Below are 72,089 nucleotides of genomic sequence, written 5' to 3' on the forward strand. Positions count from 1 at the left end.
CATAAACTCCTTAAAACAATGTTAATAACGTTAAGCCAAACTCAACTAACCCGCCACTAAACATAAGAAACTCAAAAACCTTAGAATAACGTCAGAAACGCTGGGCCAGAGACCCAGACCCTATTGGTTTGTGCTAAATACGAAAACATTATTATTAACATTTAAATCCCCCAAACATATCTTGTGTTGAAAAAAAAAAATGTGTGTTGCAGTTAGCTACACTTAAAAAACTTAGACTGACTGTCTGTGCAGTTGAAGATGCAGAGCACGTGCAAGGCCACAGGTCCCTTTAACTCCAGTGGGAATTTAAAACAGTTAAATTAAACTTCTAATATCTATTGTTGAAGATAAATCTTAAGTAATTTTTAGCATTTATCATCATTCATCACACAGTTTGTTCAAATCGATTGTGTATTGTTTTAGTTCCGTTTAACTAGCGTTAATTAGCTTGTTAAACATACAACTACCTTGCTAAATGTGCGTCGAGTCATGGATATCAAAGGTAAATACATACGTCAAGACAAATCTCTGCTGAGTGCTGAAGGTCCCGGATGTGCAGTTCACTCAGAGCTCCGGCGAGTTTGTATCTTGCCGTGACCAGCAGCTCTTTGGTTGAGGCTTTCGAACAATCAGATGCAGCGTTACTCACTTGTTGTCCAATCACAGACGTCGTTCTATGCTCCACTGACGAAATGCCGCATCCTCTCACCAGCCACGGGCTCTCCTCGTCCATTTAACAACAAAAACACAGCAACACTCGCTGTATTTGAGGTAGGAACACTTGAGAAGTGTCACAGTGTTTTGCAAACTGCTGTTACAGTTAATTTCGTTCCGTTAATTTGTTTGGTTCCTATTCTTAAGTAACACTTAAATACACATGTGGTTAGCTTGCTGGTCTAGTTTAAGTTAGCATGGGCATGCTGTTCACTGATGGAGTAATGCCAAAATTGGCCTGATATTGTCAGTGTGTTATCATAAACATGTCCTAATTTGTCATGAAAAGAAGAGCAGTACCCCTAGACCCTCAAGTGAAAATACAGATAATAGATAAGCAATTTAAGAAAATAAGTATAATGTGTATAATAAATGATTTTACTGTCACTTTCCTGGGTTTGTTGACCCAGCATTTTAAGTTTTAGTTTGTTTGGATGTCGATGTTTATTTATAAGTTCTTTAGGTTAGCTAAGTTCATTTGTTTATTAGATTACCCTTGTGATGTCTGTTTTATTGTGAAAGTCCTTGTCCTATATGCAGTGAGTCTAGTTTTGTTTCCCCTTGTCTTGTTAGGTCTGATTTGTCCCAGCTGTTCCTCATCCCCTCATTGTCTCTCTGTGTACTTACAAGGGCTTGCAAAAGTATTCGTCCCCTTTTCCACATTTTGTCACATTACTGCCACAAACATGAATCAATTTTAATGGAATCCAATTTCAGCAAAAGGTGGTTCTACAAAGTATTGACTCAGGGGCTGAATAATTACGCACACCCCTTTTCAGTTATTTATTTGTAAAAATGTTTGGAATCATGTATGATTTTCATTCCACTTCTCACGTGTAGACCACTTTGTATTGGTCTTTCATGTGCGAGTCCAATAAAATTGATTCATGTTTGTGGCAGTAATGTGACAAAATGTGGAAAAGTTCAAGGGGCGAATACTTTTGCAAGCCACTGTAAGTCCTGTCCTCATTTGTTCAGTGTCAGGTCATCTGTTGTCTTTGGTGCCACGTTTCCATGTTCCAGGTATGTTTGTATCCATGTCAGGTTTCATGGTTTGTCCCCAGGTTAGGTTATTGTTTAGCTTCACTTCTGCCTTTTGTTTTGTAATCTTTTAATTCAATTAAATTCAATTTTATTTATATAGCACCAAATCACAACAACAATCGCCTCAAGGCGCTTTATATTGTACAGTAGATCGCACAATAATAGATACAGAGGAAAAACCCAACAATCATCGACCACCTATGAGCAAGAACTTTGGCGACAGTGCGAAGGAAAAACTCCCTTTAACAGGAAGAAACCTCCAGCAGAACCAGGCTCAGGGGGAGGCGGGGCCATCTGCTGTGATTGGTTGGGGTGAGAGAAGGAAGACAGGATAAAGACATGCTGTGGATTAATAACAAGTATGATTCAGTGCAGAGAGGTCTATTAACACATAGTGAGTGAGAAAGGTGACTGGAAAGGAAAAAACTCAGTGCATCATGGGAATCCCCGGCAGCCTACGTTCACTGCAGCACAACTAAGGGAGGATTCAGGGTCACCTGATCCTGCCCTAACTATATCTTTAGCAAAAGGAAAGTTTGAAGCCTAATCTTAAAAGTAGAGATAGTGTCTGTCTCCCGAATCCAAACTGGAAGCTGGTTCTGCCTATTTTACCAGCCTTAATAAACAGCTTGCTTTCTGTTAATATTAAAATTTTCTTTCACGTTCCTTTGTGTCTGCATTTTGGGTCCATTCCTCAAATTCATACATGTGTCTAACCGTTTTTCCCCACTCGGCGACACACCCGTCGGGGTCAAACTCTGGTAATTGGTGATTCTGTTCTCAGACATGTGAAGCTAGAGACACCGGCAACCATAGTTAATTGTCTTCCAGGGGCCAGAGCAGGCGACATTGAAGGAAATTTAAAACTGCTGGCTAAGTGTAGTGAAGTAGATTCTGGGGTAGGATTTTACATGATGTCCACAAACGCACCACTAACATCCACACCTTCCCAGTTGACAATTAGCAGGCTTATAAGAAACAGCTGCGCTTCACTACCAGAAGGAGTCATTTGGTAGTCTTGTCCATCCAAGGTGGCTGCGAGCATTAGGCAGTTAAGCGCTGCAGATCTCTCCAGGAAAGTTACTCAGTTTAGTATTGCCCTTTAGAGAGTGGTAAGTGGGACTCTTGTGTTCATCATAACGTGGCATAGTAGGGTGGACTTTGACAACTGTTTCCCTCTTTTGTTGCAGGCTTGCACTATACTACTGCTGTCTTGTCATATGCTGTTTTGTTTGTTACGCAATGCTTTTATAACAAACAGTAATTTGGGGGTGTATTTGTTTTATGTAGATCTTTTACTAATCTGTTTAATGTTTTATGCTTTCTTTTATTGCTTTAGTGGAGGTGTGGCTGCTTGTTGAGGGGCTAGGCACGTGAGGTGGAATCCCTCCCGATGCATGCGAGTGTACACACGGGCATAGGTAGATTGCACCGTTTAGTGTGAGTGAGGTCTGCAGTGAAATCACATGGGTGAGTAATTGGTGGCACCCTTGGGCACTCCTCCTGTAGGTTGCCTCCTCAAGTGGCGGTCTCCACCATTTTGTTTAGTTGCTCTTTTATCATGTTGTGATTGTTTTTAGGGTAGCATCGTGGTAGGGAGTCTGGTCATTTTAATTAACTATTTTGCCGTCTCAACCCTGCTACCTTAGGTGCCTCTTTGATTTTATAATTCTATGTTTTAGTAGTTCTTCTTAATAAACCTTGATTTGTAAAATTCACCTGCCTCACCTTTGCCGTTAATAACAAGTCTGTGGGCTTTGGTTGCCAGTGTAACACTTACATTGGCTAGAGATATCTTTCCTGGGGTGTAACTCCCTCCCCAGGTGGCGTTGTCAACATCTTAGTTACCGTCCCCGGTTATTCCTCATTCGGCGCCACCACATAAGGTAAAGCGTAAATTCAGTAAAATCATAATTCACATCGGCAGTAATGACACCCAGTTACGCCAATCGGAGGTCACTGAAATCAATATCGAATCAGTGTGTAACTTTGCCAAAACAATGTTGACTCTGTAGTTTTCTCTGGTCCCCTCCCAATCAGACCAGGAGTGACCTGTTTAGCTGCATTTCTCCTTAAATTGCTGTCTGTGTTGTCCCAGAAATGATGTCGGCTTCATAGATAATTGGCAAAGCTTCTGGAGGAAACCTGGTCTTGTTAGGAGAGCGGCATCCATCCCACTTTGGATGGAGCAGCTCTCATTTCTAGAAATATGGACAAATTTATTAAAGCCCCCAAAATATGACTATCCAGAGTTGGGACCAAGAAGCAGAGTTGCAGTCTTACACGCCTCTCTGCAGCTTCTCTCCTCCTGCTACCCCCCAAAACCCATCTCCACTGAGACCGTGTCAGCTCCCAAACAGACAAAACAAACTAAAACCAGCAAAAAACAATTTAAACATAAAAAAATCAAAAAGAAAGAACAATACAGTATCCACATCTGAACCAAAGAGTAAAACATTGTGGATTATTAAATATTAGGGCGCTCTCCTCCAAGTCTGTTAGTACATGACTTAATAATTGATCAACAAATCGATTTACTCTGCCTTACAGAAACCTGGTTGCAGTCGGATGATTATGTTAGTTAAAATGAATCAACACCCCGAGTAATTCTAACTACCAGAAATCGCAAAGCACAGGCGGAGGGGGCGGTGTGGCAGCAATTTTCACACCAGCCTATTAATTAACGAAAGACCAAGACAGACTTTTAATTCATTTGAAAGCCTGATGCTTAGCCTCGTCCACCCCAGCTGTAAAACTCAGAAACCAGTCTTACTTGTTATCATCTATCGTCCACCTGGGCCTTACAGAGTTTCTCTCTGATTTCTCAGACTTTTATCTGATTTAGTGCTCAGCTCAGATAAAATAATTATTGTGGGTGATTTTAACATCCATGTAGATGCTAAAAATGACAGCCTCAACATGGCATTTAATCTGTTATTAGACTCAATTGGCTTCTCTCAAAATGTAAAAGAACCCACCCACCACTTTTATCACACTCTAGATCTTGTTTTAACATATGAAATAGAAACTGAACATTTAACAGTGTTTCCTGAAAACCCTCTGCCGTCTGATCATTTCCTGATAACATGTACATTTACAGTAATTGATTACACAGCAGTAAAGGCCCTGGTGTGGTGCCTATGGGTCTAGCTAGGCCCTGGTGCGGTGCAGATGGCCTCAGAAAACAACACAGGCCCTGGTTGAGGCTCAGTTGGTTTATGCTAGCAGCACAGGCCCTGGTGTGGTGCAGACAACTTCTGGTAGTAGCAGAGGAGAAAAACCAAAACAAAAAAAACAACCCAAAATTCAAAGCAGACATTCAACAAGGAGACATGCTGCTGCCCTCTTGGAATTCAGAGTCGAGACTGAGCCTGATGATCATACTGAATCACATGACAGCGGCAGGAATCTCTAAGTTCAACTGCAGATTGCAGATGCAATTATATTAATGCAGATTAATATAAACTCTTCAAGGGTCAAAATCTGCACACACATCATTCTGCTTAGTGAAGGTCAGACAATTTGTGCATTGATTTTGAGAAGTAAGACTCATTAAATAACAGTAATATAATTACACAAATGTTGAAACTTTATATTTTGAGACATTTTGTCAACAACAAAAAACCCCAAGATGTGCAGGCACTAATAACTGAATCTAAAGACCTTCATTTTTGTCAAGATTTGCCTGATTTAACTGTTGTTACCCTTGCTTAAGCCCCAAGAAGGGTATAACCTGGGTCAAATGTGTTATTGTGTCTGACACACCTACAAAATGAGGACTCGCAGAGTGGCGTCACTATAACCTGGGTCAAATGTGTTATTGTGTCTGACACACCTACAAAATGAGGACTCACAGAGTGGCGTCACTGAAAGTGTGTTAAAAGTGTGTTTTGTTCCAAAACTGGCCAGTAGGCGGCGAAACTGAAAGTGAGCAAAAGCGCTAAACACACTTAAACACACTTTTTCATAAAATTGTGATATTTCAGGACATTCGAGATTTTTGGTTTGGGAGCATGTTGGGGCCTCTAGAACACTTTAGAAGGCTCGGAAAAATGAGGACCTCAAAAATGTCCTCATTTTTCCGGCGTTCCTCATTTTGTGAGTGTGTTATCATAAAATTGTCCTCAGATGTCACGAAAACAAGTACACACACACACACACACACACACACACACACACACACACACACACACACACACACACACACACACACACACACACACACACACACACACAATCTCACACTGTAAATCATCCAAATCAGAGCACTCCAAAGCAGCAGGCAGGCACAAATGACAGCTAACTAGAGCATTATGAGGTAAACGTGTTATGTCTGGCCAGATTAATGACTTAATTATGGTGGTTTAGCTTCCAACCATAACCTTTCCTCAAATATTGTTTGCTTGTTTTTCCTCATACTGCACGCCTAATTACCTTAGTATTAATTCTGCGGTGGAAAATTAAAAGACGTAGCATTGAAGCAACTGTCGAGGTGACTTTGCCAGAAGACCAACCGAGGTAGCATAGCGCCATGTTTCTTAATAATTTCACAAGAGTAGCTGCCTGTCTTGTGAGTGAAGGAGCCTTAGAAAAACAGGTCAAAGTGCAGGATGTGATGAAGCTTGCCGAGCAACAGTGGAGTCAAAGTGATATGTACTGTGTTGGCTGTGTTCGCCTTTGTTGCTGGAATCAACTGGATTTCAAAAGGAATATTACAGGGCTGCATGTGCTTTAAAATGAAATGAAAGCTCTGGTTTACTTCATATGGATGTTGTTGAACCTCAGCAGTCAACAGAAGTTGAAATAAGACTGTGACTCTCAGATAGGCAGACATCAAAACAAAATGATAATATCCAAGAACATATAAGCAAGTCTAAAAAATACAATACCATTGCTTTCAGTGCAGCTATATCACGATGTATTGCATTTTGCAATAGTTTGCTAAATGCAATAGAGTTTGCTAAGCATATAAATAAATAAATGAAAGCTATCTAACAACAGAAAAACTTCTGAATGTTATTCTTTCATTGCATTATATAAAGTGACAAGGCTCTTCAACATATGAAGATTATCCTTACATTCAGTTCGAACTGAATGTAACTGCTCAGTTCAGTTTGATTCATATGGCACCAAATCACAACAACAGTTGCATCATGGCACTTATTGTAAGGCAAAGATCCTAAAATAATACAGAGAAAAGCCCAACAGTCAGATTACCCTCTATCAACAAGCACTTGGCAACAGCGAGAAGGAAAACTCCCCCTTTAACAGGAAGAAACCTCGTGCAGAACCAAGCTCAAGCAATCTGCCGCGACCAGTTGGACGTGATGTTGTTAAGGAATTTGGCTGATAAGCAAAATTGCTCAATTACAGCAAAGGGTCTCAAACTTTTTGAAGCATAACTTCACAAGCTGCAAAACATTCACGTGTTAGCCCCACACAATTTATATTGTTCATTAATAATATAAAAAAGGAATTATAGAATTATATAGAAAGAAGATATACATACATGTATAATAACTAGATTTTGGACCATGAAGGCACCAAATTAGGGATTATCTTTAGAAAGAATGCCGTTCCATCCTTCCGGCAGAGTTCCAGACACTTGCAGAAACAGTTTCCAATGTGCACTTAAGCTGTTTTTAAAATCAAGTGATGCATTACAAAGATACTTTATGTTAGTTTTTCCATTCATTTTTCTGTTGTCTGTTGCTATTGAGTCTATGAGTCTACTGCTCACACAGGTCTAAAAAAATGCCAGAGCGTGGTCAGTATATGCCCAGTGAATGGGGAAAAAAATCTTATGTCTTTTATAAAAGCAAAGCATAACAATCTTTATAACATTCAAAGTAGTCCCCATCCTACTTCTGCAAAATGTTCAGGAATATAGATTTTGTTTTAATATTTAGCAACCAAACTTGTCCATAGAACCAGTTGTACCATACCATACCATAGAACCATAACTCAAATTAACAAGACATGAAAACCAGAACTTCAGAGCTATGACCTTTTGACTTTTCATTATTCTGGTGAACTTTTCTTTCCAGGTGAACTGTCGTTTTTCTTGTGAAACAGGTGAGGAGCAGCATAAACACCTACATATGTTCCAGCCTCTGCTGTTCCACTTCTTATTTGTTATCTACTGAGCAGCTGGCTGGTAATATTTCACCCACAAGTGGAGCCAAGCACTTCAGCCTGGGAGGGGGCCACGGAGCACTTATGTTCCAGCATGCTAATTTGGCTCCGTTTGGTACACCAAGTGCACCAGTTTAGCTTCGAGGCATGTCTGCTCTATTTGCATACCACCACACCCCTGATATTACTTATTAATCTTCAGATGTGACATCTAAGTCCAAAATGCACCAGTCTTAATTAAAGTGTGTTTCTATCAGCATCGCTAATGACTCGTATCTTCAAATGTGCAAAAAGTTTTTCCCTGGAGTAGCTGCAGGCTGCTAAGAGTGTGGGAGGCGACTCAATGACCTTGCCTCAGACATGACTAATTTTGTTAGCTCTTTGTGCTTAAGTGACTCTTACTTTTGTTGAACTAACGTTTATTATTATTTATATTACTATTGGTTAATACTTTATAACTTTGAGGCAATTGGATGCCTTTATGCCTCTGTTTGATGCAAAACATACACAAATGCAACAAAACTGGGTGTGCTTGAGTCTACCATAAAAGCTGAACAACAATGTGCTGAAAGGAATGGGTGGTTAGTGAGGGGGGTGGCTGCGGGACAGAATAAAGCTGCAGAGTCAATGATGGCCTGCAGCATTTGGAGTGACAAGAAAATAAAAGGCATTGAGGCCAAGCAATGTATCATCAATACGCAAACACAATGAAACTTGCGTTTGAAAGCTAAGAGGCTCTGAAGTGAAACCCCATTATGCCTTTTCTCATCAGCACCGTCTGTTTGTCCTACCAGTCAATAACAAGCCGTTCTTCTTTGTGAAAGTGAATCATGACCGCTAACCGGAGGCTGGCTTGAAAAGCTTACTAAAGATGAGAATTTTTGCAAGAAGTACTTGATAGGTGGTTAAAGTGACTGCACTGTAAAAAAAAATAGACATTTGTCTCTAATGGTAGGGTAGTGGCGGTGGTAGTGGTTTTGGTAATGGTGGAGGGCGACAGGTTTTAGCTGATCAGATCTTGAAAGCCCATGGGTTGCAGCTTGTTGCCAGGCAACAAAAGAGGTTTTCCGGTAGGTGAGGAATCTTTACAGTGATTAAACCAATTAAACCAACTAAGATGTTATGGCTGTATTTTGAATTTACGCATCGCTTCTACTCTCAAACCACAAAAAATTCCGCAAGTGAATCCTTAATAAAATTAAAGGTGTCAACATGGTTAATTTTTGCAGGGTGTGATAGTAATTCCACTTTAACTGTATGACATAAACAAGTGCAAACACATTTCCTAAATGTTAAATCCTTATAATAAATGCAGCAGAAGAGTGCAACTTTGGCAGTATTCTCCATCAGCGACAGTGTGATGAGAAACAGAACTCGCAGTTGTGTTGACAAGACAGCGTGGGATGTTTCGCGTCAACATCACCAGAGAAAAATGGCAGACCGCGACAACACAAGCTGGTGCAGTCATAAATGACAGAGTAGCACTGCCAAGGGTAAGAGCCAAAACAATCTCATTAGGCTTTGTAGTGACTACTGAGACAAAACAGGAGGGAAAGATGAAACAAAACTGGACATTCACTGAGGCTTCACAACAGATAATTTCATGGCACATTACCGCGAATCTGACAGAAGTGAGTAACTGCACATTCAGGGCATGGATGGGTTTGTGAAATGTCAGTAAATCTGTCTTAACATGCAAAAAAGGTTAAAGGAAAACTATTTTAAGTGCACACAAAGTAAAAAGCATTCGATCTGTGGTCAAGGAGCCAATCAATTGTCACATTTATGTCATAATTTCCACCTTGTCTTTTGAAATACGAACAAGCGACACTATTACAGCTGTGCCTGTTCTTTTGAGATTATATACATAATGTGACAAATTCACGTCCTACAAATGAGGATTACTGCTACTTAAAATACACTGACATTATGTAATATTATTATTGCCTTTTCCTCACATTTGCTTCCTTTTTTCTATGTCTGACTGACAAAGCAAGCACACTGCATGCTTATAAAGTAGTGACTTGTCAATCCCAACGTAGGCCTGCCCTAAGGCGTGAAATGCTTTATCATCCTTTTTGACACTAATGGAGTCTGTGGATTTAAAACTAGCAAGTGATGCCATAAACTCATCAGCAAAATGTTTATTGAGTTTATATCTCAAGTGAATGGTAGAGTCACTTTTTCAATAGATTTCAATACAGTTTCACTTCTTTAATGCAAGCAGAGAAGCGGCCTCCCCCCGGCCTTTAGAAAGAATGAAGGTTTAAGGACCTTCAGTGCAGGTTTCATTGTTCATCTTCCAGCCAAATCCATCTTTTATGTGGTTAAATGTGGAGCTGGACCCATAAGGTGGTTAGTATAGCTTTAGCATAAAGGAAACCTATAATAACTCAATTTTAGCTATATATTTTTTTTAGCACTGTCAGCGTTAATCTTGTTAAAATGACGTTAACGCCATAACCGCTTTAAGGCACCAAATCTCGGTTAGCGAGTTAGCACGGATCGCCCCGTGCATGGGACTGGACAGCGCTTATGCGTTAATGAGCTAACTGCGCTAATGCATTGACGCCTTGCAGCCCCACGCACGGGGCGATCTGCGCTAACTTGCTAACGGAGATTTGCGGTGTTAATGTGGCTATGGCGTTAACGTCATTTTAATGAGATGAAGGCTGACAGCACTAATATTTTTACATTTTATAGTTGCACAACTAACAGAATACAGCTTGAATAGCTTGGTCACTAGATCAGAAATAGGATGGCAACCTCCTTATAATTATGAAAAATTGGTGGTTCCCCATGATTGCACTGACTTTTTCGCAGGGGTTGAGCATGCAGCACCCTCAATGCGATGAATCTTAATGTAATAAGGGAACAACATCCGAGATCAGCTAGGATACTGCACAGCACCCTCAAGCTCCCAGGCCTCTGATAGAGGATACAAGCTTAAAGGATATATAATCCATTCTTTTGCATTGGACTGTGAGCAGAAATATTAATGTCAGAAACATCGGCATGGTTAGACACCAGTGGATGCAAGTGAGAAAATGTTTTGTGAGATGAGTGAACTAAACCTTTTAGTGTGTGTGCGATCTAGTGAAAGGTGATGATGTATATAGATGGTTATATTTTCCCATTATGATATGCAAAGTACTTGAAAGACAGGCAGCAAGGTGTCGAAGGTTTCCATGTAGCTGTCCGAGCAGAAAAACAAATCCAGGCTGATTGAGTTTAGGAGCTTCATGCAGGCTTGAAAAGCAGCGAGATGTATGAGTTTTCAACGTGTGAACTGACAGAGAATGAGCTGCCATTTGGCCTAAAAGCCATCACAGTCCCAAATCATTACTACTGTATTCACTTACAGGGATAAACAGCCACAATTCATCTGGGGGGTTAGTTTCTCCTGTGAAAATGGCAACCTTTCCCCATAACACCTGTATGAATAATTCAGCACTCTGAGCTCTATCAGAGGCTGTCAGAAATGTCAGCCGGTTGGAAGTACCCTTAGCTGCCCCAAGAGGATGTTGTCTCTACACCCTGTGGTGGGGTTAGGGGGTTGCACACTCACTAACCACACATACAGATGACCAAATGCCATGGCTTTTTCAGTGCCAGGACTTCGCTGCCTGCAGGACACAGAAGTGCTGAAAGCTCAAGATACCTGCAGTGAGCAAACTGTTGTAGTTTTAATGTTTTTATGAGATATGATGCTAGTAGATGTAACCATTTTTCCATAGGTGATACTACATTCCTCAATTGCTTTGCTGAAAATAGGAACTAGCAATTGTTATCTGCACTGTTGTCTTCGAGAAATAAACAAACTGGATTTTTTTCTCTTTGCTAAATACTTAAAGATGCTAATCTCACCTGACTTGGATGCCTCCTCAGGGTAGCGATATCGACTTTGTTCCAGGCTGAGTACAACCAAATGACAAACTCTGAAAAAGAGGGTGTATAAAAAAAAACACAAAAACAAAAGTAGTAACTATTATCAGTTTGCCTTCTGAGTCGAGAGCACTTCCTCACTCACGAAAAACTCTGCAGCATCCTCATATGACCTCTGTGGAGGCAAACTGGGCAGCAAACTAGGAGCAAAGATCGAGATGACATTGCTCATTAAAATGACAATGGCAATTTGTCTTTACATAATTAACTTCAGTGAATAAAACTATAATGATTCTGCAAGATAAACCAATGTTTTCTACAGTATAAATTAAATAACAGGCTGTGAGAGGAGTATAAATGTGGCGTATTCATTCAACAGTCATACCTTACTTCCTCTTGTGGAATCTGGAGGGTTTCTGTTAATGGAATGACCGCCGGTCGTTGATGGGTCATCTGTAGTCTCTTGTGAATACATCATTAGAGAGGAGGCAAAAAGGAATTACAGTTGTGGTCAGAAGTTTGCATACACTAATCATGTGCATATATATACATATACCCCTATTAATATGTGGTTAAAGATCCTTTAGCAAGTTACACCTTGACCTTGATATTTGACCACTCTTCTCAGCAGAACTGGTAGAGTGCATTTAAATTACTTGGTTTCCTGGCATGGACCCAGTATTTAACCCCTGAACACACTAACCAGTTTCCCTTTATCTGAGGGTGACAGATTCGGTCAATGTCCAGACAGAGAGGTGACACATCCACATAACATACATGTATGCATAATTCTTTGAACTGATGATCCTGGAGTCACAAGTGCTTGGAAATCAAATTTATAATTCTCATCCTTAGATCTTTCTCATTGTTCTGAGTGTTGGTCAGTTGACTAAGTGCTGTCAAAAAAATCCTTTTTTAAAATCCCAAAGTAGTCAGTCATGATCACAAATAAGAAGTTAATAGCTCTTGGCATTATTGAATTGGTATTATTACTAAAATATTTAAATGTATGTATGTATGTATGTATGTATGTATGTATGTATGTATGTATGTATGTATGTATGTATGTATGTATGCATGTATGTATGTATGTATGTATGTATATATGTATATATGTATATATATATGTATGTATATATATATATATATGTATGTATATATGTATATATATATATGTATGTATATATATATATATATATATATGTATATATATATATATATGTATATATATATGTATATATGTATATATATATATATATATATATGTATGTATATATGTATGTATATATATATATATATATATATATATGTATGTATATATATATATGTATGTATGTATGTATGTATGTATGTATGTATGCATATATATATATATATATATATATATATATATCATATATATATTACATATATATATACATAATAATATGTAATATATATATTATATAAATTTGTATATATGTATGTATATATGTATATATGTATATATGTATGTATGTATATATGTATATATGTATATATGTATATATGTATGTTAAAGATGTCTGTTGATTAATCATTCCACCCTGGAAAAAGAACAGGTCAAAGAAATTAATAATTACCCAAAACTACCATGACATGCATTCCCATGAGTGTATGTAAACTTCTGACCCCTATTGTATCTTGGAATATGCTTGTAATACATCTATATTTAACTTATAACTTGTATGTAATAAAATTTGGTTTAGATCATGTGATTGTGGAGCAATGCTGATTCAGTGTGTTTTCAGTTTTTAAACAAATCCACAACAGTGTCACCAGCAAAGGACCCCCACCCCCACTATCACACCACCTCCTCCATGCTTCATTGATGATAACCATGCATGTAGAGATCATCCGTTCACCTTTTCTGTGCCGCACAAAGACACGGTGAGTGGAACCAAAGACATCAAGTTTAGACCAAAGCACAGATTTCCACTGGTCTAATGTCCATTCCTTGTGTTTCTTACCCAAACAAATCTCTTCTGCTTGTTGCTTTTCCTTAGTAGTGGTTTCTTAGCAGCTATCCATCCATCCATCCTGAGAGGAGAGGCAGGGTACACTCTGGACAGGTCAGGGCTAACACAGACACAGACAACCATTCACACTCACATTCACACCTATGGGCAATTTATTGTTACCAATTAACCTATCCCCACTAACTGCATGTCTATGCCTCTGAACAGTTGATGTAAAGATTTGTCTGCTACTGGAAGTCTGTGTGGCTCTAATCGGAGGTGCTGTTAACTTCTGATTTTTGCGGCTGGTGACTCGGATGAATTTGTCCTCAGCAGCAGAGGTGACTCTTGGTCTTCCTTTCCTGGGGCGGTCCTCATGTGAGGCAATTTTGTCGTATCGCTTGATGGTTTTTGGGACTGCACTTTGGGGCACGTTTAAAGTTTTAGCAATTTTCCGGACTGACTGACCTTCACTTCTTAAAGTAATGATGAACTGTCAATTCTCTTTACTTAGCTGATTGGTTCTTGCCATATTATGAATTTTAAGAGTTGTCAGATGTGACTGTCACTTGTGTACCAACCTGACTTCTGCACAACACAACTGATGGTCCCAACCCCATTAAAAAGACAAGGAATGCCACAAATGAACCCTGACAAGACACACCTGTGAAGTGAAAACCATTTCAGGTGACTACATCATGAAGCTCAATGACGGAAGGCCAAGGGTTTGCAGCGCTGGCAGGCTAAAAAAAACCTAAAATCTAAGCCATATTTAGAGTTATTTATCATTTTTTCCTTTGCTACATAATTGCATATATCTTGATTCATATAACTGATGTCTTCAATATGTACCTACATTGTAGAAAGCAGTAAAAATAAAGAAAAAATATATTAACTACACATAAATATAGATACATACAATATATAAATATATATAATAGCTGGGTCTGCACTACAATGCATGAACAATGCTGGACATTGGACATTTAGCCTTTTAGTGCAGTATCATTATATGGGCATCAAGGTTATGTTCAGCACCCTTTTAGCAGAATTCTTCCTGGAAATATTAATGTCAGCTGGAGACCACTTTTTTCCAACAACTCAATGAGCTAATGTTTGCCTAATTATAGGTTTAGCTATCAAGAGCTGGGCACCAATTGTTAACTGTGAACCCTTCTATTGTCGGGGACACATTGTTTCAAAAATAACCAAGAATTTGAAGAGGTAAATCTGATTTTCGAACCTTTTTTGTGGCAAGAATGACACACAATAGAGATAATTACTAGGGAATTGGGGATAGATGTCAAGAAATTAACTTTAAATAACCACAAACACAAAGCGTCCCTTAATTTCAATAAAAAGTTCGTTATGTCTGTGAGAGTTTCTAAAATATTGTCAGGTTAAATGGAACCCTTCTGTCAGTTTATTGTCCCATACAATGCTAATTCAACTTTAAAATTGCATTATCTACCCATGGGAGGGTTTTCCTCCCCTCACAATGAGAAATGACACAATGTTTTAATGGACGCATGATTCAAGCTTTCACCACAGATCAATGACTAAAAAGCAAGCCAAAGAACATCTTTTGTTCCAGATCAGTCATCAGTCTACTTCATTTGCTCCTTCAAGGAGTCACTTTTACAGCTAAGATTGCTGCTTCAAATTATTTGTTGCTATATGGAGTGCATCCCTTGCACAAACCTTCTGTTTAATCAGTTATGCTGCAGAGCAAAGCAAACCCACATCTTTTAAAAATGTTTTTAAATGTTTCAGAAGTAAAGAAAGAAACTTAAAACCACCTCTCAGATATTTTAGGTTTGAGAATTTAACCCTTAGATGCACACGTGGGGTCAAAAATGACCCCAGGGGTTGTTTTTCTTCAAAATCTTTAAAATGCAAAGTTGTAATATATTCATATTCCAGGTATTCCTCAAAAAATATGTTTGTAACATGAAGCCATTTGCATTTTTATTTATTTTTTCATTAATTTAAAAAAAATGCAGTTTTTGTATCACTACCCCACTCTTCCACAAGTGGGGTCAAAAATGACCCCAAGCAGTTCCTATGGAATCTTCTATGAAACTTTCATTCTTAGCAACTCTGACTGTCCGACTTACACTTCTGATGGATCAAGAATTAATTTTTACACAGTAACATACATGATTTATAGTCAGGGCTGCAAATAAGTGGTCCGCAGGTGTGCATTCGCTATCAAAATAAAAGTATTCCCGGAAATTCAGAGAATACGCGCTTCTTTTGTGGTGGAGGAACACCAAAGTAATTGCTTACAGAGCTTGCTTCTTCGACATCTTTAAGAATTCTGAACAAATGTCTGTCCTCCTCCAGAACATCTAATATACGCAAATGAGCGTTCCAACTTATCTGGTATGCATCTTTTATTTTGACAGCAAATGTGCACCTGCGGACCATTTATGTGCAGCCCTGTTTATAATTTCCTGTGCATTTCAAACATTGTCCTTTCTGATGTTTTTTAAAAAATATTTAAAGTAACATGGCTGCTATGAGGCCAGCTAGGATCCCTGTGGACCTTGCCCTACAAATGATCCAGGACGGATGGGATGAAGAGCCCATCGGAGGCATTGACTCAGAATCTGACATCTAAGATATAGAGGACCCAGACTATTGTCCTCCCACTGAACAAGACCAGTCAGATACAGAGGAGTCCTCTGATGAGTCCTCTGAAGAGGAGATGGATATTGAGTCTAACAGAATGAGCCCCTCTTACTGCTCTAGCCACAATATTCTGAATTAGTCGGCCAGGGCTTGCACCTGGGTTTAGTACTGTCTCTCCAATAGATGCATGGAAGATGTTCATGTCTGATAATATAATAGAAGAGGTGCTGACATACACAAACATGGAGGCACGAAGAGTAGCCACAAACAGGGGAAAAGAGTGGAAAAATGTAATCAAACATGAGCTCATGGCCTCCATTTGATTGACCATTCTTGCAGGAAGTGAGAAGAACTGGGATGTACCAGTTGGTGTGTTTTTGGGAGTCCTCTGCATAACCCATGGTACAAGGCCACTATGTCAATTCATAGATTTAAAGATATTCAACGTTTCTTGCACTTTGATGACAAGAGGACCAGAGCCTACCGACTGAAAACAAACCACATGGCAGCTTTCCGCTACATATGGGGCCTGTTCCTGGTCAACTGCAGGCAGAAATTCATCCTCAGTGATTGTGTTACAGTGGATGAACAACTTGTGCCTTTCAGAGGGAAGACCCAGCTTCTGCAGTATATGCCGAGCAAGCATACAAAAGTGATACAAGTGATACAAAAACTGCAATTTCTTAAAATTAATTAAAAAATAAATAAAAATGCAAAGTGCCTCATGTCACAAACATGTTTTATGAGGAATAACTCAAATATGAGAATGTTACAACTCTTTGTTTTAAAGATTTTGAAGAAAAACAACCGAGTTTATAGCAAAATGCATTGTTTCTATTTGGGGTCATTTTTGACCCCACTCGTGGAAGAGTGTAGGTATTGGTAGGTTGTGCATCCAAGGGTTAAGTCAGTGCAAATAAACATGAAATGCTGATTATAGAAGACTATAGTACCCAGAGAGTGAATATTGATTTTTTTGTGATTAATAAAGAAAGAAATGCCAGTCCTTTACACTGCATTCCTGCTTAAATGTATGTGAAATCTTGAGATGAACTGGACAAGAACCATGCTGAGCTCAAGACTTCAAACAGGACAAGAGAAGGTGCTGGAGGCTGTGGAAATGGCAAGTCCATCATATTTCACTTTGAGGCTTCACTACGAGCGGTCCTGTCTCTGTTCGGCCCCTGCCCAGCACCACCGTCTCTCTTCATCTTCCTCCTCACCCTCCTTCTCCTCATCATCCCCCTGTCCCCACACGCTTCTGCTGATGGATGAGCTCATTTGCTGCAAATCTCTATCGAGTCAAACCGGGACACTGTTGTTGCCTCTCTGCTACATCAGTGGGCACTGAGGATTGAGATCTCAGCATATAAATACTGTATGTGCGCATAGGACCGCACACAGAAAACGCATGTTCCAGACAGTAAATATGTGTTTGAAATACTTATTATTATATAAAAGGTCTGTGAAGCGGTTCTTAGTCTGTGTATGTCTGGCAAGAGCCAAGAGACACACACACACACACACACACACACACACACACACACACACACACACACACACACACCAGTGCTGTTAGTATTGCATTTGTCTTAACAGCACCGCTGAGAGCTGAATCAAAAGCATTGTAAATGCAATACCATAGAGCAGGAAACTGCAGAAGATGAGATTGCCTGTTTTTCTTCCTTAGTGATTTGCACTGTATATGGCCGCGTTCTTGTTTGCTGTAGTCATAGAGACAATGGATTGGCAGCAGGCATGGATGAACCAATTCAAAGAACAAATTTCTTTGAGCAATAACATTGTTTCACGTTCAAGCATTGCTCTATATTATTTCTGACTCCCTTCTAGCTGCAATAACTTGTAAAACAGCTTTCCCAAAATATATTTTGATAGATAAGTTACCCCATTGTAATGTGTCAGTTCTGATACAGACACGTCTCTCTATTCGCCGGCCAGACGGCCTGCTTCGCCAACTGAGCCAACCTCACAATAACTATGATGAATGCAGTGTCCACAGGAACAAACCAGCCATTTGACACTTCATCCCCCTTGATGCATTATCTCCTAATATCCTGCGGATCCATGGCAGGCTGTTTGAAGCCTTTTGATTTGGTGTGACTGGCCTCTGCTGAGCCCTCCCCTGTGCATAGGTGGCTCTAATCATCTTAAAATGGGCAATGTCTTACTTCAAATGTGTTTTGTTAGTGGGGGCAGTCTTTGGGGGATCAGACAGCATCTGTGTTCCTGATTAGGAAAACTGCCTTCAAAACTATCTCTCACAGATCCTCTCTCACTGGAGTCACACGGAGGTCGCCTTAAAGTAAACTGGGTCACGGTTGTGTTCCCCATTGTTTGACTGCAAGTCCAAGATGTGTTGTCGTCTGGGTCTAGAATTGTTTATTTGGCGGCACAGCTGCGTAAAGAGAAAACTCGGCGTCCATTAAAAGTAGAGGAAGTGACAGGTCTGGATGAGTCTACTCTGTGTGGCCTGTGGGGAGGGGGAGGGGCTGATGAATGAGAGATAGAAGCCCTGCCATGAAATGAAAGGGATCACATACACAGAGAGATATAAAAATATCACTTGCGAAGTGTATTAGCAGTTCAAGGGAGGAAAACAGGAGGGACCATGAAGACGTTCTGATTTTTAGCAGCTGCCTGATGGGATGGCATGAATCAGAAATCAGGAAGAAAAGATGGAAAAAGTCTAGTTCCTTCAAAAGACATTTATTATTTTGGGTGAGATGAATAAAGTTCCAGCGATCTTTGAAGTTAATCCTGATTCAAAGCATCAAAACGATTTGGCAATGATGTGCTTACAGTGGGGTGGGGAAACTCATCATCTGAGAGAATATATTCTGAAGTCTCTCATTCCCCCTTATTCTCACATTAGCACACACACACAAACAAAACTGTACTGAACTGGGCTGCAGTCATGCTGTCTATGGAAACTAACAACAACACATCTTTCCCATGTGTTACTCCTATATTCAGGTTCACTTGGTTTCCCAGATGTGAAGGCCATTTAGGATTTTCACTTGATACCCGGGGAGCTTCTTTATCAGCACTGCAATCTCAGCAGCAGTTCCCAGCAATGTGATCTTTTTTTTGAAAATTTGTTTTTTACTCTGTTTCTCACATCAAATGTAGAATTTCTGTTTACATGCATAAGTATCTAACTCCATCCACCAATCTTCTCATGAAGAGTAATGTGAAAAAGAAAGATTTCAGGGACTCCAAGCAGTGCTGTGAATACCCCGCCCCACTATTTAGTTGCTTGTTAGAACTACTTTTAGCAGCAGTAACTTGAAGCAATCATTTTCTACATGGCTTTATCAGATCATTGTGGAACAATTGTGGTTTACTATTCTTTACATTGTTGCTTCATTTCATTGAGGTTTACAGGCATTTATTCATGCACAGATCCTGCCACAGCAGTTTATTGGGTTGAGGTTTGGACTTTGACTGCTCCACTGAAGCACCTTTTGTCTCCACTTTGCTCTTGTCTGGACATTGTTCCACAAGTCCTTTGGTTTGTTCCAAAGCAACTTTGCAAACCTAAGCTATCCCCACCATGTTCTTGTTGGAGAGAAGAGACTTACTCCTGGCAACACTCAGCCAAGATCTTGTCAAAGTTTGCATTTCCAGACCATGTGGAGGAGGGAAAAGGACCCAAATGCAGACACTTGGAACAAAACTATAATTTAACAAAAAGGCGAGCCGTTTATTTGTGGATGTGAAAAGGTACAAAACAAAAGGCAGATGCACAATGAAGCAAAACTAACTAGAACTAAACTGGGAAAAACTAAATGCTAAACACAGCAGACAAAGAACAAAACCTTGACGATGATGAAAACCTGAACATGGAAAAACCTGGAAACATGACGAGAACTCCACAGGCAACCTGAGAAGGTTGAATGAAAACACACAGACTAAGGCTGTGTCCCAATTCAGGGTATGCACGCTTGAAGTACGCACACTACGCGTACTACGTACGGTGCGTACTATAAGTACGGGAAGTGCGGAAGTGAGAGGCTTGTGAAATGGGACGGTCTAGCCTTCGTCGCGCTGTTCAGGTTGCCTAGCAACCATGATACTAACCGCGAGAAATGTTTCATGCAGCTTTGTGTGACAGAAATGAAGGAGAAAAAATGTTTTGTTGGTCATTCATTTTTGTCATGACATCACTTTGATTAGTTGAGACCACGGGACTGTAAAACATGATAGTTGGGCTTCATTTCTGTACTGAACAGTCATTTCAAGATTAGTTAGTAAATAATAATTAGCTAATGTTATTCATGAGACTAAAGTCATCTCACTGTGGTAATGTTAATATAATATGGACAATATTATATGTATTGTCAGATTATATATATATATGAGCTTGAACTCTGGGTCAAAGATGCAAGTAGCAGTTATTTATATTTCCTATCACCTTAAATCTTCACTCAAAGACAAGTATCTCTGACAGTGTATATACAGATGTATTATATATAAGAGACAAACATTGTTCTTTCAATATGTTGGCATTACTAAATTTGGCTCAATGCTTACTTATATGTGTAAAAAGGAAATGTACAAGCTGTGATAACTGTTTCTGATAGAATGAAGAGTAGACTGATATATTAAATATTCCTTTATTGGGTGAGAAAATCAGACCATGTCATAACCTGCGTTAAGTCGTACAGAATAGATATCAGAGCCTTAAACAGGCTGACTTCTGCTAAATGGGCCAAACTGGGCAGAAAGTATACAAACACATAACATCCTTATAGAATATGATGTAACACTATAGATCAACTTACCTCAGAATATATAAAGCATATAAACAATTACAGCAATATGATGCAACAAACACAGCAGTACTACTAATCCAAAATACTCAAAGCTTCATAGAACTGAAACAAACATTTATTTTTAGCTCCATTCTGCTGCTGATACATACTTTAGGTTTCTGAATATTAAACTTGTTGCTGCCTTTCATAGTGTGTAACTTGAAGGCTCTGAGTACTTTCTCCCACACTGAAAACACTGGAATGATAACATTATTTGAACATTACCTAATAAGACTGATTCAGGACAGACAATTAGTTATGTTAAACTTTCCTAGCAGTCCTTCACAAACAGGGAACAGTCTGTCTATTCTCTCCATCTGTCAGCTGCTGCTGGCTCTTCTTCCTCCTCTTCCTCACACACTGCTGAGTTTGTCCTGGTGGATCATCAGGGTGCAAAGCCTCACAGATGATGTGCAGCAGTGGGTCCCTCAGTCTGTCCTCACTCTGGACACTTGCAGTTGTCACACATGGAAATCAAATGTGTGATAAGCTGCAGGATTCAAACACAAGTGTAACTTATAAATACATGTTCATACTTTTATTCCACAACCAGAGAGAAAGAAAGAGAGAGAGAGTGCAGGACAGACAGACAGGTGACAGTCTCAGGTGTATACACTGCTACAAAACAGCACAAGAGAAGGAGGATTTAGTGTTTGTGTTATTACAGTGCTAAACAAGAAGAGTTCCCAGATGGTCCAGTGGACACATGTGTGACTCCTGTGATTAAAGCATCTTTCTTTCAGCTTAACGAGTGAACCGTCAGCTCGTTCAAACACACGTTAAAGTCCGTTTGGCTCGACACCACCGAACAGAGGCAGCAATATAACATAGCTAACATTAACAGTGCAGTGAATCCTGCTTGTGCCGTGATATTCAGGACTGCAAACCGAGCAGCATCACTGACTTTCAGCTTGTTGTGTTTGTGGATATATGACTGACTTTAATTATCCATAAAATCATCACATTCTCTGTAAGATTAAGGTCGACTATATATGTATTTAGAAGTAGAGGCTTTAAAACCAAGTTGACGCTGAAAGTACAAACATCACTAATGTCACATAACTTTGCCGACATGTGGCCAACAGTAATGTTTTAATGTTCTTAAACATTCGCACATAAATAAGTGACATCATATTCAGTACTTACTTTTGACAGTTCACTCTTGGCCGCTCCCTTCTGCCGTATTTTGCGGCAAAATTATCCACACCCACCGCCGGCGCTATGGATTGTGGGATATAACAGGCCCCTGGCGTGCACGGACCACGCTTGATATTTGGGGAAATCGGCGCATTTGGAGCGCATTTGAGTACGCATTTGAAGTACACTTTGAATTGGGACAGCCGTCGTCGCGTGGCGGTGACGTAATCGCACTTGAAATGCGTACTTCAAGCGTGCAGACCCTGAATTGGGACACAGCCTAAATGCACACAGGAGGTGATCAGGGGGAGTGGAAACACACGGGGAAACAGCTGATTAGAATGAACATAATGACGCCACAGGGGAAGTGAAACTAAACACAACGAACATGGGACACCAGACCTCTTCAAAATAAAACAGGAAACATAATGAGATGTGGACATGACAATACAAGCTTGACAACATAAGACATGAAACACATGAAGGGCGAGGGAGACTTAAACACGGGGGTGAAGACACAAGGGGAATCTAAGAAACAATGAACCATAACAGGGCAACACAGGGAAAAGAGAAATGAACTCAGATAAGCTAATGCAGCAGTCTCCAACCTTTTCGGCGCCACGGACCGGTTTAAGGTCAGACAATATCTTCACGGACCGGCCTTTAAGGTGTCGGGGACAAATACAACAAAATAAAAATAAAATAAAAATGATACCACCAAGACAAAAACTGGGATATTTTGTAAATATAATAATAAACGCGAATTCACTGTGTAATTGTGTAACTTTATTAGCAGCGTCCTCCTGAAATGCGCCAACAACATTGAGAGTAACATCCTCCTCTCTGCCCCTTGATGCTCTCTGGTTGCTATTGTGAAGCGTAAATATTTCTTTCAAAATAAGACACACAACTACAACACGGGAAAAGACCCAGGGAAACTGAGTTAATGATAAAAACCCTGAAAACCATAAATTTCACACCTGAGCCTCCACTCTCACGGCTCGGTACCAAACGACTCACGGACCAGTACCAGTCCGTGGCCCGGGGGTTAGGAACCGCTGAGCTAATGAACTTAAACATAAACCATAAACATCAATACATATTAAACTCAAAACGCTTGGTCAAATGATTGTGACAAATCTTTCTTCCATTCCTCTGATTTTTGCTTCTTACCTTTTTTATTTTGTGGAAAAGTAGTGTAAACTAATATAATGTTTACTTTTTAACATAAATTACCCTCCAGTTTCTGAATGTGCCTTCTCACCACCAGTATACAGTACATGCCATGAAAAGGACATATTATTCACAGATTGCTGTCAATTTACTGACTGTAAATACTTCTGCTTTCTTTGTTTTTATTTTTTTTGTCGAAGACTCCTTTAGGGAACCACCACTCAGTTTTGTGATTATACTGGCTGTAGTGATCAAGACGCTTGAGATTAGTTTTTATTAAATCAGCCCTCTGAATGAGATCACTCAACATTAATTAACCAGAATGTGGTTGGGAAATCAGAACAATCAGGTCATTAACCTACCTTTTTATATCTTATATCTTCCATATTGACAGCTCTTTAGTTTAACCTTGAATCTTAACATGCTGAATATAAAAGATTACACCCTTCCCCTGAGTCCAATTATTTATTTCAGACATATACAAACAAAAAAAAAAGGTTGGAAAACAGAGAAGACATGAACAGGAGCCACTTGAACCTCTGCCACTAATTAACAACCAGAGGAAGCGGAGAGGAGGAAGTAATCAGGAAAATTAGCTGCTGGTGTTTTGCTGGAACCTGCTTGGCTAGCAAGTGTTTATGTACAGCTGCAAGCCCACATATTGGCTGATAATATATTAGTCCAGGAAAGAAAAAGAAAACCTGACATATGCACAAAAAGGCAGACACACTGTCACAAACAAAAAATCTCACAAATGATTATATAATTTGGTATATTGCTGTTAAATGTTTTCTTTAAACAAACACAACGGAACCTCCCTTAAATAATACCCACAAAAAATAAATATATAAATATAATTCTAACAAGTCCTAAAAATTGTAGTCATCCTGCTTTGTTCTTTCCACACAACTGTTAAATTTCTTATCACTCTCACCCCAGCTAGTTTAACGAATAGTACGAACACCAGACCATCAGTCTGTGTGTCCTTCTTTCAGCAGAGATGGAAATCTTTAATGATGTTTGAAACAAAGGAACCAATTTTTCAGGCAACTCCAGCAGCAGCAGGCAAGAATCCCAATTTAACCTCTCACAGCGTATCCCGCAGACAGAATCTGTGGGTGAGGCATCACACGAAGTGTCAGAAACATCTGTTCAATCTGCTTTGTGGTCCAGTGGACATTATGCCAAGATCTCAGGGCACACAGCTCTAAAAATGAAGCAGTGATGTGTCTGTCACACTTGATAAAAGCGGGAACAATGATAATCATGCTGAAAGCGGTGGGGAAAAGAAAAATGGAATAAAAAGGAGCTTTGTAAACTGGATACACACACACATGCCACTGAAACATTTAAAATAACAGCAAAAAAGAGCATTTTTGTCTTCTTCTGTGTCTTCTCAGCAAGACAAACTGTTATCACTGTGTGTCCTTCGAGGGTAGAAATACAGGGGAAGTATGACTGGCTGAGGAGTCCAGTCACTGCTGACAAAATAGAGTTCACAACGATGTGAGAGGAACAGTCTTCAGGCGACACATGTAACGTTTCAAACACAAACCAGCCAAAGCCCGCTTCTGCCTATTTGCCATCCTGCCTATAAAAGTTATAAATATAACTAATTAGTCTGCAGCCTTGTTCAGGCCAGCAAAAGGTAGCAGCCACGTCCTCACATGCATCACCCCATGCCGACGCAGCCTTCTCATGGGATCACATGAGTGCTTAATAAGTGCTAAAATGGACAGGAGCACTATATAAACCCCCTCTGAGTTTTCTCTGTCTCATCACACTTTGCTTTTATCCTTTCCTTGTCCTTTAAGTAGATTTTAATTGCTGGAATTTCACTGATTTAGCCTCAAGAGTTCATAATTTACCGGCTAACTATCATCAGAAGAAGTCTGCTGTGTCCTTTTTAAAATCTTCTTTGATTTCTCAAAATATGAGCGAACAGGCCAAAACAGACACATCGTGTGGGGAGTACAGCAGGGGTGCCCCTTGGTACCCCTTGAGAAAGTGGTGGCATTTGAGCCAGCTTTTCAGTCAGGATGCTGGCCTGCCATCTTTCCTGGAGTCAGGGGATGCTCGCTGGATGGATGTGGACTGGTTGCAGAGGAGTTTGGCAGCCTGCTCCTGGCCAGGGTACATACCCGCTCCGCTGTTTGTGCCCTACATCTCTGGGTCGATGCATCATCCAAGCCAGACGATTAGTAAGTGGAGGGTCATCATGGATGCGGCTCACTTCACCCCCTCGGAGATTTCTCTCAGCATCAGAGATGGATTCCTGGAAGTCAGAGGTATAGAACATTGGCTTACATCTCTGTTAATTAAACAGCTTGAAGAGTTCACTTTATTAACATTGCTAATTACTTTTACACACAGGATAGTCTCGGGTCTTAATGAAGTATTAAAGATCTTATCTAGCTATCAAATATTGTCTCAAAGAGTTATTTAAAAAGACCTTTCTTATAGTTCACAGGGAAAAAAAAACTTAAAATGAAACGCTGATGTAAAAAAGCTGAATGTAACAAAATTAGAAAGCTGCTTAAATAATGTGCTTGGGGAAATTAAAATCACTGCTCTGTGGCAGAAATTAATTTCCTTGTTGAGTGTTTCTCTATGTTGCTTGATTCCTCTGTGTGTCCTCGCATTCTTCCCCATAAATGGTAATCCGTCCCCAGGGAAGCACGAGGAGAGGCCAGATGAGCATGGATTCATTGCCAGATGTTTTACAAGGAAGTACAGGTATGCAAAGTAAACACTGACAATAACCTGCAGATGATGAAATATGCACAGTTTAAGCCATTTTAAACATTAGTCAGCAGCCAAGCATGCAGCACTGATGGTATTTTTTCAACAGTATTCAATCTCTCAAATGTTTGCTGAACTAAACAATTAGATATTAGGTACATCTGTTTCAGTATTTACGCTTTGTATGTCATGCCACTGTAAACCTGGTTGTGTCATTATCAGGCTCCCAGTGGAGATGGATGCTACCAAAATCACATCCACATTTTCTGTAGATGGTTTCCTGAGCGTGGAAGCTCCAGTTCCCGAAACCTCTGTCCCTGCTACAATCCCCATTCCCATAAAGGTGCTAGTAACTTTAAAGTTGGTTCACATTTAAAGAAATATTATACATTTTGATAACTTGCCAAGGGGTGGAAGAAAAGATCAGTACCACTGACATATTTGTCTGGCACATGTAATTCACAATACTAGAGCGAGTGGGTGGCTTACTCAGATTAGGATGCAGACAGATATGTAGAAATTCAACATTTCAGGAATTATCTGATGTACTATTTTTTTGTAGAAGAGCCACAAAACATGACTAAAGTCAACAGTACAATATTTACACGCAGACATCAGAGAGGTATTGATCTTTTCCATTCGCTCCTGGGAAACAGTTCCTGTAAATTTTTATTTTTATAGACAGTTTTTTATAGACTGTTTCCTTACAATCTTTTCATATTGTGTCCAGTTTAATATCTGTCTTGATTTTGCTGGTATTTAGTTTTAGTTTTTTTTTTTTTTGTTTGTTTTTTTAACATATTTATGCATAAATGCAGGTGATAGTAGAGGATAATGGAGAACCGGAGGTAAAAGATGAGAAAGAAGAAGAGAGCGGGAGAGCACCAGACCACCCAGAGTTTGCTTCCTCAGAGGATCATGGGGAAGGCTCTTCATTAGAAGTCCATAGAGATCAGGCCCAACCTGAAGGTGCCACAGTCGGGCTTCAGCAGCATGATGAGAGGACAGAAACAGAGGAGGAGACCCATGAAAAGCCAGCTGGAGAGTCCCCCCCCTCAGTGCCCGCAGGTGACGAAAGCACAGACGGCCTTCGAGATTCTTCTACAAAGCCAGAAGCAGCGGAAAGCCAAGAAGGCCCAGACGCAGACACATCCAGACAGCCAGAACTCCAAAGGCCAGTCGTGGATGAAGAGCTCCAGGTGATGGAGAGCTCACGGGAGGCTGTTGAGGACATAACTCAGCCTGGGGAACAGGTCCAGAGCCAGGAATTGGAAGCAGCAAATATACAGCAAGAGATCACCGAATAAAAACAATATAATGGTGATAAAGTAATGAAACAGCCAGCACTGCTTGCCTTGCTTAGTCTCACAGATGCATTGTAGTCATTAGATGTAACAGCCTCGCTATCGGTGGAGCTCCAATAAAGCACTAGCATGTGAAAACAATAAATAATATGTTGTGTGTCATGTTATTAATGTCTTAATGGTTTTATGTTCTCACAATTATAAAATGTGTTATGTGTGATTTTGAAACTGTTTATGAGCAACAAGGAATCACATTTGTAAGAATCATATTCACAATTACCTCTGAAACTATGTTATCAAGCTGTTTCAGCAAAGTGGTTTTGACACTAATCAGGTGCTATATGTCTGCACAGCTGTGCATTAGTCAGTTCAACGTGAATTACTTGCCTAAGGAAAAAAAACAAAAACTGGTGTGACTCCAGTATTGCTGCTGCCATGGCAACAGCATAATTGAAGTCCATGATTATAATACCAATAAATGCAACACTTCATGTGAGCTTACACATCGCACACAGCGGTGACTTTGGAAAGCCGAAACAGTCCGAGCCTTTTGTTGTTTCCACCGTGTGACTCCAGATTGGAAACTTTTTCAATTCAAACCGATCATCCCTCTTGATTCCAATGCACAGGGAAGATTACAGTATTTTGCATCACACAACGGGCAATGGAACGGCCCCAGTCTTTTTTTTTTTTTTTTTTTTTTCGCATTCAAAAGCTCTGGCAGGGCTGCCTCAATGAGTTCAGCCCATTCTGCAGCACACAGCGATGCCAGTCTCACCCAGCACTAAGCCCTCCGCTAATCTGCTGCCCAATTCCTTCTTTTATCCAACAATAACACCACAGGCTCTCTGGAGCCCTGGAACGGGTCCCCCGAGTGGCACAGTTCTCAATGTAAGACACAGATGTTAAGACACACTGGGCGATTGGCTGGACATGTTTATTGCATCAGTCAATACAAAGACATCAACAGAAAAGAAGGCAGTCTGTCCTCTCCAACAATCATGCAGCCATCATCCTTAATGCTCAAATAGAAAAGAAAATTTCAAACCATATTGCAAAATGCAGAACATTTCAGATTAAGATTTATAATGAATTGGCACTATTATATTTACAATACACTGTGAAAGAATATTATATATTGTGTGCATTAATGCAGAAAATTCACCCTCTGGTTACATAGAAATATAATATTACCTTTATTTCTTGTCAATTTCAATGACATCATGTTAAATAAAAAAAACCTGTAGAAACTGAAGGAAGTACAGGCAAACAAAAGAACAAAAATATATGCTGGAAAGGCTGCTACACTTAAAACATCACTTTTATATGATTTTCTTTGATTCTAAAGTGTTAGAAATTGAATTGAGCCAGACAGAAAGGAAATCAAAAAGCAGTCGTATATGGCCTTCTACAATTTTTATTAAAAACTCTCTGCCATGGGCAAAATTTTTATCTGAAAAGAAACAGTCAAATTATTTGATAATTACACCTGTTAATTACTTTAAAAAAGGGACTATTGGACTATTCTGGAAAATTCAGAAGTATCTGTTTGTTAATGGGAAAATGAAGCTTTTCATCATTGTCTGAGCTTGTAAAAATAGATTTTCCAACAGAAAAAACAAATGCCTGGTTTAACTTTAATCTGGACATCAAATACCTCCAGGTGTCAAACAACATGAAGCTAGAGGCAACACATTTCACATCAAACTGGTAACTGATTGTGCAGAATGATGTGTTTAGACCATAGGAGCCTCCTGGGGCTTGGAGGCTTCCACCTCCTGCTTTTCACCACTTTGGGAGCCCTCGTTGCTGAAAAGGTAATATGGAGGTGTCTGCCGAGCTTCGATGATGAGGACACCCTCAGGGGACAAAGAGGCGAAGACTGTCAGGGGATCCACGTCTGTGGGGATCCTGATCAAACACAAGAGAAGTGAAGAAAAAATATAGTTTGATTGTTTTAATGTAAGTCATTAGAAGACGTTTACTTGGTCAGGATCATCTTTACGCTGTTGTGTGTGTTCAGTGTGTTTTTAAGTGTGTGTCGGAGAAAACTGAGGCGAGCAGTGATGAGAAACAACCTAGAGAAAGAGTTCAATTCCTCCTTGGAGGTCATGCAAAACTCTAATGTGAGATTTCCTTGTGTAAGAACGAGTAGTGTTGAATGCTGGAGGTTTTTATTGATAATTAATCAAAACTCCGAAACAACCCTCAGTCGAATTATTTTGGTACTTTATATCTAGGTGAGACAAAAAATACGTAAAATGAGTCGCCCTATGCACCTTGGGTAGTTTTATTCTAACTCACAAAAAGAAACAGGAGAAATCTCCCTTCAAAAATAAGATATTCTTCAAAAATCCCCCATCTCTGTCACAGAGAGGAAAACAAACACACACACACACTCGATCCAGGTGTAGCGCTCCCAAAAAACGAAGCTTCATATCAGTTAATGAGACTGCCTTACTCGAGTATGTCTGCAGAATTTTAAAACCTGTAAATTTCTGACTGTGTACACTTTCCAAATCTGCAGCTCACATCCAGGTAACAGCTGATTTTGTGTCAAGCATTTTTTTCTCCTGGCTGTTTGCTTTATTTTTTGACACCTCTCATACAGAAAATGTTAGATTTTCCAAAGCAGAGTGGGATAATTGGCTTCCAAAACCTGCAGGAGGATAGAAAGTGTTGAGGGGAAAATAAGCCAGAGTTACTATGTGCAAGGATGTCATTGTTTAAAACTTCATATTCATGTAGAATGATAGCATTCTCAAATCAGCTTAAAACAACAGATTCACACTTGGTAGGTAAGTTATTTAAATTCTATTGTAAAGAAAAAAGAAAACAGGCAGCTCATTTTTGACTGAAGGTACTCTGAAAACTGGGGGGTGGGGGTGATCTCTGTTCTTTGTCAGTGTGGCCAAATATGGTTATTGGAGGGTTTCTGTGCGAGCAGCCAAGTGTTTCAGGGAGTTAATATAAACACAAGACTGGTATGTTCAGAGGATGAGACTTGTGGTCCTCCCCTCCATTTAATTAGAGAGGACCCTCCACTGACTTACCACTCCACTGTGAAATACAAGTCAGAATACACTCAGGAACCTCACGGACGCACACAGGCTGAGAGGTCAAGTCACATCTATTTATATACGCAGCTCAGTGTGTCACTGAGCTTTAAAATTACCTTTTAATACCAACTCTCAAGCTTGAGCTCACTAACCCACAAGTAGCAACACCAGAAACCAAAAATGAGACCAGGCACCAAAACACAAAAATCCAGGGTTGGCAATAGAAAAATGGAACTGAAGAATATAAGCAGAAAATAACATGAATATCATAATACAGTATCTTATGGTGGAATTATACTAAATCCAATTTAGATTTAGAAGACAAACAATAGGTATAAAGAGATAAAAGTGCAAGGGGAAAGAGAATGTGGAGTCAGCGGGGACAGCAAACAGAGACTCAGAGGTTTAAAGACAAACAGAACTTATGTTGCATGCTGTGTGTATACTGGATGATATCAACACTCGTGTCAAACATTTTCATTCAGCATATTGTTAAAAAAAGTGGATCTTGGACCTGTCAGCTCCCTCTAATTCAGGTAATAATTCAAAAAGTATTTCAGAAAGGTTTGTGTAAGCCAGTATTAAGTGTGTAACCTTGAATAATTTTAATAATTTTAAATGTATCTGTGCCCCTTCTGACAAAGTCAAATAACTCAGCTGGTCCATTACGTGGGACTCCAGCAGAAACCTTATCTTTCCAGCTCGGGGAGTTTATTTAACTTTGGCAAGAGTACAGTTTATCTCAAGCATTGATTCTGTAAAGCTGCCAAAAAAACTAGGCAATATGCTTTCCCCCCTGCAGAGACTCTGAGACAGAGAGAGACGAGTGAGACCTGGCACAGTGAGCGTGGGTGTTCATGAGGTGTGTGTGTGTGTAGCACATATAACCCTTTCCTCCATCCCACACACTACACTTTTCAGCTAAGTCAGCCTAGCAGTATTATTTGTCTTTTGAGAATAGAAGCAAACAGAAAAAAAGAGATTACTGAATAACAAAACATTCACAGACAAACAGAGCAAGGTTGTTGTTTTGCAGCTGAGCTACATGACCCAAGGTTCAAAAGTTATCTTTGTCCCCAGGGCTGATTTAACAACATTTTTAGTTAATAACTTACAAATTTCTCAGTTTGGAAAGCAGAAGAAGTCACCCTTCAGTTCTCAGTAAGCTTAAGCTAAGCTGTCTAGTCACTTATTTATCGAGAACATGGGTTATGTCCTATACTGTACCAACTTCTTGCATTTTTTCACCACAGCTGACTCATATAACATTTACTAGTTTTCTTTGTTTCCAGTGTTTTGTGTCACAATTGAGGACCAAGAAGCAAAACTCCTGTAATCTTTGTATCTTTTCTTATTGTTACATCTGAATGCTGTTCTGTTCTCCTTCCTTCTCGTTTTTGTTTCACAAGCCCAAGCAACAAGCAACTGTTCCTCAGTGTCACCTGATAAGCATTAAAAAAGCCAACCCTCCAACTATCTCAGCTTCCCTCAGCCAGCAGACTCTGTGGGGGTTTCGTCTCCCCACACTGAAGTATCTGTTCCTTCTAAATCCTTGTCTTAATAATTGTAAAACTTGGCTTAATTCATTTGCTACATCCTGAGGGTTGAAACAATACGCATACTCTTCTTTTTCTCTTGCCATTGGAGTCTAGCCCCTTGAATCAAACAGTGAAAAAGCTGTGCAATGTGACTGAGACCAATCCTCTGTTTTTTGTCTGCATCTCAAACACTCCAAAGTTAAAGGTGCATTTTTACAATTTCACAAGAAGATGGAATTTTGCTCTCTCAAAAAAGAGTTCAAAGCACACTATGATGTAAATTTCTACCATACTTGACTTTTGCCATTTTAATTTAATGGAAAATTCTTTTTTACAAGTCAAATTTTTTTCTAAATCTTTGTCAAAACTGGCACAGGTGGTCTTCAGACTAAGTCTCAGATGGAATTAGATTTTTTTTGGGTATAGAAATTCGGGACAATAGAAATCAATGCCAAGTTTCTGCCAAACAGGAAGTGAGCCCATTGACATCTGGAATGTCTAGCCTTCCATGTATCCCATCCATGTAGTCCAAACTGCATGAATTCATTGCACAGTTTTATGGTAGCCCCAAAATCTTTCTGTCAGCTATATTATTATTATTTTGGGAAGAGCTAAACTGCTTCTTGGTGCAGTAGCCTTGGAGAAATTCCAAAGAATCTTTGAAGTTGGTGGAAATTATCATTACAAAAGACTTCAGGTGTGAGATACCTTTTTCTTGTAACAAAGCAAGATTTCTAAAAAAAACAAACAAAAAAAAAACAACAGTTTTTTTTCTGAATTTTTCAAATTAGAGTCCAAACAGAAGCAGTGGGCAGATAAATATCTGCATTTTGTACCTTTATCTTACATTTAACAGAAAGAAAGCTTTAGTTACTACCTACTTTGCCGACAAGGATGTTAAATATAAAGAATAGTTACAATCGGCTTACCTGCTGTAAAATGCAGCATATAGGCTGCTGCAAATCATAATAATCCACATGAAAACTTTATTGCCACTGAACAGAGCATATGTACGAGAACAGCCAAAATAAAAAGGTTGTAGCACCTCAACTGACATCAACAACCAATCAAATCTCGAGACAGAAGAATGAAGACTAATAAACGTATATCATATCATATCATATGTGTCTACCATGCTAACTCTCTCTCTTCTTCCTTTTCATTCTCATATAGCCCGTGTATTTGTGTATCCAGGACAGTTATTTATATTTGACCCATTGACACCACCAGTCACTCCTGTTCTCTGTATAGTCAGCCTGTCCCGTATATTCAGCGGAGGAGCCCAGGTCTGATCTGAAGGCATTCCAATTAAAAATATTGTGATATGAACAGTGAGGGGTTTGAGCACCTGCTTATTAATTAGCCAGTATGAAATTAGTAGAACTGGACTGACGTGCCAGTGAGATGGTGATTTGCACTGACGATTATCGCTTCCGTTTGAAGTCTTTCCACTGCCCAATTAAACGGGCAAAGGCTTAGAGGCAGGCAGCATGTGGAAACTATTGTGTTGCTCGTTTGGGTTGGATTAGTTACCATATGAATACTCTCTGTAAGAGACTCCTGCTTTGCACTAATGCTGCTTTGTCTATGTAAAACCTACTTTAGGATTCTAGTCATGTTTGGTGTTTTGACTGGAGAGTTCAACATGACATTTAAAACGAGGAATGCAGACTTGACCTTGTTTTTACAATCTTGACAGGTAAAACATTCACCTATACATGCAGGATGTTTTCATGTTGTTCAACAAGCGAATACATCATGTATCTACATACTCCTCCACTTATGAACTTCGTATAACATTGGTCGAGCATTTCTTCAGCTTATCTTAGCTCTCATTGATTAAAGGCTTTTTTCTCCATGATTCTCAAACTACATGAAGATCTCTGCTGTAATGGACTGTTTAATATGAAAACCGTGCAAGGAAGCAAGCTAACTGTCATGTTCTCAACCATTTGTCCAATTTAGCTGTTATAGGCATGGGCGTGCTACACTTTGGACAGGTCGCCCATAACTGTATATACATACAGTGGTTCATTTTCAAATCTGTAATTAAAGAAAAGCTAGAAATAAAAGTGCAGAAGAGGGACAAAAGTGGCAAAGGAGACAGAAAGTTGGGAGAAAACTTTGGTATGAGCTAATATTTAATACTAAATTACCTTCTATCTTTTTTTTTTTCTATGAGCCAACTATGCGTTATCTTTCTGGCTGTAGTTTTGTGGTGTTTATAGAACAATGTTTCAATCCCAGTTGAAACCTGGCACAGTCAAGTAATACTGAGACGCTTTCCACAGATTTCTGTAGGAAAGGAGGTTTTATCTTTTTTCAGATATCAGCATTAGGGAGCTTCAGGGTCAGAAAACTGATGCATAATGTAGCTTGTGGCTTTAAAGAGCACCAGTTCTGCTTTTCTTTATTTTTATGTTCTGTACACTGTTACAATCTGAATGTTCTTATTAAGCATATCCAAAAATGAGATTACAGGTAATCCCTAAGAAGAAAAAGCTCCAGCTTCAGACTGCTGTAAAGTCCTGGCTCTATTTTATGCAACACAAAAGATATCTGTAATAGATATTTATCTGAGGAATGCAGCTCTGACTGTGAGCACAGAAGCCCCACTCACCTCCTGTTCAATCCTGCAGTTAATGAGGGGCAGCCAATCAGAAGAAAAATGGCTTAAAGGCAGGCGACTTTAAAGGGAAAGGAACTTGTTTTAAACAGTAAACTGGGGGAGCGGCACTTACACCCAGTAAATGGTAAATATCAAATGTGGAGTTTCTGTTTAATTATTTCCTGTTTTATTTTGTAATCATTGATACTTGTCTCTTGCTGTCACTTTTGCTTTCTCCCGTAGGTGGTATCCCTCCTTGTGTTAGTGTCACCTGTGCTGTATTTGTTATTTCCTTTATATTTTGAAATTTCTGGTTGCCAGTTAGTTCCACTCCCATGCTTTCTTCTGTTTCACACCCTTTTTGTGCCACGCATGTGTTCAGCTGGTAAATAGTCTCATCAGTGTGCATAAATGCAGATGAAGTTGTCAGATTGTTCCAGCTAATAGGTCTTAATTTTTAGTGTCTTAGTCTTCCCGATATTTTTCTTGTTTCTTTGTGCCCGGCCTTCTGGACTGTTTATTGGACTTTGACTTTTGACTGATCCCCTACAATACTGTTTGTCTTGCTGCCTGCTCTATTTTGCACCATGCCTGCTTTTGGATGAAAGATTTGATTTTGGACTTTGGATTCTATCCTGGGCTTGGTTCCCCCTCACATGAATTTGGAAATGAGTGTAACGTTTCATTCAAAACTATTAGATTTTTGTGCGTCCTTCTTGTGTTTGAGCTGTCAGTGGTTCATTCAAGGAGTGACTGTTACATGTAAATAAGTGAAAGTCAGAAAAAAATTATTTTGTGTACAAGAGTTTTGTCAGTAACCAGTGGACAAAATAATAGGATTTTGTCCACTGGTTACTGACCACCCTATCTTTGCAATTGATTTGTTGTGTAAGTTTCATTTCAAGCTTATTTACACAATGCCAATCCACAACAACAGCTATTTCTTACATTATAACATAGAGAGCTTAATTTACACAGTAAAATGCAGAAAGGTACCATTAATTTTTCGCCATTGCAAAAACATCACTATGCTAATAATTCTATTTGTCCAAAGTCATTAAAGAAAATTGTCCCATATTCATAACAGCTGACAACAAACAGGTCTGCTGTTAAAATTGCACTGGGCTATATTAGTAAGTACAACGTCTAAAATGCAATGCATTTCACTTTCACATATTCTATAGTCATTATTTGTCGTGAAATATTACAAAATGCTTTTTATTTCCATTTTTTATTGCAATTTATAACTGAAAATCAGAAATCCATATCTCAAATTATTAGATTATTTTCTAAGACAAAAATCTGGGGTTCAGGTCAGGAGAGTTCTCTGTGTCATTACAATATTTACATTTTATGACATGCACTAGTATGTGGCCATATATAATGAAAACTGGAGCCTTTTTCATCCATTATGAGAACCAGCAAAGGAAAACAAAAAATAATGGTGCAACTCAAGAATCATACTTACTGTATCTTCTTTGTGAAATTCTTTGTCACTATTCCACCTTCTTCCTGTTTCTCTTCGTGCTTTCCTGTTTGGAGAAAGGAGTGAACACAACTTCAGAAATGATGTAGTTTGACATTGCGCAATGATTAGGCAAGGTCATGCATTATAATTGTCTCTGTCACCAGTTCAAATGGACACAGCTCATAAAGAGTCCACCCATCACCTTTGACTTCTTAGATCTTTTGTATGGTGTAAATAAAAAAAGGTGTTGATATAACTGAGCTCAAAGCTTGGCACACATCATGCAGTTTTCCATTGCTCATTCCTTCCAGAATGTTTGCTTTGTGATTGCAATGAACTTGTTAACATGATTTCTCTTTCTTCCTCTTTCGCTGTTTCCTAAAATGACTCCCCAGCAGAGAGACTCGTGTTAGAGAGAACATATAAGCCTAAAAAGCACCTCTTCCATCTTCTCCTTCACTGTTTATGGCCAGTCTGTTTGTCAGCCTTAGTAAGCAGCTGCTCCTGGACTGCTAAATGTCAATGCCGCTGCCAGCAGCATGGCCTGCCCCACCCCTCGACCCCTTTGTATACTCGACAGGCTCGACTATGTGCTACCCTATACCCCTGCAGTGACGTTTCTAGCTGCTCAAAGTGCTGGACTCCAGAGATCGAGGCTAGAACATGCTCTGGAGAGAAGTGAGCTACGATCACTAGTGATGTCATGGAATAATTATGAAAACTTCATCCTGACTTAAGAAGTACAACCGGTCCCCTGATTAAAGATTTAGTCAGGGGAGTAGTCCAACAAGGCCCTCATTTTTTGGTTTCTTACGACAGAGATTATAGATTCCAGATGTGTAATACATCATGTTCTTGGAGGAGAGTGGCGTTTTATGTAACGGATAAGATTTTCTGTCAATACAAATATCAAGAGCTTGGGTGTAGTTTTCTTATTTGCAGATAGAGGATACAGCTTTTTGTGCTACTTATGACGAAATTTCATGAAACATCTAATAAGATCTGATAAGATAATGCCATTATACTTGGCCATTACTCAGTGCCATAACTTACTAACACAAGGAGAAATTAAGGTAAACTTCAACTTGACTGGTTGGCAGACACACAAAACGCAGTAATTTAGACTTTTCTATGAGCTGGTTGCAGGAATTGACTGTGCTGAGGTAATTTTATTGTGTCAAGGTCAATGCATATTGTGTGTAGGTCAAGGGTAGCCAATCTAATCAAATGCAGAACAGACCACAGGTCACAGTACTAATTTACAGCTCTATTTAACAATGTTTCTCACATTATTCATTTCAGTCTCGGTTCTTCAGTATGTTTAGTGTATTTCTTGTTTACTTTAGGGAAAGACTACTTTTAAAGCTTTTACTCATATATTAAGTATTATATTAAGTATTATTGAGTATATACTCATATATTAATATTCCATTAGAGCAGATTTGATCAAAAAGACTTTTTTCTGTGCCTTCCAAATCATGAAATATAAGCAAATGTCCATTGCATGGGTGATTTAAATTACTGCTGCATAATCTGTAAAAGCTAGAGCTGTGATTTCATAGCTCTTTGCAACATTAATTTTATTATACAGTAACTCTCCCATTTAAATTGTAATAAGGCTTTTAGTTTGCAATATAAGAAGCACGGCCACTTTGACTGACAGGTGGATCCTAACAAAGGGAACTGTAGCTAGGTGCTGTCTACTAGGCTTCAGCCAAGCCAATTCAAACCTTTTGTAGCATTTTTTATACAAGTATGAGAAAAATAATAAGCCTTGCTATGTGGCTACAGATGCTCTAAAAAGTCTGATTTATGGGTTTAGTGTGCGACATTTTTTTGTATGTTACTACTTGGATTAATGCAGAAAAACATCCTGCTAACAAAAACAGGCAAATTAGCAGATAAAATAAGGCTAACATAAAAAAAATGTTTATTATCTTAAATTGGGCAAAGCCTTTTAATAAGTTCTGCTTATTATGAATTAATTAATAATTATTAATATTAAGAATCTTTTACCAACTTAGTAGTCCAATCTATCATATAAGTACGGTCACTTACTTAAACGGCCACCAACAATAAAAATATCTGGATTAAATTATGGGACTTCACAAGCCAATGCTCATCTCTTTTCTCTTGAACTTCTCTTGAGCAACCAACAACAAGAAGATATAAATAGAAACTAATTTTAGGCATTTGAACAAAACACATGTGCTGACATTTTCTTGCAGGGGACACGCGATCTCTCCCTTATGTGTTGCATTTCAGGTTTCAGTGAATCTGATGGACTGCAAAGTTGCTTGGAGATACTTTTTCGGACCACCAGTGTGGGTCTCTAAGACCACATATTCTAATTTAACTCAAACATAAAAACCCCCAAAGATCTGCATTAACATGCAACCTCACTGTCCTTTTTCAGGACTATATTTGTGTTCAGCTTGGCCTTCTTTTAATCTTTGCCTCCTCTTTCAGTAAACTTTGAATATGCTTACATGTTAAAAGACTAGTTCATTCATGTACTGAACACCTCTAACTTGCTTGTATTACATTCACAGTCACACTTCTTGATCACGATGAGTCACTGTGACAGACAGCCCCAACATGGCGCTGAGTGAATGACCCAACTGGCATACCAACAATGTGTTTAAAAAAAGCCTCGGAGCTGTGGGGCCGCTGTCCTCTGTGGCCTCCTCAGTCCTGGGTATCCCTGGAATTCAGCTGTCTCTTGAAACATTGAGTTAAGGAAGCAATTTGTAGAACTCACTCCAGTAATCAGTGACTGAGGAGGAACGTGACAACAACAGAGACACAACCTACCCGAGAACTGCGGGTAAAAGTGAGGCCCTATTTCCAGAACATTCTCTGTCTGGTGTTTAGTGACAGTGAGCAACTCTTCTTATTGTAAACAGAGACTGTTGTCACGGCCTTGCCTTAAATCTAAATTGAGCTCATGGGTGGCTGTGGGAGTGATTCTCCAAGAATCCAAAACAGGTGTCTGAGCTTGAGGATCTGCCTGCCTTGAAGTCCCAGTCCCCCAAATCTGTCCCACTCTTCCATATCGAGACTCATTAAATCTGAGGCCATATTATACCACTGAGGCTTTTTCACTGTACTGTGTCAGTCATGGTGCCAAAGTGAAAGATCAGATATTTCATGACCAAATTACAAAAAGGAACCAACCCCTGGAATGTTAAATTAGTAGATGAACACACCTGCATGCTTTTACTTCATTTTAAACATGCAAAAATGATTTGCTGTACCCTCAACTGTAAGCATCTTTTCAACACAAGAAACAAATTTTCTAATGGAAAAAACAAAATATTCTAATTTCTCTTAAAGAAGACAGAGGGCATTACTTTAGGCTTCTGGTGGCAGGTGTACTTAAGAAGATATGAGCTTTCACAAGTACAAGGCACTCTATTTGCGACATTTATATTCAATAATAGGCTTTAAACATAACGTTTTGACCTGCTAATTCAAGTCTAAAGGAATTTAGAAGCATGTTATTAAATGTGTCATATAAATAGAACTGACTACCACAGTGATATACTGCATTTTGAGATCAGTGTGTCATTGATGAGACATAACATTCACCAGAAGCTTTTTTTAAATGATTCATTTAAAGCTGTTATCCTCAGTGAACTTCTTCTTCCAGGAAAAGCGTCTACTTTTCATTTCTCCAAACATACTCCAACTCACCTGACACTTCTACAAATCCGTCTCTCGTTTTTACGTGCAACTCTTCTGGTTTGAAGCTGTGGACGTTCACGCAGACTTTCCAGGGTTCCCCACAGGTGGTGGTGGGTGAACTCCGGGAGGAGGGCTCGCCGTATCTGCTGGTATACAGCTGGGGGGCTCCCGTGGACTGACGCGGGGGGAAACCTGTGCGTAAAGTGCTGCTAAAGGGCGAGGAGCTGAGACGCGTGCTTAGCCGGCCCGGACGAGCCCACCCCGGCCAGTCCATCGACAGATCATCGGGGAAAGGTGGCATCCCAAATTCATCTTCCATAAACCGAGACGCTAACTGATCCCTGAAAGGAGACTGGTCTCTGAATGGAGACTGATCAATGAATGGCGATTCTCCAAATGGATCTCTGGGAAACCTCTGTCGGTTTCCCATCGTGTAAAAGTCTCCCTCTGCCATATCCACTTGAGTTCAAATCCAGTAATGAAGTTCTGGTAATGAAGTTCTGGTGCAAAATGAAAAAATAAAAAAATAAAAATTAAAAGTGACTTTCTCTATGAGGAAAACTTTATATCGTTTGGGTTAGGCACATCACCATTACTCAATAAGTCATCTGTTGATCCAACGACAAACTTCGAAGTGGTCTCCGAGTTTCTTGAACTCTAAATTGAACTGATCTCATTTCTTCTGGCGCTTGATTTTATACCTCCTAGCCGATGAGTCTGCACTGAGCAAGTGTCCGGAAAGTGCTGGGAGGATCTGGAGAAACCGCGCTGTAAAAAATATCCATTAAAGTAGTAATACCAAATCTTAAAATCACAAGACAAAAACACTGTAACAAAACACAATGATTTTCTATTCGCAATATTTATGCTTTTTAGAATTTTTTTAGCATTCACTTACGCGTTCAGGCGTAAGTTAAGAAAATATGGCTTGTTGATGTGACGATTTTTTACAGTGGGCGCGCAACAGCTGATCAAGGCCAAGCCTACTCTTTACCAAACTAAGTTGCAGAGGCCACATGTCACTCATGCAGTTTGAGCTCCCTGGTGACTCACAGACTTTTTAATAGAAAGTAACGCAGAGCTTCGCGTCAAACGCACTGATGTCACGGTACGAATAAAACAAAACAGCTAAGCGCTCAACTTGTGATTATGAAATCTGTTTACTGATCCGAGCGAACTGATTTTTTTTTCTTTTTGAACGTAAAACAAGACTGCAATCATCACCATTCAGAACACCATTTTATATAGCTTTTTCTGAACACACAGTCAAAAGGAAATTTCATGGGGTCATAGAGGGGGCGATTCAATTTCAAGGTGACATTACAATGTAGAGTTCACACTGACGCAAGATAAAACGTGACAGTATGAAAAATATGCTTTTTCGGTATGCTCGTTCATGTGGAAAACGGGGAGAATATGCATAATTTTACACTAACATAGAATCACTATTGCTATATGAGCTTGTTATTGGAATTCTTAAAATAGCAAAAGACATGATCAAAGGGACCTTAAGCACAAAGACAGCTAGAGTCTGTTGACTGATGCATATCGTCTTCTTTTTCCTCTTAAACTGGTTGATACATTTTATCCATAACATCCAAGGAGGCTCCAATCACATTCTCCAAATGAAATAGTCACACCCTTTGTATAATTTATACAATGCAGATGCATATTTACACCACATATACAAAATAATTTTGCACAAGAACTGATGTAAACTTTACATTGAGAAATGGAGGGCGGGGGGGGGCATTGCCCTGGGTGCCCATCTAGAAAAATCTGTCAACTTGACTGCACAAATCTTCCCATGGCTCCAGTCAACACTGCTTGTCACGAGTCATCATCAGTTTATAGTTTATGAATGAGTTCTGTGCCAAGTTCCTTCCTCTTCCTGCGTCATATTTCCCTCATTCCTCCAATTTAGATGACATTCAGGGAAATAAGCTGAGAGTATTGAGTGCATAGAGAGCAGTCTGTCAGGCCTGGAGCAGTTACGCAGACAGGATGATGGATTTGAAATGATCGAGAAATATAACTCTTAATTATAAGCCAAGGCAACTTCAAACTTTTTTTTTTTGCAGATTGAAACTATAGAGTTGGATCACCCTCAAAATTAACTTTGAAGAAATCGTTTGATATCTTAGGAGATGCACACGCGAAATGAGAACATTACCACGCTCAGGTCTGTGACATAGTGATCAGCTGCTGGTTAGCAGGAAATAGGTATGTGTCTCTATCCAAAAGTAACACATTCCACCTACTAGCTTTAATACCCACTAATTAACAGTTTTCTTTGTTTTGCAGTAACCTTGGAGTGCATAGCTTTACTTCAGTCAGGCCACAGACTCAAGCTCAGACACAATCCCAGCAAATGCACTGATCTCTTTGCTCCCAGGTCAGCCTTATCTGACACCTTTCAACACACCCACTTAGCTTACAGTATGTTTAACTTGTTTTAGTCTGTGCACAGTTGCTGTACACCTGCAAGCTACTTTGCAACCCACCCTAGCTCCTCCTCTCGTGCTGTTTCTGGCTAATCAGTGTCACCCCTAATGTCAACCCTGTTCTGCTTCTGGTCCCATCTTTTTCTGTTTTGACACGAAAAGGCAGCGAGTTCCCAGAACAGAGTCATGCCAAGAAATATCAATTACTGCAGATGGAAATTTTCTTTTGATCATTTACTAGTTTTAAAAAATTTGTCTTACTGTATAAAATGTAAGTTGGTAATTATCAGGCTTCAAACACGGTGGAAGATTTGTTACCTTTTGTTAGTTTGGCTAGTTGCTGCTCCTTCTTTCCAGTGTTTTTAATAAGTTAGGCTATCTTCTAGCTGTGGTGTTATATTTAGGAAACAGACTTGAGCGTGGTATTGATCTTTAAACTCTTGACAAGAAAGCAGATGAGCATATTTTACAAAAATGTCTTACTTGTGCTTTAAAAACACACAAAAGATAAAAAGCTTAGACAGTGAGGATAATTTTCCACCATTTTCTGCAGTTTTTCATCCAGTCTGTGTTGAACAATATGTATGAGCTGGATTATAATTTACAACAAAATCAGTTACAGCAGTGTCATAAAAACTACAAAGTGACAGTGTTGCATAGAAAGACTGACTACTACTGAGAGTTAAAATGAAACAATAAATATTAGTCGAGTAATAAATATGTATAGCGCTGCACAACTCAAAACTAGACCTTCTGCTGAGTAACAACTCAGAAATAAAATGGTTTATGGGTTTTATTCCAGTGGTGCAGCAAGAACACAATTTTCCAAATAAACTGGGAATGTGTGCTGTTCATAAATTTAGACTAATTTTCAGCAAAGTACAGCTTTTTTCTGTGCCTAATTAAAAAAAACAACCTAGCAAATAAAGTCAGAGACTATTCCCTACATGAACATAGCTACAAATGTGATCTGCTTTGGAGCACAAAAAAAGTTCATCATCTTATCTTTAAAACACCCTTTTCTCAAAACAAATTCATCAGATGTTTTGTCAAAAGAATCTCCCCTTGTTTCGATCGCTCTCTGTTATACTACATGGACTGACATTTCAATTGTTTTCCACTTGATCAGAGGATGGATTAATTTGACATTTGAGCTGACAGCCAGTTTGCTTGCTGTCAGGAGGGGGAAACATGTTTGTCCTCCACCTTGTGAAGTGTTGAGATCAGAGCGACAAACCCTCTCTTTATTCCTGATAACGATCCCTGTGAAATCATTTGTAAGTGGATCAAACGGCTCAAATGTTACCTCTATGCTTCATCTATTAGTGCAAAAACTAGGACACAGGTATGCTAAATGCTTGATGTCATGTTAAACATTAGTTACATGTTAACCATATGCACTGTGCACTTGCATATGGCTAAAACATATATTGCAATTCAAAATCAAAATGGGAATGAGGTAATTTCAGTGCTTGTTGAACCCATTACTAAGCTGCATTATGTGCCATAAATTATGAAATAAATAACAGCCTGTTAAAGCATTTGCAGAAATAAATCAAAGTGAAATGTACAGACATCTGTACAGAAATATATAGAACAGGGATGGTAGGTGACTAAATTCAGTAATAATGTTTCTTATATGCAGTTTGTATTGTAAATATCTAGGAGATGAACAGTCTCAGGCCATTATGAGTGCAGATGCAAAGGATGCAATACAAAAACAAAAGAGACAAAAAGACATTCAGTCTCCTAGCTGTCTGTGGGCAGAGTGAACATGACTGCCTCAATGGTGGTTGGACCACTGCTAGGACATTTCCACTCAAGCATCAAAGCTGAGCACTGAGACACACACAGTTGATTGCACTGACAGCCGCTGTCCTCGTTCTCATCGGGAACCACAACTGCAGATTTGGTCTCCTAATGTTGAGAAACCTAGTGCCTGGTTTTGTTCCGTTTGTTCAACGAACCGCGGCTCCGGCTGCGACTGCGGCTCCCAAAGACTGAGTTCCACGATGAACTGCGGCTGTAGCTCCGGTAGGAGGAGTAGCTGTGGCTCTGGCTCCTGCTCCTGCTGCGGCTGATGCTGTACAGAGGGCTGCGGCTGCGACTGCGAGTGAAGAGGCTGCTCCAGGATGACACGCTGGTGCACCGACTGCTAGAGGATGGGCTTGGTCGGAAGTAAGGAATGGGTCGCTTCCTGGCACTAATGAGAGCCAAAAATATAAGTGATGTAACAGGGTAAACATAACGTGCATCGTGTCTCTTTAATCTCCCAACAATCTCCCAACTTCACTAACCCCCCTCGGAGACATTCATACTGGCAGACTTCAGAGGAAAGCCAGTATCATCATCAAGGACCCCTCCCCTTGCACCCTGGACATTCACTCCCCCCCCTTCCCTCTGGTAAATGCTACAGCTCCATCAGGTCAAAGACAAACAGACTGAATAGAAGCTTCTACCCACAGGCTGCCAAACATGCGCTACCTCCACCCTGATTGAAGGTTAACTGTGCTGTTAACACTCATGGACACTTGCACTGTACTTATCTATATACAGTATTCATTACAGCATTTATTTATAAACAGTACTCATTACAGTATAATACAACCAACATTCCTACCTCTATTTATATAACTGTACAGTAGCAACCAGCATTCCTACCCCTGTGCAATACCACTAATCACATCGCACCTTATACTGCACTGATCCTACTCCTTACACTGCACCTGTAGATATATTTATATATTTTATTTCTGTATATAATGTGTGCATTACCTCTTAAACTTATTTTTGTCTTTATTTATCTCATTCTCCTATCCAAAGAATCTTGAATGTAAAAACCTGCAGCTGCAAACGGAGAGATGCCAAACTGTGTTTCATTGTTCTGGTAACAGTGACAATGAAGATCTATCTTATCTTATCTCATCTTAATAACCCAGGAGATAATTTGTAAATGTTGTGTATACAGTTTGATGTGCTGCCCCTAGTGGCCAAAAGCTAACATGCTTAAGTTCAGCAGAATGACTGAAAACCAAGATAACAGGGTCTTCATTATTTATTCTCCCACTATGTTCACATGCTACTCATGCATGGGCTAACCTAAACTTGATAAAGTGATGTAGAGACAAGACATGACTGAACCATAACTTTATTCATAATTTAAAAAACAAACAAATATTTATTTGTAGTGGCAGCCCACCACGTGCCTCCACCTAGACTCAGTCACCCTGTAGGCACTGTATCCAGTGTATTTTTTAGTGCTGACCAAACCCTTATAATCCTTTGGTTATAGCATTTGTTATGTATTCAGACCATAATAACAGTCTCTCATTGATTTCTACATGGGCACACTTTTAAAAATTTTAATTGAAATCTTCAAAAATATGGAAATCTTATATGATCATCACTAACTCATTCACTGCAGGGATAGAAGCGTCCAAAACATTCATAGCCTTGGGGTCTCAATTAAAGTTAATGCATCCCTGCAGCCACTTAGTAAATTAGTCAGTCCTGCTCTTTATACAATATATTAAACTGGACAACTTTAAAACAATGAAACAATAACTAAACACTATTAACATTTAGTTATAATAAGTACATCCTGGCAATTTGTGTTATTTCTGTGGCTGTTTCTGAGTGTCTTTTTCTCCAAGTAAAAGTAGCGTCATATTAAAGTCATGGTCGACTTTCTTCTTTCTTTTAAATTTCAGATTTCCTTCTGTCACCATCTGTTTCTTTAGCCCCTGTGGTGGCTTCTGAGCCAACACTTGTCTCATCCTCAGGCTAAATGCCATTTCAAGGTACATAGCTCATCAACACGGGTGAAAGATTTCAGGTTGGGGACTTGTCCAACCGAGGGGGTGGAGGGTGGGACCAACAGTACATTTTTGCTGCCTTTAGGCATAAAACTGTACATTGTACTATAAATAACCAGGCCAGTAGAGCTGTACCTTGTGATTCGCCGTGCTTCCAGATGGCTTGGTGAGTCTCTCCTCCTTTTCTTCATAGGAGAGTAGGATTTGCGTCTTCGCCTCTTCCCACTAACTTTATGTGTATGCTTTGCATCTGTCTCTCTGGAGCTAGCTGTTCTTTTTCTGTCTCGCAGTCTGGGAAGCAGACATAACATAGTGAAAATTTAATTAACAACAATGCCAATATATGTTTATTCCCATGCATTGCAAATGAGGACTCATTAGTATTTGAAACATGTAGTGAAGTTCACCTGTCGGGACTGTATCTCGAGTAGCTTCCTCGGGAGCTCAGGCTGGCTACGCTTCCTCTTCGCCTCAGATCAGCTGAATTACTCATGGAGCGTGAGTATGAGCTACAGTGACAAAATGAGGAAAAATTCTATTGAAGATTACTGACATTTCTGCAAAATAAAATAACCAGTGACGTACTATGGAAACATAATACCTGCAAGATGAAAGCGAGGGGCTTCGAGAGTAGCGTCCAGAGTATCTGGAACTCCCTGAGGATCTGCTCCTGCTCCTGCTGCTAGATGACCGGGTTTTCAGTCGCCCTTGAGACAAGTCGCTCCTCCTCTCTGAGCAGCTGGATGTCTTTGGGGATCTCACAACCTCTAGCCGACACCCCAAGGTTATCTGCTCTCTTTAAAGGAAATACATTAAGATGTTTCACAACTTTGAGTGAAGAAACCAACTGTGTATCCAAGGTTGGTTTAAAATAAATGCTTCCCTTTATTCTCCACTCATCAGATTAAAGATTCAAAGGAGGAAACAGAGCATATAAACAGCAGCTAAACAAGCTTGAATTCATTCAGATGGATGATTTATTGTGAACAAAAAAAAAATTACCTCTTGCCATTTCCACTGAAAAGGGTTGCAGACAAACCATCTTCCCCGTAAGGTTTGCACAAGGAAGCATAGCTGGTCACAGAGTTTCCTGAATCAGAGACATTGTCTCTGTCAGTGAACTTTAGCTTCCCTGGCGAGGCCACACGTTGACAGCTGTTGCTCTTGTTGTCAAGAGTGACACTCCCCTGAGAAACACCAGTTTTGCTCGATGGCGGCGAAGATGTGTCATTCCCAGAATCGTAATCATGTGGACCTACAGTCTGGCTCGTTAAATGCTGAGACCCATTTCCATGTAAAATCTCACTTGCAGGTTTTGACGACAAAGTCTGCAAAGAGACAAACAGGCTGCAGCTTAAAGCCAGGTGTGAACTGATACATGAAACCTGCTACCTGCTTTGATGCACTGTGAATACTCTAGTACAAAGGCACATATTCCCTTGAAAACACAGTGAAGAGATTTCTTTCTTTTTTCTTGGGACAGAAAGCTTTGAAAGATAAAGACATGCAAATTTGAAGCATGCGATTAACCTCGAAATAAAGTCTGAACTCAACTAAAGTCAAAGAAATCAACAAGAAAACAGTTTTTAAGGAAAGTCTAAACTAAAACAATTATATGAAAGGAACAACAAAAAAGCAGAAAAGAAAGAAAAAACTATGTGTGAAAAGATCTACTGGCTCTAACTCGAGTAAAGAGAAGAAGAGTAAATAATAGACCCCATTGAAAAGCCTCATTTAAAGAACATTGAACAAACATCACAAAAATGGGTATTATGTAGAAATGAAAAGGATTGCAGACAAAGAGAGATCCCATCAGTCTAACTAAGAAAGCCCTCAGAATAGGACAGATGACTGTGCTCTTTCTCCTGTAAGAAGTAAATAATTAGCCTGCACCGACCTACAAGTAAATCCCTAAATCTGCTGATAACATCGACTTACCAATCAAGATTTCCTCCTTAAGTAGGTAAGGTGTAAAAAAAAAGGGAAGAGCGGGCAACATAAGTGCATCATTAGAGTCGTAAATTGCAAGAAAAAGACAATAACCCTCTCTTCAAAACCCAGAGCTAGTTAGTCTTATATCGGCATTTTCCTTTTTTTTTGTTTCTTCAGTGTTGTTTTAAAGTTTTGGAGAGCGAAACTAGTTACCTTTTTGATTAACTGACCTCTGAAAACTCAATTTCGAATTTTAGTTTTTCCTTAATTGCAAAATGTCCACAGATGGATGAAAGTAGTGACCTCTTAACAGTGATAGTTAACTAAACTTTGATTCTGACTCCAAAACACGTGTAAGAGGTTAAGCCAGCCTCTTCTCCCAAAGGTTTCCCATTATCAAGTCTACAGTCAACACAGCAGACCGACCCTGAGGGAAATTTAAGCAAATCTTTGTCCATCTACCATCCTCTTTAACATTTGCAGTGGCACGTAATCTGTGCATACTCAGGGGTAAAAGATTTCACTTACAGAAGTACATATTTAAACAAACACATTCTTCAATGTCACCTCAAGATATTCTGACAAGGCTGACGTCAAGTAAACATTTAATCTCACATTCTGGCGTAAAGTTCTTTTGTGCTTTTCTTTCAGGTTGTTGCCTCAAACACACTACACACTTTTACTTTCAAAATATAAAACCAATTCACCACATGAACATATGGTGACATATTTTAAAATCAACCACACTCTTTTTTTTGTCCACTCATACCTACCTGTCCCTTTATGGATTGCTTTTTTTGGGAAAGAAATAATAAGCAAAGATCATTCTGCATTACCTTTTGGATTATGTGCCTTTATTCACCAGATCAAACTCCATAAATAAACCTTATACAAACACTGTAAAGCAAGGCTACCCCCTCAGCGACCAACTGTAAAGTCCTTCTGAGAGACTGTGGGAAATTGAAAGCCAGGCATAATTCGATATATGGATTAATTTATTGAATTTCAATTAAAACCCTGTGGTGTTTAATTAAAAACATCCGTCTGTGCAATTAGCATAATTTAATGATTGCTTGAGAGAAATTAAATATATTTTATGCTCCAATAAACCAGAGACAATGGGGTTTTAGGACATAGCTGCATGTATGAGGCTGCTGGAAGAAACAAAAAACAACAAAAAAACAAAAGAGGAGTCTCAAACTCCACAGCAGAATTTTAAAATTCGAAATCTGCCTTCTAAAAAATGCTTTAAGGATTTTTTTTTGTTGGTTTGACACTAGAGCCACTGAAATGATTTGCTAAGTATTCCATAAAACAAATGCAGTTCTCCACAGAGCGCTGATGGGAGCAAAAGCTGTCATCTTAATCTAAACTCCCGAATAAATGTAATGCAACTACTGAGAGGTCATAGACCAAATTGTAAACACACACCTGCAACTGAATCTTATTCAACCCTTAAAACATTTATGGTTTGCACACAATCCCTTTGTTGGACGTCAATGCAGGAAGCAGGTTGCCCATAGCTAATGAGTAATATCCCCTCTTACACTGTCCCTAACCCTTAAGTGCTATGTGCTAACTCGAAAAAGCTGCACTCTCATGTATTTTTGATGCCATTAGACCAGAAACAATTGCACGCTCCTTTTAGATAATGGTTTAAGGCGATGTCGGTAACTTCTGTTCATTTGGAACAAAAAACACATCATTATTATCCTGTGCAGCGTGTCAGTGTTACACCTCTTGTTTGTCAGTGAAGAAGTAAAAACACACAGCTTTAAGGTAGGAGACTGCTCATTTTTTTCCATCACTGAATTTAGTCTGTTATCAAAGTTCAGCCCATTCTCAATCCCAAGGCGCTAAAAAACAACACTTTTATCAAAGCACCTCACAGATACACAAAAGGTGTCCTCTGGCACTATGGTAATAGTGAGACAGATCTCTCACTCCCACCTTATATATGAATGCCTACTGACCTCTTAACATTACATTTAAATGCAGTAATTGGTATTTTTAAATGTGCCAGTAAGATTTAAAGCCAAACCACAGTCTTTTGCCCAGTCAGCTTTATATAATCAGTGTTTACAACTAACCAGTGAGAGAAATAAACCTAATGAGCAAGTGAGAACCAGGAAAACAAAGTCTATACCCAAACTTCCTGAACAGGACACAAACTGCAGTCCCCTGGCTGACCATCCCGTGACTTACTACTCGACTTGACTTTTAAAGAAGACTCTTGTCTCTGGGCATCTAATATTACCACAATTCATGGATCGAAAGACACCAGTAGCATTTAACACAACGGCAGTATTTGACACACCAGGCTGAGAAAGCTTTTCAAGTGTCTGCTTACTGATGCTGCAGGCCAGAGGGGAATAAGAATTTGCAGTTACAGTGTCAGTTTATTCTGATATTTACGGTACTATATTGACTGTAGCATGATTTCTCAACAGAAGGAGAAATAAGCCTTAAAATACCCAAATCGCACTGTTTATCCAACGCGTTTTGCCAACTGTAATGTTGCGGGGACTCTACCGCCCAGTAATCATATTAGTCTTTAAAGCAGAGAAACAGGAGCTGACAAAATCGCTGAAAAATAAGGAATCCATAAAATGAACTAAGATTTAGGCCATGTAATGTTTTGTTCTATTTTGTAAATGTTGATCCCTTTGAGGATTGTGAAGTGGGTTTAGCTGAATAAAATATGCTGTGTTTCAAATGGATATAGATTGTAAGATTTTGTTCTAAAAATACAGACGTGCTGTTTTTTAATGGCCGATATAAAAATACTTTCAGAATTGAAAGTAAATTGCCAAACGCAGCCGCCTCACTGTAGGCATTTCAGGTTGCCTGAAAATAAGCCATTTGACATGGCAATAACTGAGAAATGAAACTGAACCAGTGGTAGCACTGTGAGAGTCCTAAAGAGTACTTACGGTGCCAGCAGAGAGGATGGAGCGATATTTTGGAGCCATTTTACACACTGATTTGGTTGTAGGTCTCCACTTCATGTCTGTGTAGTTGAGCACTGCATTGGTTTCCTGTCCTACAGCTGCCAGGTCTCCAAATGCTTGATGAACCACAGATTTTTGCAGATGGTGTCTGTGAGAAAATGCTGCATTCAGTTTTCATCATGACAGAGATGGTTGTGTTATATTAGAGCCAATTTTGCACTTCAGAGAATGGGATAAAAAGTAGCACCAATGTAAAGTCGGAAAAATATCAGACTTTATTTCAGCTCCGTTTTGTGCCATTTAGTAATCATAGAGCATCTGTTACAAAATTATTTGTTGAAGGTTATTCCACGAGAAAGATTAAATGATTCATTGGATGAAAATGTTGGAAGAATGTAGAATAAAGCGACATAATTCTCTTTGTTTGAGTAAACGGTTTGGACAGATCAGTCAGTTTGAATTCTGGACTTTGATTGGAGTTAAAACTTCTCGGGGATAAAGGTTCAGTCATTGAACTGTACATGCCTTCATATATATATCCTCTATTCTCAGTGATAAATGACTGAAATGAGTAATTAATATCAGAAAGTATCCAGATATGCTTCTAGCTGTTCGAAATCCTTATGCTGTCAGCCCAGTATAACCCATAAAAGACATCTTTCATAGTATCACACAACCAAAATTTTGCTATATGTCATTATAATTGAGTGAATTGATCTCTAGAGTGCATTTGCAGCCATTTTCTGTGCAGCTGTGATAAGGCCCGGTTGTGCCTGAGTCTGAGGAAGTCACCTCCACCTTATCAGTCATCTCTGCGGTGTGACCAAGAACTCGGCAGACACCTCAGACTGATAAGATTAACCGAGGGAGCGGACTGGGGTGGGGTGGAAGTGGGGGCGCCGGGCCTACCTGTCCTCTGCTGAAGATTGGCAGGAAGAAGTCTCTGACTCTGACCTCCGGTACCTCCGGTACCGCCGTCTCCGACGTGAGTGAGTCCGAGAACTGAAACAAAGCAAAGGAAAATTTTAAAAAACACAAGTAGAGAAGAAGCTAAGATTATGATTAGTTTTTTTCACAAAAAACTCCACTAAAGTAGCTTTACATAATCCCTGTCTTCTTGTGCTTGACTTTGGTTTAGCTGCTCAAAACATATCTTTTTGCGCTCTCTTCCCCGTCCCTTTAAGACAACCATTTTATCTGATCGGTGGGCCATTGCAAACACAAGGCCTCTACAACCTGGTGTTAGGACTTCTGTGTTGATTGGCAGGAAGAACAGTCAGAGCTGTGTGATATATTAAGAATATTTTCTTTTTGTAACACCATACAAAGAGCAGGAAAAGAGAAGTAAAGCTTTTTAATCATAGGGATTAACAACACTGACTTAATTATTTGAAACTTTATTATTATTGGAAAGTTTTTGTAATTGTATTATTATTAGTATTGTAATAACAATAAATTTGTCTGTTAAATGATGTTGAAAATGTTAAAATTATTTACCTGCTTGCTGGCTATCAATAGCTTTCTGCTGCAGACTGTATTATATTATGTTGTATTTAGCCAGATTTATATCTGAATATTCTCTAAATAAATTAGTTTTACTGTTTTTTATAATAATAACAATAATATTCATAATGATATAAAAATAACAATAACAAAATGCTGTGATATTGTTCATAACCCTGATTATGTGACATAAAATCAATAAAGGGCATATAGGGTCAATTTACAATTCAAACAACTAAACATTTATATATTTTTCCACATTTGAACATTGTTGGTTATAATGCAATTTACTTTATTACTGTTTATTTACTATTTATTTTACTGTCATTTAATGCAATTAAGTGACTGTAAAATGTATAACACCGGTCTACTCATTTTCTGAATGATTGCTAGAATTAATCATTATTTCTCCACCAGCGGCTGCCTCACCCAGAAACTAAACATGAAACTTAGCTTTTAGCTAAATCTGGTACAATATATGTATTGTGCATTGTTCCTGATAAATAAAGAAAATGAAAAAGTACTTAGAAATACTTAATAGTTTAATATTTAAGTTTAAGATTCAGGCAAAGCAATGCCACTTCAAAATCTGAAATTTGCGTTTGAAATTTGTCACCACTGTTATTCAGAAAGATACTTTTAGTTTAACAGACCTTTTTTCTATTTTTATGTGTTATTGTAACCAAGCACTAAAGTGTCAAATAAAATGCCTAAAGAAATAAATTTATAATTATTTATTCCATCAATTAGGCATATATTTTTGCCATTCATTCCCAGACAGGATTTACAACAAATTCTACTAATATCCCAGCTACACATGTGACCTTTCAAGCCAAACATGCAAGCAAATAGCACAGCTGCACTTCTCCAAAGATCAGCAGCACAAGAAAACCATTATACAAACCATTTAGTTTTGAGAGAAACTTGAATTTCTCTTATATGTGTGCATCTACAGTAAGATTAAAAAAAAAGACAACAAGTTTATTAATACTTTCTTAGGCACCTTTCTTTTGTCTTCCAAAGTCTGGCTAACCTGGAGGCCAGAGAGTTAAACGATTATCCAGAAACCACACTTCCCAAAGTTTATGTTCATACTACAGGATAGTTTGCCATGACCTGTGTATGTCATTCTCAAACAGAAGCCTCCTCTGCTATTACAAAGAGCCAACGCAGAATTGCTAACTGGCAAACAAATCCACACTGACTCCCAACAACTTTACAACTTTACAGCAAAAATAAATATATTTAGAGCCTGGTCTACCCTCTGATATACTGATTTCTAATTCCGTTCATCCTGGTCACTCAAGAAAATTTGAACATCTTCAGTTCTGCCACCTCCAACTGCACATCCTGTCTTTTTGTAAGTGGCACTCAGTAGTGATGGTCTCACTACCATCCTGTAAAACTTCCCTTTCACCCTTTTGTGCCTTCTTTCACAAATCACTCCTGACTCTTGTCTCTGCTTTAAATGTGCACAGTAATGTACATCGCCACTTAGAGTGACAGGTGGATGTTATGTTCTGTTCATTTCTCATTTGCAGTAAAATACATTAAAACGTTGGTTGTTCAGCTTTCCTGCTAAGTTCATTGTGGTGGCTATTTAACTTCTTTTACAAAGCGGAGGACTGCCATATACACATTTAATTGACACGTGCTATTTGTCCATTTATCTGCAATTCAGCAAAGGCAAAAATGGCTACATTAGTAGTCCTTTAGTTTGAATAAATGCAAGAAAACAAACTCAAACCACAATACTCCACATCTGCATGCTTTCACATTGTTTATGTTGAACAGTCAAAACATTCTGTGCATCTCTAATTGGTAGCAGCTATAGTTTCTCTCCTTTCGCCACATTTTAAACACATGCAATGAAATAGCTAATGCAAAAAAGTGTCTAAATGCCTAATGGTGGCCAGAAGTTTAAAGATGAACAGACCAAAAATGGTCCCTGCATACATTTAGTCTTGAGCCTGCAGATCACAAAACAGAATTAGATTCTCATTTAATATCACACTGAATTATGGATGCTCCTCTTTAATTGAAAGCTGGTGACTAAACAGTCCAAAAAAACTGGCTTGGAAAAAGGTGAGGCTTTAAAATGGTAGTCAAGACAGTCGGTGATGTTATGGTGCCTACATCTATCTTTTATGTGCAGTCTGTGGCCTTTCTCCACTTTGAATTTTCAGCTATCAATGTCAGTGTTTACAGTTTACTTGTGTGACTACTTTTAGATTTACTATTCTGTTTACTGTTAAAACAACACTGAAGACATTAAGGCTGTCAAATTTTATTTATTGGAGATTATGTATCGGAATTTCAGGAGCGGGACCACGCCTCCACACACACTTCTTCCGGTTGTCATCTGTATAGGTTCCCCCAGTTCTGCAAGCTGTTCATTCTCGTTTACGTGCCCCACCTTGTTCTCAATTCTTTAACTTCTTCACTCCTATTTAGTACACGGGGATCTGCCAGGCCCGGCAGCCATCGCCAGTCCCCTTTGAGGCCTTCCCCAAACCGCAGCTCAATTCATGTCCAAGCATTCACCTTTACCTACTAAAACGCTGTCAAACCTAAAATGAGGACGTGGGCCCAGCTAGTGAATATATTGTATCACCAAATCAAAACAACAGTTGCCTCAAGGTAGTTTATATTGTAAGCTAAAGACCGTACAATAATACAGAGAAGACCTCAACAATCAGATGATACTAGCAATCTCTGGGCGACAGTGAGAAGTTAAAACTCCGTTTTAACAGGAAGAAACCAAGAACCAAGGCAAGTTGGATCCATGCTTCATGTGGTTTATGCCAAATCCTGTCCCTATCATCTGAACATCACAGCAGAAATCAAGACTCATCAGACCAGGCAACATATTTTCAGTCTTCTGTGTTCCACTTTTGGTGGGTTTATTCAAAATGTTGCCTCAGCTTTGTGTTATTAGCTGACAGGAGTCATTTGACACCAAGTGTGGCATCCTGCTGCTGCAGCTCGTCTGCTTGAAGGTTCGATGTCTCGTGTGTTCAGAGATGCTCTTCTGCATTCCTTGGTTGTAACACATGGTTATTTGAGTTACTGTAGTGCTCATATCAGCTCATAGCAGTCTGGCCGTACTCCTGTGAACCCTGATATCAACAAGCTGGATCTGTAAACCCTAGAGATTGTGGTGTTGAAAGTCTCACCAGTCCATCTGGCACCAACTACCAAAGTCCCTTAAGTCAGTGGTCCCCAACCCCTGGGCCATGGACCGGTACCGGTCCGTGAGCTGTTTAGTACTGGGCAGCAAGAGCTGAGGCTTGGGTGTGAAATTTATGGTTTTCAGGGTTTTTATCGTTATTGTTTTTCATCGTTTTTATCGTTAACTTGGTTTCCCTGAGTCTTTTCCCGTCTGTTATGAATAAATCTTCTTTTTTTTGGTACCGCTAATGGTTTGATTTCGTCGTATTTATCCACGGCAGCTTAAAGGCCGGTCTGTGAAAATATTGTCAGATATACACTGGTCCGTGGCGCAAAAAATGTTGGGGACTGCTGCCTTGAGTCACCTTTCTTCCAAATTCTGAGGTCAGGATCAGAATCAGGAAGAAAGGTCAAATACAGGCATTCATGAGGTGCTGCCATGTGATTGGCTTATTAAATGAATGGGAGTGCCTGATAAAGAGGCCAGCTTTTATTTATTTAACGTCAAAATTGTATATGTCACATCATCACCTTATGTTTCTATATTGGCTTCTCTGATTGACAGGTCACATTAGCGAAGGGGAGAGTATAACAGAATGACAAAGTCATGAACGAGTGAAGTGATCTGAATAAAAGAAAAGAGAATAAAGAGTTGTAGTCAGCTGGAAAGCAATGGTTTCCGTTCAAGTCAGCAGCTACCGAACATGGCTCTGTGCTTACAAACAACAATGCGCTCATCCAAAGTCAAATTAAAAAATGTTGCAAGATCACAGCATGAAATTGGTTTCTCTTACCCTCTTTCACCCATTTTTCTTTCTTTGTGGCTCAAGTGTTCAATCAGTTTTTCTCTTTGCAAAGGTTTTTCACGCTTAGCTCAAGAAATATAAAAGCGGTACGTTTCTGTATTCACCTATCATGCCCTTACATGATAGCATTTTGGAGTGTCCTCTCTTTTTCCTCCTCGGCAATGGGTATTCTGAAAATACTGGATGGACTACCATTGCTGGAAGAAGAGGAGGTTGTGAGGGGGAAAAATTGGTGTAGGACCTGGAGAGTACATTCTGACGCAACAGTCACACACTGACCTTTTCTTGTGCTTGCGTTCATCCTTCCTCTTATGTTTTAAACTTGAAGAGCTGTTAGGATGAAAGAGAATAGAATCATGAGAGAGTGGTATTAATACTGACGAAGCCTGCACAGACAGCCTGCCTGCTTGCTGATACTAAAAGAGAATTGCGTTTCAGGTGGAAATCCAGTAATCTTGCTGAAAGCAGGCACCAACTGTTACACAGGAACTCATCCTGTTATAAACTGTTTGCCTTTAAAGCCTTTCTTTTAGAAATGAGATGTGCACAGTGCAAGCAGACATGCAGAGGTTATACAAGAAATAATCATATATGTACCTGTGTTTTGACTTCTTGGTGGTATACCTGAAAAGGGAAACAAGGCGATTTAAGTTATAAATATAAAACTCGTGCAACTGTTATTTTATATTGTTTTAACATTGACTGTACCTACCTATGCCGCTTGCTTTTCTTGGAGCTCTTCTTCTTCTTCTTTTTCTTCTTCCTCGGTGGTGACAGGCTGTAAGAAGGAGACCTAAATAAGGAAAATTTTAAAAATAAATATGAATTTAAAGCATTCCTCTGCACAAATCTTGGTTTATTTATTTCCACACCAACACACATCACACTACAAAAAAGTCATCTAATTTTGGAAACTGACCTTTTCCTCTTCCTCTTCCGCTCAGACTTCCTCTTCTTCTTCTTCCTCTTTGGCCGAGGGGAAGGTTCCTCATCAAAGGACGGACTGTAAGCAAACACAGAGCAGAGGGGACACTTTTGTAATCTTTTTGGGATCTGATGAATGACACACAGTCTTCCATTCAAGAATTCCACAGCGATTTTTGATCTACTGAATCGAAAATATTCAGACTTATGTTCTGTCAACATTACTCAATGCAGAAGCCTTTACACTTATAAAGAAATTTAAATTAATTTCTAATAGCTCAATATCCCTAAAAATTATGCTGTACAGTTCTAAAGCTTGGACCAGTTTAACCCTCCGGGGTCAAGGGTACAATTGGCTGTTGTTGACTACTTTTGATTATACCTCTATATTTCACCTTTAAAAACTGTTTACCTTGCCTTGTTTGGTATCATTGTTTTCAGCAAAACCTCACATGTCTGAATTTACATTTTTTTTAAAATTTTGACATACAGTATTAACACATTTGATCTAAAATCAGATGCGAATGCAAATATAAATTGTAAATTTAGTATATAATATACTAAATTTATATCTATATCTATATCTATCTATATAGATATATATATCTATATCTATCTATCTATATATATATCTATATCTATCTATCTATCTATCTATCTATCTATGCAACTATTTACCTAAAAATGCAGCCAATTCCTCAGGTGTTTTTTATTTTTTTTAATAACCATTTAAAACTATTTACAGAACAATCAGGTGTTCATCAAATAAGATGCCACACAAATTATATATACCACTCCAAAAAATAGTATCTGTCCACTATAAGACAGAGGAGCACATCACAAGCCTGATACCTCCAGGCCTGACAGCAGGTGGTGTATCACTCCTCCTGTTTGCCACCTGGAGTCAAAATCTACATTGCAATCTGCCTTTGGTGGCTTTTTAGCTAGCAACTGTGACATTCAGCCATTGCCGCGTTGTTCTGACACACAAAACAAAACAAACGACTAAACTACACACTAAATAAACAAGACAAAACACTAAACGTCAAAAATCTCTCAAATCTAAAAACTCACTTTCTCTCGCTTTCACCGCTATCACTCCTAAAACTCCCCCCTCTTCCTAAATAAACAAATGCCACATGTTGCCATATAATATTTGGATTGCTCAACATGGTACATTTGTCCACCAATAGGAAAGGAATGTTTTTTTGTGTTTTTTTAAGTGCTTGCAGGACTTGAAAAAATGCAGTTTTTACCCTTTCTTTCAGCAGACGATAGTATTCAGGAAAAAATATCATGGCCTATCAACACAATTTAAAAATTGGTATATAGTTGGAAGCACTTTTAACACAAGCTGAAATGGATTCTCAGGGAGACTGCATCTTGTTGCTATGCCATCTTAAATTGATCATGTGATTTGGGTCCGTCGACCCCAGAGGGTTAATTATTGAGTGGTTTACACGTTAACTTTTACCCTAAGCTTATGTGGTTAACTTAGCAGTTTCCTATTTTCACATCCAGTATTTACACCACAGTTGTTATTTGGAGCTGTATTTGTATGAAACTGATGAATCAAATTCCTGCAGCCACTGTTTTTTTGTTCTGTTTTTTTTAACCACACCCTAAAGGAAAAACCCAGCTTTACTGCCCAAAATGCTTCACTATGTTCAAAAGGTAGTCTGTAGCCAAATATATAAAGTGTAACTGGTGCCAAGTACTGTTTACTGGAATATCAAAGCTTTTTTTGTTTTTTTTGTTTTTGTTTTTGTTGCTGAAAAGCAGCCTTCTACAGGCCAGAGGCAGAAGTTTGCCTTTTGCCAAAAAGCATTTTTAGGTTGGCGGAAAACTTTAGGAAGTTAGGTAAAGTCAAACAATAGAAGTGGTATAGGGTTGGGGTGGATGAATAAATGCTGTGGATGAAAGCACTGGACTGTCATCCAGAAGAGTGTGGTCTGTCTTCCATTTGCCCTCAATTCTACTAAGTTACTAAGTTATTTGTTGTATTATTTGTATGGATAAAATACACCCAGTGGAACATCTCCCAACTAATTAGGCAATTACTCACAATAAGAAAGTGCATCCTAGAGAAGAGTTCATCAATTCATGGAAGATTGTAGAAATAGTTTGGCGGGGTAATACTATTTTTCAACATACACAGACACACATGAACACACACACGAGTATTTGCATAATCTGCATAATCTACAGTTCACACATCTGTGGTGGAAAATTTGTTTAAGGTGTCAGGAACATGAAAAACACTGCTAATTAAAAAGTTTGTTTTTGTGTCATAAATGCAAATTAAAATGCAACTGATGATATAAATATATAGTATATAAATATCTAGAAACACAGCTGACTTCTCTAAGTCCAAGTTAAACTGCCTTGTGGTCTAGTGAATCAAAATCTTTAAAAAAAAAAATCATTGCACTAACGTTGTGTGGGGTAAAGGGAAGCAGGACAATTCTGGTTGTACCTCTTCTGTAGTCCTTCACACAGACAGCTTTGCAAACCGCTGTCTACATTTTGTAGCATTTACTGTGACCAGGGGGCAGTGTCAGAACTGACTGGTTTGTGGGCTACTCTTGACTGTGTTGTTGTGGGTTCTTGCATGCCAAACAAAAAAGCAAAGTTATAGCAGACAAAGAGCTAAAGACGGCGCACAAGTATGCCTCCATTGGTTGAAAATCCCTCTCTGTAGGTTCTGTTTAGGCAAACAGCCACTAGTACACACTGCCTGGTAACTTGTACATCTGTGAAGGCACCATAAATGCTGCATAATATACAGATTTTGGAGCAACATGGGCTGCCTTCTTGTTTCAGACAAGTCCTTGTCTTTTTGAACAGCACAATACCAAAACAACATTCTGCATGTATTACAACAGCATGACTCAACAGCGAAACAGTCCGGGTGGTGTAACTAATCTGCCTGCAGGAAGCAGAGAACATTTGGCACATTATGAAACAGAAAATATGTCAAAGGAGGCACTGGACGGTTGAGCAGCTGAAATCCTATATCAAGCATGGGAAAACATTTGGCTTTCAAATCTACAGTAATTGCTCTCCACATTCCCCAAACATTTATGGTGTTAAAAGAAGACTTGGAGCAAAAAAAAATATCTATATATCTGACATCTGGTGAAGATGAGGTTGTGTTTTTCAAAAAAGCAAAATTCCCAACAGTTCCCATATTATATGTGTTGTCCTTGTACAATTAAATACATGGTTGAAATCATTTGTAGATCATTGCATTGTGATTTTATTCTCAGCGTCACAGTCCTTTTTTTCTTCTTTTTTTGGAAACTGATTGATATGTTCTTCGGGAATTTGCTGTATTGCTTTCCTCCCTAAAAGTATTTACAAATAAATAACCATGACAGAATGGGTGGGGTAAAATAATCCACATGACTCATCACTGGCATCACATAACTGCACATAAATGCATCCTGATTCCCTCTCACAACAATCATAAGCAAGATTATCTGTGATCCAAATGTCCCATACGAGATAATCTTGTGACAAAAGGATTAAAAATCCTTTCCAAACTGGTATAGACATAAAACAAATAACATGCCAGCGAACGTCACTATACTTTACTCAGAGGGAGGATCACAGATTTGATCTTGAACTTAAAATACGGACCTTCACTTTTTCAGCTGCAGGGCCTGCTGAGCAATTTTATGATTTCGATTGGGAGATGGTAATTTATTTCTGAATTTAACAGGGATGAAACATAATACTTTAATGTACCATAGCCGTAAGGTAAATTTCATCTCTAGTCCCTGCACAGAGGCAGCTAGTGATATACATCTTGCAGAAGCAATGGGGTACACTCAGTTTTGGTTTCCAAATAATTTAAAGACAGATATTTTACCCTGGCCAGCGCTCTGTAATGGTGCCAAAAATGCAGGTGACTGTGAGAATGTGTTTGAATTTCTCCATGTAGCTCATGGATCCTTTATTTCTGCACACATTGTTCTGTGTATAGCCACATTCTCATTATAGTGTGAGATATTCTTGTTATCCATCCTTTCTTCTCTTGAAGTGTGAATTCATCATTATACTGGAAAGAAAATGGTCGTATTCCATCTGCTGACCAGCTTGGTTGCTGTCCAGTGGTCCACTTCATTACTCTTTGAAAATGACTGATGTGGAAAAGAAGATGAAGGTCTTTTGAAGCACTACAGGCCCCCTGAATGGGCCTTTCAAGTGCAGAAGAGACTGAAATTCATAGCAAGGAAATACATGAGAGAGTGACTGACCATATCTGGGTGATACAGAACAACAACAAAAAAGTAGTTATCATAATGGGTATAAACTTGTGGATATTTTCTGGAAATTTACAGACTAAATGGTGTAGTGGTTAACACATTTGCTTGGCGAGCAAATGTGACCTTTTGTTTGCCAAGTCAGAGACACAAATCCCCTTTGGGGATGCATTAGGAAAGGAACAGGAGCCAAATCAAACATGTGGAAATACTTGCTGTGGCAAGGGAGCAAGTAGCTTACGGACTAAAAGATTAATTGTAAAAGTCACTGAATATTTGTGAAAACCGAAGCTGCATTTGCAGCATATATATGTGTGTTTTTCTTATTTGCTGATCTTCCTAACATTAGTCCTGCATGTACAAATGTTCCAGTTGTTTCAATCTTTTCCCAAATAAAACAGCCATTAACAAAGGCTTTAATGGACACGCACAGTGCTATTTTTGAGTTAAGGCATTTAATGCATTGTTCACTTGTGCACAAACAATGGTGATGTAAAAAGACACTGATAATTGAGAATTAAACCTTGGAAAACATCTGGCATGTCTTAAGAGTGACTTAAAGACATGGGGGATTTGAAATAAAGCTTAAGGATTATGCAAATTACCTGTACTGTACAAGAGCAACAATAAGTTGCACTTGATTCTGTAATGTAATAGAAGTACATAGCAGCTATGGAACAGTATAAAAGAAGAAAAAAACCCTAATTGTCGTGATCAAGGTTTCCAGTTCTCTACTGTATAACTTTAATTGCATAAGTGTCAGTGCAAAGTGTGAGCCGCCCACTTTGAATGCGAATGTGCCAACAGGGCACCAAATGACAGCAATCACCAAATATATATATACATATATACATATATGTTATATGTAATGTTGAATTCTCCTCAAAGTAACCGGTAAATTAGAAGCCTCCTTTGAACAAAGTACTGAAAAAATGTTTCAAAGTGAATAAAACTTGTCATTAAAGAGAAGCCTTTTTTAAAAATAATGTTACTAATATTCAGGTATTATTTTCATTGCTCAGCATTTGACTTAAGCTATCAAAATGCCTGCAAATGCAACTATGTAAGATACATTTAGAATCATTTTTATGCTTACAGAAGGGTAATTGTTACCATTTATGTGTCCAATTTAATGCACCTCCATGTCACACAAACAGAGGTCATGCACATAGGTGAGTGTGATCAGGACTGATCCAGACAGTGACAAACTGCACTCTCCCTTGATATATGCGACCACAGAGCTCTGGAGACTATGTGCCTGTTTCATCGGATGCAGAAGAGTGTCCTGCTATAATAAATGGCCCTGCTTGGAGTAGTCGGCAGTTTGGGAGCATTAGGAACTGAAATGCATTAGGGCTGATTAGACAGTCCAAGCCCAAGTACCCTCTCCTGGTAATGAGAACGCTTTGTCACTCATTAACACCTCTACCATTCTGGCCTTGTAGAAAGAGAGCACAAGGCAAGCATTTGCATTTCTTCTTGCCAGCAGAAACACTTTCTTTTGATGAAGTTGAGAGAATGAAAAGGAGAATGAGAAAGCAGTCAATTGCCAGCTGCACTAGGAGTGGTGATTTTGTGAAACAATGGTGTATGGAAGGGAGCTTTTTGGGAACTTTTGATGAAAATATATTCAATTCAACTTTTTTTAAGAATTGATGTTTTAATCTGAGCCATAATTATGCATGAAGACCATAAATGTATGTGACTACATTGTAGATGTCATTACCTATATTATTATAAAGAACAAAACACATCTCTCTCCCATGAAGCACTGAAGTATGTTTATTTCAGCTGTAACCAGACACACTTCTATGTTTCTAGTGAAGTTCAGACTGTTTTCATTTGATACCCGATTTACTGGAAATAAATCTAAATAGTTTACTTCTGCATTTTGCTCCTTTTGTTATTTGACAACAACTACTCTCAAAAACTTACTCATTACATCAACTTACTATTTCTAGATGGAATCCAGTGTCAGCGGCTTATGGCCTCATGTTATAATTAACTTTTTTTTTCTCTGCAAAATTGCTGCAGGCCAATTAGCAAGATAACAATCCACAGAACAAATGTCCTTCTCAACAAAAGAGATTTTTCTCAGGCAATGCTTTGTAAGTGAGACAAAGTATTTGGAAATGGATCTAGCTCGTTAGCCATTTTAATAAAAGGCAATGAAAAAACACATGCATCTAGCCTTGGTGACTTGTAGAAGATATATCATGCAATCACATAGATCTTTTTTGTTTTTAAGGCTTTATAGTATGTTATGTTTCCTCTTTTTTTGTTGACCGTGCGGTCAAAACAGTGTGCATGGGTTTCTCTTCCTTATTTTTTTGTCTTTTAATATAAATATAATTTGATGGAATTTACCAGCTTGACCTTTATGAAGTACAATCTCTACATACACAGCAATGCTCCAGGTTTTTCATTTATTAATTGCAATGGCTCCACAGTGGATTTCAAATTCAAGAAAGTATCAAGATGTGATTGAAATCAGACTTTCAACTGTTTAGGAATTACAGTAATTTTATGCATTTTCAGAGGCTCTGAAGTAACTGAATTCACTAACATAACACGAGGATTGTTCTTAATACTTAGATGAAAAGTATTAAGTCATTGCAGTCAATGACTGTGTGAAGTCTAGTAAAAATGGAGATTACCAAACACTGTGTTTACAAGATGCTCTGTTAGGCCTTTACTGCAGCCGCCCTCAGTTGCTGCTCATTTCTGGGTCTCCCTTCCTTCTGTTTTGTCTTCAGTAACTGAAAAGCAGCTCTGCTGGGTTGAGATCAGATGACTGTCTAGGTCACTGAAGAATATCCACTTCTTTGCCTTGGAAAACCCTTGGGTTGATTTTGCAGTATACTTTGGGTCATTTTCCATTTGCTATGTGAAGCGTCATCTGATCAGTTTTGTTGCATTTGGCTGAATCTGAGCAGTAAGCAGAACTCTGTACTCTTCAGAGATCACCTTGCTACTTCAGTAGCCACATCTTCAATAAACACCAGTGACCCAGCTCCACTGGCAGCCATACATGCCCTATGCCACAGTGTTGCCTCCACCATGTTTAATTGCCCGTTTGCTTCTGATCATGAACTATTACTTTACCTCTCTATACTTTTTTTCTTCTGATCATTGTTTTAAGAATTTCATCTATTCAAAGATATTTTTTCATAGCTGCCATGGTCTAATCTGATCTTCCTGTTCTTGAGTCTCAACTGTAGACTTTGATCATGATACAACTACCTCCTTGAGAGTGTTCTCAACTTGGATAAACATTCTGAAGGGATTTTTCTTAATTTAGAGAGGAATGAATTCTTTGACCAGTCACTTTAGTTGAAGTCTGTCATCTTTCAAGCCTTTCTTTGGTGTTGCTGAGCTGGCCAGTGAATTTTCCTTTGCATCAGATTGTTGATTTTGCCACTCTTAAAGTTTTCCACATCTCTCTTCTAGCATTATTTGGAATTTTCCAATAATGACATCCTTCATGTGCATCGACATCTCTCTGGACCTCATACTGAGAATTACAAAGACCAGATACCAAATGTAAACTCATGACTTGGAATCAACTCTAGATGTTTTATATACTTGTCACATAATAAGAGAAGGAGGAATGAAGGAAGAGCCATACACCCATATAAGGAAATATCCTGTGGAAGGACGGTGTCCCAGAGCTCACACAATGCCAAGGTGCACTGAACTTGCTCTGGTATGTGACAGTCTATCACTCTACTAAGACAAGTTATGTTGGTATTTCCTTTAATTTTTCAATGGTATGTATCCTTTAGTATATTTCTGTTAATGATTCTGTGAATGAATCTATAATTCCAATATTCCTAGTATTTGCAAAGGTGTAGTTCACAGTCCATGTCTATATACGTCTAATACAAATCATTGCAAAATAGGTCTTGAGGAAAAAGATGATTATTTTTACTGTTTTGGAACAGTTCATGAATTTACTGAATAGGATTTCAAATATTGGCGGCAGAAGTTGGTGTTGGAAATACAAAACAACAGTCTTTGACCCCAGAGATCAGGGTTAGCCTCCAAGTATGATATGTGCTTTGATTTAGAAAGTAAAATTGTTTGATTAAGGTTAGGCAAAAGATTTCGGTGTTGCCAAACATTGTGTGTTAAAGTTATGATAGAACCAAATCCGCAGTGATATATGCACTATGGATCTATGTATGTCTATGTATCTATGGCTCCACAAGATTTGCCAGGAGACATCAAATGGAAACAAAAGAGTGGATATTATAGGTAAACGAATCTAAGAATTTGTTGCTAAGTAACATTAAGCAAAAAAAATTTCCTGCAGTTATGCATTTTAGAAAGCAGCAGCAACACCATGTCATCTTACATGCCACTGTATTATCAATCACATACATAGTCCAAATTAACAATGTGTAGACACATTGTTGCCGTCTTTACAAGGCAGATTTACTGCAAACCTTAAACAAGGCAGTACAAAGTCCTCACACTGGACACAAAATTCATTTATGTGAAATATAAGGGTGACATAACAAACAGCAAAAACACAGATAAGTAAGTATGAAAGAATAAATCAAATCTAACACTGGGCAGCTTAAAGGACAGTAGAGTAGATATGCTATAAATACATTATCTCCTTGATTACAAACAGAGCTCTGGTTTTCTTGGAGTTCGTTCCACATATGTGCTGCATAAAATCTGAGTGATGATTAATCCTGTTTATTTTTCAATACGGGAACAGGAAGCAGGCTTGTGCCAAAACAGCTGAGAGGTCTGGCTTGTTCATTATAGCCTCTAGCAAAAGTGTTTTTAATCACCTTTAGCTGTAATCTTACAGTACTTTAACGATAATACAATTTTTAAAATTCATTTGACATATAATTTCTTTATTTTTTTGATATAGCACGAGGTTTTAAGAGTTTGGCTTAGTTTGGTATCTCATTAAAATTAATGGATGCTTTACTCAAAGTGGACTTCCTTTCATCGTCTCAGCTAGAACCTCCTGCAGCTTCTAGCATTGCTGTGCTTTTTGGTCTGAATGCAGCCGTGTTGTGCAAGATTTGACACTGAAAATGCATTCACTTTATTGGTCTAAAGCTCATATAGTAAGTACCTACAGTTTCACAATGAGATCCCTGCATGAAGTCAAGATCATCTCTGCCACTGTCTGATGAAATGGATACGCTGCAGAGCTGCTATATAAGAAAGTGTAAAGTCATCATTTAAGAGATTCACCAAACCAAATGATGAAAAAACAGCGATTCAAACCAAGCTGGTAGAGCTTTGGTGTACTTTGTACTTGCACTATGTAGACTCAGTACACCAAGGACTACTCTGATTTCTTAGTATTTAAAATTTAAAAAGCTGTAACTTGGAGCTGCTGGTGAGAAGGGTGTCTCACAGAAAAGCCTCAGCTCCAAAGATAACAATGCTATAAATCTTTCTCACCGTGCTTTCTTCTATCAGATGTCTTTTCTTGCACGCATAAACCAGAAAAATGATTATCAGAAGCCTGCATGCCAGCGTGTTCTCTGCGCTTGCTGTTAAATTCAAAAACAAAGAGAAGCAGCCGCCGGGTAAAGTTCATCCAAAGAGAAAAGATTCATGTTTATGATCCGCTCTTACACTTCAGATGCTGCTTGAGTCATGTTTTACATATCACTGCCTGCTTCCCTGCTGTGTAACTGCAACAGCTTTGAAGGTGTCAGATTAATTAAAAAGGTTTCTTTCCAAAAAAAGGAAAAAAAAGAAAGAAAGAACCAACTCTGCCTGGACTGATTTCTCCAACTCTGAATAAAAAGCCTAAAAACTGTTCTTCTCGGCATGTGAAGAAGACTCTTGCATCTGAATGACACAGCGTGGAATTCCTTACACCATTTGTATTTCCTACCCTGATAAGAGTGTTTGCATTTCCTGCACCGGAATGTAGAGATTAGCTTGGGTTTCTTGTTGAGAATCAGGCCCCGAAGGTGTGTTGGTTTTGCTGTTAAAAAGGCTTTATCATCTACAGAAGCAACAAAAACAAACTTTAATCACAAAACTCAACTGATCAACAATCGCACATGTTTAAAGCCCATTCTTTTCTCAACCTTCTCATCTCTTCACAAGCACTTGTTTTCTTTTAGTTCAGAAAACCCTCCTGATGATTTTGAAGGATTGCTACTTGGCATGTGTGAAAACACAAAGGCTAACTCACCTCCTGGCCCTGCGATGGCTGCGATGTTTACGTCTGTTTCCTTTGATGCAGCCATATCTGTCCCTTGTGTCCACAGCTTTCCTCTCATCAGGCTTGAGCTGCTGGCAGGTTGTTGTTTCTGAGCTGTGGGGGAAGAGAAAAAAGGACAAATAAGATTTAGTTTTTGCTCTCGAGCCTTCAGTGAGAACTTCTCCAAGTGATTTTTGTAGTTGTCCACACAGCTAATGCTTCCATCGCACAATAGTGAGGGGGCATTTAACATGCTTGGTTAGCCTTATTCCCTTTGGTCGACTGGGTATGTGTTTTATTCCCCTCCATTTCTTTCCTCCAGCCACTCTCTAGGAAAACTGGAGGTCAGCCGTTTACCATTCAAATCAATGTGTCAATTGAAATATAGTTATTTACATGCCTCAGCTGCCCTGCCATTTTGTGAAATGGTGCTTTCTGCCTTGTGCTGGAACAGTTCTTAAAGTTTTTTCCTTATCTATAAGCTACATATATTTAATAAGACGTAAATGCAAAATCAAATCAGACACTCGGATTTTCTGGGTTTTTTTTTTTGTCAAAAGTGAGGAAAATTATTTCTGGCTCCCAAATAAGTCAGCTGTTCAGGTAATTCAACCACTTTCAGCTGAACCCACCCAAAATCGTCATCTACAGCAAAATACGGCATAGAATGAATGATTAAATAAACTGAATGATTTGATGTGAGCACACAGTTCTAGCCCTGCTTATTATTCTCTGTTTTAGTCATGGGAGATTTGAGCGTAATTACACATTCTCCTCTTCGTCGAGTGGCTCCCGTCTGATTGTAATGAGAAGATAATCAGAGCCAGAGATTAGGACGTCAACGCCGCCTCCTCCTCTTCCCCCAGCGACGAGCAGGCAGGGCCCGTCGCTTTCTATCTTCCTCACCTTCATTCTCCTCAGCCTCTCAGCATTAGAGGGAGTGCCCCTGACAGGGAACTAATAATGTAAAATGGCAGACTGGGTGCTGCAACATGACCGAGTGTGTGAAAGGTGATAGGGGAGATAAAGACAGCCACCGGAAGGATGATTAGTCTGATAAGGAAGGCTGATGGAAAGGAACCTTTGAATAACCTGGTGATTTGGCTAATTTTCTCCTTGCTGATGTAGAGCTGAATAAATGTCAGACCACACTGTTGCCTGGTATTAAGGATGCCTAATCAAATACACTGAATTTCACTGAAGAAAAAAATAGTAAAGTAAAGAATAACATGCCATCGTAATCTCAGCATTTCTTAATGTGGGCCTGTATTATATTCTGATATGGATACTAAGACTCAAAACTTCTACAATTCTACACAAAACTCGTGTCAAACTCATACTCAAAGATGTATGATTTGTTGCTATAACACAGCAACTAATAGATTTTATTGAGACATTGTTTTCTCAACTGATTTTTTTTAGTTTTGGTCTATTGATCAAACAAAACACGCACAAAAGATGCAGCGTTTTTCTACATACCAAAAGCTGACATTATAAACATCATAAGCTGGTATTCACTCATGTAGCAAAGGGAAATGTCAGCGGTGAAACAACTTCAGTAACAGTTCATTAACTTATTTTCAGTATAAAATACAAAAGCAGAGTAGAAATTACTTATGAGTCATGTGTTTTCCATACGATTTGTATCCACTCGCAAAATATCACAACCAGTCCAGAATCAAAACACATAATATCAACTGAATAATGACCATTCATTTTAATCTGGTGATTATAATGAAGAAAAGAAAAAAAAACACATTATGAATCCTTATAAAATACAAAAGAGTCGTGGATGCTGACTTTCCCAAAAGATAATTACAAAAATGTACAAAAATGCCATTGGTCTCAAAAGGCTAGTCATTGCACACACACACACACACACACACACACACACACACACACACACACACACACACACACACACACACACACACACACACACACACACACACACACACACACACACACACACACTGAATCACTGTATCATGATTCCACAGTTTTTCTGAGCAATGTATCCTGATAGTGCTGTTTTATATGTAACTATGTTGCTCTCTGTAAGTATTTTAACAATATACACAATTCGCTTTAGACACAAGCACGAGCTGAAAACTGCTCTGCCCTGTTGAACTCTCCACTTTATGTCCCTGAACAAAGAGCAATTTTCTTTTACTGGCCCCATTTTGGCTTCTTTGTTATTTGCTGTCACTCTAAAAGCAGCAGTTGATGACTTTTGAATGAAATCAATTTTGCTATCACAAATGCACATTCCCTTGGTGTGGCCCTGCAATTTATGGCTAGAATTTTACAACCCATAAGCACCTGGATTTATTGCAAGCTGCTTGAAGCTGTCAAACCAAACCTCGTGCTTCTTCTCTCACATGTTCACATGAAGTCCTTTATTCTAATTTATAACCAGACATCAGTTGAAAGTATTTAAAGGGAGAATTCCAAGCACCAAAACTGCAAAAAGCAAATAAAAAGAAATACTGTGCATCTTAAGTTAAGGTGCCTGATGACAAAGTATTACATTAACTCGAGATCTGTTTACCATAAAAACAGGTGAAAGAGTCACAGGAGGAGTTAAATTTTCACCCAGAAAACGTAAGTTTCAGACTTTTTGGGGGCTGTTTCTTGTCATTTAGGTCATTTTATGTACTACAACAACCTGATAATGGCTTAGTCACCATAACTACTCAGCTAAGCATAAAGAATGCCCTTTAACGATGTAAAACACAGAGTTGGTCCCTACAATTTGGGTAACTTTCTGTTTATAACACATTATAGCCTGGTACAGTGGTGCAGTAGGGTGCCAACGAGCCACATCTCCAGGAGGGATCACAACAGACTTAGCAGGCTGATAAAATTCAAAGTGAGTGTAGCATCCCACTTTTTGACTTTTTGAACTCTTTCTTCTATTATGTGTGTCAAGCTGAACGTGTGTGCTGCAGAACATCTCCTTTGGCTGTGTTTCGGGGGGGAGCGAGGAGTGACCATGCTGTGATCAACTCTTGTTCCAGTCTTTGTCACAGAGGGAGAGTCTATCTCCTCTCAACATGAGGCTCCCTTGCTCCATCGTTCACCACTGATGCTGACACGGACAGATGGTACACAAAAACATGCTGCAAACAAGACGACAGTGCTTTTTTTTTAAGGTCCAGTGGCTGTGATTTCCCCCTGTGTACGATTCCAAATTTGAATGGGGGACTATGTGCGGTCAACAGATGCAGAAGAAGTTTCATCAGCATATCAAACAAGGAGTAATTGGCTGAAAGAAATTATTACCAAAGTTCTGTATTAATCTTAAAATATCTAATGCCGTGATGGTGCAGGGCAGAGAGAGATGGGCTCCTCCCTAAAGCAGGACCTGTATGGTTTTAACAGAGGACATCCTTCCATCTGTTTCCCTTTCAGCTAGAGATGGGTGGTCTGATATTATATTTTATACTTATTATTGAAAATATAAGTATGCTGCTTTATTTTGGGATATCATCTGCTTTTTGATACTGATCAACTCATAAAAAGGTCCCAGGCAAAAGTATTTTATTTTGAGCCTCAGCCTTTTCTATCTCATATCTCCCTAACTGGATGTACTCCAAATCCATTATCTTGGACCACAGTTGGCAACAGCAGTTGTTGTAAGTGAGACTCACTGGAGAAACAGCACTGTTCCAACTTTCCTATACTTCACATGAACACAGCAAACGCATCAGCGTGAATGTGACGAAATATGTTCACAGGAGGCAGCATGGTGAATGAAAAAACTGTGGTGAGAAGACCAACGCTGTAAGACGAGTCCAACTAAATGTGTGAGGAGAATTGTTATTTGCGGCGTAGATTATGAGTTTCCCTTAAAATAAAATCTTTTGGCAAGTTCTCCTACTTCTACTTTCAGCTGTTTGCTGAGATAATCATAAAACATCACAGACAGCTAGAGTCACAGAAGGATCGTCATACTTTGTGTACAGTTTCATTGTCCACACCTCATTTACGATGTAAAATTGAGATAAACTGCTACAACGTCTGCCAGGAGCTAGTCAGTAATCTGCCAGCTGCTTTACACACCGCCAGCTCACAGTTGGGGGTCTCAAACTCATAACATCGGCTGACACCGTACAGGTGTGCGAGAAGCATGCAGCCAGC

At 39.0% G+C, this 72,089-nt stretch overlaps 3 protein-coding genes and 1 long non-coding RNA gene across 4 annotated transcripts in view; 1 reads left to right on the plus strand and 3 right to left on the minus strand.

Annotated features, from left to right (window-relative positions):
- LOC120443165 overlaps positions 1–523 on the minus strand; it is a 660-nt gene extending 137 nt beyond the window's left edge. Inside the window, exons 1-2 of the long non-coding RNA XR_005615203.1 lie at positions 468–523; positions 242–293 (exon numbers count right to left, since the gene is read on the minus strand). This is a non-coding gene — a long non-coding RNA (uncharacterized LOC120443165). The remainder of the gene's footprint in view (positions 1–241; positions 294–467) is intronic.
- Positions 524–23,608: 23,085 nt separating this feature from the next.
- On the plus strand, positions 23,609–27,821 carry si:dkey-1k23.3 (heat shock protein beta-1). The gene is made up of 4 exons (XM_031746694.2): positions 23,609–25,821; positions 26,206–26,269; positions 26,498–26,618; positions 27,094–27,821. Exons 1-4 carry the CDS (start codon positions 25,467–25,469, stop codon positions 27,580–27,582), a joined length of 1,029 nt encoding a protein of 342 aa, XP_031602554.1. The 5' UTR covers positions 23,609–25,466; the 3' UTR covers positions 27,583–27,821.
- Positions 27,822–28,497: 676 nt separating this feature from the next.
- Positions 28,498–40,683, minus strand: hspb8 (heat shock protein b8). The gene is made up of 3 exons (XM_031746889.2): positions 39,949–40,683; positions 36,253–36,316; positions 28,498–29,490 (listed from the first exon to the last, which is right to left on the minus strand). The coding sequence occupies exons 1-3, from the start codon at positions 40,391–40,393 to the stop codon at positions 29,316–29,318; spliced, it is 684 nt and encodes a 227-aa protein (XP_031602749.1). The 5' UTR covers positions 40,394–40,683; the 3' UTR covers positions 28,498–29,315.
- Positions 40,684–41,230: 547 nt separating this feature from the next.
- Positions 41,231–47,478, minus strand: srrm4 (serine/arginine repetitive matrix 4). The gene is made up of 5 exons (XM_031746829.2): positions 47,201–47,478; positions 46,800–46,994; positions 46,606–46,707; positions 46,334–46,489; positions 41,231–44,586 (listed from the first exon to the last, which is right to left on the minus strand). The coding sequence occupies exons 3-5, from the start codon at positions 46,689–46,691 to the stop codon at positions 44,316–44,318; spliced, it is 513 nt and encodes a 170-aa protein (XP_031602689.2). The 5' UTR covers positions 46,692–46,707; positions 46,800–46,994; positions 47,201–47,478; the 3' UTR covers positions 41,231–44,315.
- Positions 47,479–72,089: the final 24,611 nt, after the last annotated feature.

This window comes from Oreochromis aureus, linkage group 12, assembly GCF_013358895.1.
Source record: "Oreochromis aureus strain Israel breed Guangdong linkage group 12, ZZ_aureus, whole genome shotgun sequence".
In the NCBI taxonomy this organism is placed as follows: domain Eukaryota; kingdom Metazoa; phylum Chordata; class Actinopteri; order Cichliformes; family Cichlidae; genus Oreochromis; species Oreochromis aureus.

What these genes read in the sequence shown, in the direction of transcription:
- srrm4 (XM_031746829.2), bottom strand. Translation starts at nt 46,691, where the DNA reads ATGAGTAATTCAGCTGATCTGAGGCGAAGAGGAAGCGTAGCCAGCCTG. An exon ending in TCGAGATACAGTCCCGACAG is followed by an intron (nt 46,490 to 46,605) that starts GTGAACTTCACT and finishes TCTGCTTCCCAG; the next exon opens with ACTGCGAGACAGAAAAAGAA. An exon ending in GAAGCACGGCGAATCACAAG is followed by an intron (nt 44,587 to 46,333) that starts GTACAGCTCTAC and finishes GGCTCTCATTAG; the next exon opens with TGCCAGGAAGCGACCCATTC.
- si:dkey-1k23.3 (XM_031746694.2), top strand. Translation starts at nt 25,467, where the DNA reads ATGAGCGAACAGGCCAAAACAGACACATCGTGTGGGGAGTACAGCAGG. An exon ending in TGGATTCCTGGAAGTCAGAG is followed by an intron (nt 25,822 to 26,205) that starts GTATAGAACATT and finishes ATCCGTCCCCAG; the next exon opens with GGAAGCACGAGGAGAGGCCA. An exon ending in CAATCCCCATTCCCATAAAG is followed by an intron (nt 26,619 to 27,093) that starts GTGCTAGTAACT and finishes GCATAAATGCAG; the next exon opens with GTGATAGTAGAGGATAATGG.
- hspb8 (XM_031746889.2), bottom strand. Translation starts at nt 40,393, where the DNA reads ATGGCAGAGGGAGACTTTTACACGATGGGAAACCGACAGAGGTTTCCC. An exon ending in CGGATTTGTAGAAGTGTCAG is followed by an intron (nt 36,317 to 39,948) that starts GTGAGTTGGAGT and finishes TTCTCCAAACAG; the next exon opens with GAAAGCACGAAGAGAAACAG. An exon ending in AATTTCACAAAGAAGATACA is followed by an intron (nt 29,491 to 36,252) that starts GTAAGTATGATT and finishes GTGTTTGATCAG; the next exon opens with GATCCCCACAGACGTGGATC.